General features: G+C 39.7%; 1 protein-coding gene, 1 long non-coding RNA gene and 1 other non-coding gene across 3 annotated transcripts; 2 read left to right on the forward strand and 1 right to left on the reverse strand.

The window, feature by feature from the left end:
* Nucleotides 1–31,479: 31,479 nt before the first annotated feature.
* LOC148577055 (zinc finger BED domain-containing protein RICESLEEPER 2-like) lies at nt 31,480–33,516 on the forward strand. Its single transcript, XM_088502835.1, has 3 exons — nt 31,480–32,958; nt 33,042–33,369; nt 33,446–33,516. Exons 1-3 carry the CDS (start codon nt 32,401–32,403, stop codon nt 33,514–33,516), a joined length of 957 nt encoding a protein of 318 aa, XP_088358961.1. The 5' UTR covers nt 31,480–32,400.
* An 11,875-nt stretch (nt 33,517–45,391) lies between these two features.
* Nucleotides 45,392–45,499, reverse strand: LOC148577056 (small nucleolar RNA R71). Its single transcript, XR_015903589.1, has one exon. It is a non-coding gene; the product is annotated as a small nucleolar RNA R71 (small nucleolar RNA).
* Nucleotides 45,500–65,820: 20,321 nt separating this feature from the next.
* Nucleotides 65,821–66,649, forward strand: LOC107618540 (uncharacterized). Its single transcript, XR_015902745.1, has 3 exons — nt 65,821–65,874; nt 66,111–66,352; nt 66,580–66,649. It is a non-coding gene; the product is annotated as an uncharacterized LOC107618540 (long non-coding RNA).
* The last annotated feature ends 5,440 nt before the right edge of the window (nt 66,650–72,089 follow it).

The following is a 72,089-nucleotide window of genomic DNA, read 5'->3' on the forward strand; positions in this document are numbered from 1 at the left end:
GATAAGGAAAAAGAGTCCAAGAAAAAAGAAGACCAACACGGAGAGAAGATTAAGAAATACCACAATTACACCCCCTTCGGGTATCTCTTGTGGAAGTTTACCAAAAAGTATGCCACACTGAAAAGATCCCGCTACATCGAGCAATTAAAAGCAAGAAAGGAGGTAGAAATCGGACAGAATATTGTGAATACCATCGAATCTATGAACATCCCACCAACGAGTGCTTCGACTTGAAGAATGTCATAGAAAAATTGGTAAGAGAGGGGAGACTAGATTGGTACTTAGCCAGCAAAACAGATGAGCCCAGAAAAAGAACAAGAGACGAAAAAGTCAGACGAACTGAACGGCCACTTCGTACCCCAGAAACGCATGTCCACATGATACATGGAGGATTTTCAGGAGGAGGAATCTCCAAATCATCTCGCAAAAGACACCTTAAAGAAGTATATCAAGTAGAGGGAGGAAAAGAAACACTCGACCTCCCTACTATTACTTTCACTAAAGAGGATGCGGCTGGCATCATCTCGGGACATGACGATCCCATGGTCATCACTATCATATTGGCCAACGCTAACCTCCACCGCACACTGGTGGACCAAGGAAGCTCGGCTGATATATTGTTTAAAACTGCCTTCGACAAACTCGGCCTAGAGGAAAAAGAGCTCAAAGCATACCCTAACAACTTATTCGAACTAGGAGACACTCCAATCCAACCACTTGGATACATCTCACTACACACAACCTTTGGGAAAGGAAGCCGATCAAGGACACTCAACATAGACTACATCATGGTCGATGTGAGTTCAGCGTACAATGCCCTAATAGATCGGACAACGCTAAATCAGCTCGCCGCAGTAGTCTCAACTCCACATCTATGCATGAAGTTCCCAACTACAGAAGGAATCGCTACGATAAAAAGAGACCAGAAAACAGCGCGCCGCTGTTACAACGAAAGTCTAAACCTTAGAGGCAAAGGAGAAGAAATCCAAACCATCGAACTCGGGGGAATTCGAGGTCGGGAAGAACTTCGTCCACAACCTGAAGGTGAGATAGAAAAAATCCAGATTGGAGATGTCCCAGATAAAACAACCAATATTGGCGCAATCCTAAAAAGAGATGTAAAGGAGTCCCTGATACAATTCTTAAAATATAACGTCGATCTCTTCGCATGGAAGGCCGCAGACATGCCGGGCATAGACCCTAAACTAATGTGCCACAAACTGGCAGTATATCCAGGATCTCGGCCAATACAGCAAAGGCGTAGAAAGCTCGGACCAAAAAGATTCCAAGCTGTGGAAGAACAGATACAAGCTCTACTAGAGGCAGGATTCATAAGAGAACTCAAGTACCCACTATGGCTAGCCAACGTCGTCTTGGTGAAGAAATCAAATGGGAAGTGGCGGATGTGCACCGACTATACCGATCTCAACAAAGCTTGCCCAAAAGATCCCTATCCACTCCCAAGTATCGATGCCCTAGTGGATGCCTCCTCCGGATACAAATACCTCTCGTTTATGGACACTTATTCGGGATACAATCAAATCCCGTTGTATCCACATGATCAAGAAAAATCCTCATTCTTAACCCCAAAAGCAAACTACTGCTACGTCGTCATGCCATTCGGACTCAAAAACACAGGAGCCACGTATCAAAGACTAATGAACAAGGTCTTCGCAGACCATATTGGGAAACGTATGGAGGTATATGTGGACGACATGTTAGTAAAAATACAAAGCGATGAGTCATTACTATCCGACCTCGCCCAAGTGTTTAATACTATACGAAAGTATGGCATGCGACTTAATCCTGCGAAATGCACCTTCGCAGTAGAAGCCGGCAAATTCCTGGGTTTCATGCTCACACAAAAAGGAATAGAAGCAAACCCGGACAAGTGCCAGGCCATACTCGACATGAAAAGCCCGAACTGTGTCAAAGAGGTGCAACAACTCAATGAGCGACTGGCAACCTTGTCCAGATTTCTAGCCGGATCAGCCATAAGATCTCTCCCCTTCTACACCACACTAAGGAAGGGAAAGAAGTTTGAATGGACACCTGAGTGCAAACAAGCCTTCTAGGAGTTTAAAAAATTCCTGGGACAACCACCCATTCTCACCCGACCACGGGAAACAGAAGCACTCATACTATACCTTGCAGCAGGAAGTCGGGCAGTAGTTTCAGCACTAGTCAGGGAGGATGAAAGTGGACAACAACCTGTATACTTCATCAGCAAAGCACTACAAGGATCCGAGCTGAACTATCAAAAGATAGAAAAGTTCACCTACGCTCTCATACTAACTTCTCGATGACTTCGCCCACACTTTCAAGCTCACACCATCAAGGTTTGGACCAACCAACCCATGAAAAGTATTATACAGAAAACAGATTTAGCAGGAAGAATCCTACAATGGGCGGTCAAGTTGTCTGAATTTGACCTTTAATATGAAGCTCGGACAGCCATCAAATCCCAATATCTGGCCGATTTCATCGCAGAGTATACTGACACCCCTGAAATCCTTACAAATTGGAATCTTTACGTGGATGGCTCTTCAAATAAAACTGGGAGTAGAGCAGGTGTGATAATAGAAAGCAATCAGAGAATCCAAATCGAACTCTCCCTGAAGTTCGAGTTCCCTGCCTCCAATAACCAGGCTGAGTACGAGGCGTTATTGGTTGGTTTGTAGCTGGCTAAAGAAATGGGAGCCCAAAAACTTGTCATCTTCAGTGATTCACAAGTCGTTACCTCACAAATAGCATGGACCTACCAAGCTAAAGAACCTGCCATGAAAAAGTACCTGGACAAAACCAGGGAACAACTCGGACAATTCAAGGAATACGAGATCCGACATATACCTCAAGAACAGAATGCCCGAGCTGACGCACTCTCAAAATTAGCCAGCACCAAACCAGGGGGCAATAATAGAAGCCTCATCTAGGAAAAACTGCAAAACCCGTCAATCTTGGAAGAAGACAAAGTCCTAGCCATATCAGGTCAGGATCAAGGATGGACGACTCCCATAATCAGCTACCTCAAATCAGAGATACTCCCTACAGATAAAAAGGAGGCAAAGAGGTTAAAGTGGAAGGCACATTATTACACCATCATAAACAACACCATATACAAGAGAGGGATTTCGACGCCCCTACTAAAATGTGTACCAACCTCTAACACAAAAGAGGTCTTGGAAGAGATACACAGTGGCGCATGTGGCAATCATCTCGGAGCTCGAGCTCTTGCCAAGAAAGTACTCCGAACCGGATTCTTTTAGCCAACTTTGCAAAAAGAAGCCACCGAGTTCGTCAAGACATGTCCACCATGTCAAAAACATGCTAACTTCCATATCGCCCCACCAGAGGAGCTCATCAGCATAACATCACCTTGGCCATTTGCAAAGTGGGGACTCGATCTCCTCGGGCCCTTCCCTCAAGGATCGGGACAGGTCAAGTTCCTCATCGTTGGGGTAGATTATTTCACAAAATGGATTGAAGCAGAGCCCCTAGCCAATGCTACCGTACAAAGAAGTCAGAAATTCTTATATAAAAACATTGTCACAAGGTTTGGGGTTCCTTACTCCATTACCACGGATAATGGCACTCAATTTACAGACACAGGCTTTAGAAAGTTGGTAGCTGACTTGAAAATAAAGTACCAATTTACATCCGTAGAACACCCACGAGCTAATGGACAAGCAGAAGCAGCTAACAAAGTCATATTGGCTGGGTTAAAACAGAGATTACAGGATACAAAGGGAGCCTGGGCTGAAGAGCTCCCACAAGTCCTATGGACATATCGGACAACTCCTCATTCCACCACAAAGGAATCATCCTTTCGATTGGCTTACGGAGTGGAGGCAATGATCCCAGTAGAAATCAAAGAAGGATCCCCCAGAAGATCTACTACAATGAAGAGGCCAACTCCTAACTCCAGAGGGAAGAGGTCGACCTACTTCCAGAAATCCGAGAAAGAGCTCGAATCAGGAAGGAGGCATTAAAACGCTGAATAGCCTCAAGATACAATCGAAAGGTAGTACAGCAAATCTTTGACAACAACGACCTCATCCTAATCCAAAATGATATCGACACAAGTTGACTCAGAGAGAGAAAGCTAGTGGCTAACTGGAAAGGACCTTACCAAGTCACAGAAGTACTGGGAAAAGGCTACTACAAAGTATCTGAACTCGAGGGACGAGAGCTACCAAGGTCATGGCACGCCTGCAACCTAAGAAGGTATTATAGTTAGGAGGTAATAAAAAGATCTTAGGTCGGAAAGTGCACTCTTTTTCCTGAAAAGGTTTTTTAATGAGGCACCAAGCCAAGATCTGCAAAATTACCTGACTCAGAAGGGTAAGCACCCACATGTATATATACTTTTTGCCTACATGTCTATTTTTCTACTTGAATAAAGCTTTTCAGATTCCCTACAAAATCCCACTATCAAGACACATTAATCTGAACGCAAAAAGTTCATCGCCCGATTCTAAAGCTACAGATCGGCAAGGTGAAATCCAAATTCATCGTCTGATCACGATGAAAACTGAATTCATCGTCTGATTTCAACGAAGGTTGGCAAGGCGAACACGCCGCCCGATTTCTATAAAATTGGCAAGATGAAAATGCGATAAAAACAGATTAATGCCAAAAGTTATAAAAAGTAACCCATAAAAAGGGATTACTAGAAATAACTTGGCCCGAGCCGACGTGAAGAAGTCGGACGAAAACCACAAAAGTTATAAAAAAGTGATCCATAGAAAGAGACCTAACAAGGTCTTAGAAAAAATGGATTGCTAAAAATAACTTAGGATGGACCGACATAAAGAAGTCGGACCAGCCTGATCAAAGCGACCAAAAGTTATAAAGTAAGCCATAGAAAAGAGGCATGGCCAGCCCTGAAAATGGATAAATAGAAATAACTTAGAAGGGACCGACATGAATAAGTCGGCCCAAGCTAACTAAATCTGCAAAGTTATAAAAGGTAATCCATAAGAAGAGACCTGGCAAGGTCCAACTAAAAAATGGATTACCAGAAATAACTTAGAAGGGACCGACATGAAGAAGCCGGACGAAACAAATTAAAGCAACAGAGTTATAAAAAGTAAATCCCAAGGGATTACTAAAAATAATTCGCAAAGACTAAACGAAAGAAGTCGACGACAGAAGGCGTGCGCTATAAGGGACTTAAGCCGGACCCAAAAAGCCATGACCTCGATAAAATCAATCTACAAGTATTCTATCAAAGAATGCAAAGAAGAATAGTTGAACAAAGCTAAGCTTCGACTAAAGCAGGAAATAAAGCACAAAGGCAATCAAAAGAGGTCGAACAGCAAGACTCCAACACTCTAAGGATTCCTGAAAGTGTCAAAAAGCTGCAGACAACCATATCATGAAGAAACAAAGCTGCTATAAATCAAAAGGCCACCTGAAAAGGCGACCTCAAGAGTTAAAAAGGCATTTGTTTTTCTAAATAAAGTTGCTAAGAAAAGCAACTAAAATATCCAAGTCAAAAGACAAGTTATAGAAATAAAGAGTTCAAAAGCCCATAGACCGGGCCGTACAAGATACATCAAAGAAAACTACAAAGGGTTCAAGGATTCTCTAGTGGCGGCATCTTGAGGTGAAGGAGGACGAGTCTGGAGGGGGACAGCTTCTACAGTCCCATCCACTCGATTCAGAATCTGGACATCAGAATCCGACTCAGGGTTGTCGACCTCAGCTGCTTGAGTCGAAGAAGTCAGGGCAACAGAAGCCTTGGTGGATAGCACAGGAGGGGGATCTGCATCATCGTCATCTTCATCCGGGGCAGGGATGATCTTCCCATTTTCCACAATGTTATCTAAGCTGAAGAGAGACAGTTCGAGCTCGGGAGCAAGAACTCGGACCTGATCCTTCAAATTCTCATAAGCAGCAGTCACACTACCCATGAGATGGCCCTGAAGCTCGGCATAGTCAGCTCGAGAAGATTCCATCCTCTACCTAAGCTCCATCATCTCACCATAAGTCAGGACATAGCTTTCCTTATGCTTTAGCGCCATCTCCTCAGCCAGATTTGCAGAAGCCGCCGCAGCAGTAGCTCGAATCCTCTCACCTTCCAATTCTTTTTCCAGCTTCGCCACCTTCACCTCAAGCTCCTCCTTCAATCCCTTGATCCTATCAAATTCTGATTTGGCCTCCTCCATAAAAGCCTTTGTTGCATGAATGGGAAGGTCCTGAGCAGTTCGGAATAAAGCTGCTCCCATGTGTTCCATCTTAATACTGCTTCGAGTAATAAAGTCCAAATGACGAAGAATGGATACATGGTCAGTAGGAACAACACCGTAAGGAGCAATTTATTGGTCAACAAACACAACAGCATCAAAGTCAGAGGCATCTAAATTAAAAGGCTCAGCAGTCTTCTGTCTTTTTAGAGGAGGCCCGGCAGTGGGAGAAGAGGTAGTAGTAGAAGTTTGGGGAGGATCAACCAAATGGACCTGAGGAGTAGGAATCATCCTCCTCGGCCTAGCAGTGCTCAAGACAAGCTTCTTAAGAGGAACCTGAGAAGATCCTTCCCCAGCAGCCTTAGCCGAGATGTGTTTGGCTGCTGTAGCTTTTCTCGCCTTTTTAAAGGCCTTCATAGAATCATTATTTTTAACCATCTCTGAAAAACACAGCAAAACAAGTTACAAAACTGGAAGAAATAGAAACAAAAAGCAAGCAAATAAAGCAAAAAGAAGTCGACCACTACCCAGCTTAGCTCGGACAAGGGAAGGGTCTCCTAAGAATCTCTTTGTGTCGAGATACGGAGGTTGCCCCCAAATCCCCTCCAACAAATTCACAAAAGCCTGCTCGACCTCTTCAAGTATCTCCCACGTATATCAAGATACTACAACATTCTTTTGCCAACATAAGGGGAAGGCAGGTTCATTATTCGACTCCAAGAAAAATGGTCGAGCTCCCTCAACAGCTCGGACCTTAAAAAAGTAGTTCTTAAAATCCCTAAAAGACTCATCGTACATAGAAAACACTTTGTGTCCTTGGGAAGACCTGAAAGAAATCCAAGAAGCTTTCTTTTTGGTAGTCCCAGGTTTGGTCAAGACAAAGTGGTAAAGAAAGAGATTTTGAGAAGGTTTGACATCCAATTCTTGGCAAAGCAACTGAAAGATCATGATAAAGCCCCAGGAGTTCGGATGGAGCTGGGATGGAGCTACATTACACGACCACAACAAGTCGGTCTCAAAGGAGGTAAAAGGAAGGGTGATGTTCATTTGGCTGAAAAAGTAGCCGTAAGCATAAAAGAATGGGCGTTCCCCCTGGGTCAGAGAAGGAAAGCAAACCCTTTCATCGGAGTCAGGCGCTATCAATTCGTAGTTCTTCTCCTGATCCCTACTACTACAGATCCGGTGATGTTTTCTAAGCTCCACCATATACTCAGAATTAGCTACTGAAACACACATCAGGACGAGGGACTCCAGCCAGTCAAACATGCCCTCGGGGACTTTGGAGGATGTCTCGACAATATTTTTGCGAGAAGACATGGTCAACTAAGTCCAACAGTAAGAAAAAGGAAAATGGGTTACTAATAAAACAACTCAGGCAAGGCAAAGAAAGCAACTCGGACTAAAAGCACGCAAATGTTAAGAAGCCAGATACAACAGCAAAAGGAAACCCTAGGAATCACACCAAAGATCCAGGGGCATCCTTTAGAGGCAGTTACGGTATAAGGACTCAGGAAAAATCTACAAGCCTACATATCGACACCTCCTAACAAGAAAATAACCCTCTTTCAACAAAGCAACACTCCGAAAGGAAAATCACAAACCAGAAAGTCATCATCGTAGCCTTTTTTCTATTAGCAAAGGGAACTATCAATGCATCAAACATGCCAAAGGAAAATCATCAAAGACGCAACCTTTTTTCAAGAATCAAACAGTTCATTGCCCCAAAACTTCAAATGCGAGGACACAATCAGAAGCAATAGCAACATTCAAAGCCCTAGAAGCATCAGCTAGCAGGAAATGAGAAAAGGTGTATATAAAAATTGAAGAAACCTTAGAACAATGCATATCACAGAAACAATCAGACACAGTAGACAAAGAAAGATTCAAAACTCTCCAACGCGGAGGCAAGCAAAGATCAAAATTTCTTAAATCAAGGCATCAAAAATACATTGCATGAAAAGAATAAAGACAAAGAAAGAGGCCAACCTGTGAAGAAGACGATGAAATGTCAGAGCAAAAGGCGAGCACCTCCAAACGACCACTTCCAAAAAGCAAGAAAAGTACGAAGACGTGAAAAGCTTGGGAACAGTAGAGTGAAGAGTCACAGACGAAACAGAAGAGCAAAAAGAAAAGGGGAGAGTTATGGCAAGCACGGAGAAAAGAAACTGAAGGGATGGCACATTGAAATTTCAAAATTTAAAATGAGAAAAGAGGGAAGCGGCAAAAAAGGAAGTTAATGAAATCCTTAAAAGCCTTTGCACGTTCCCTAGGAAAAGCACAACGCACAAGACAGTTAAAAGGAGTGAGAAAATGTTCTGCATTTAAAACCACTGAAGGGAAAATGCTACCTAGCAAAGACCAACCAAAAGTGCTCGAGCTCGGCTTCTCCGGAAAGGATCAAAGTCTAAGGGACTCGACCTTAAAAAAGACCGAGCTCAAGCAAGGACACTGTTCATACCCTGGGTCGAGCTGTACAACTCGAGCTGATTAAAGACAAGTCGACCGACCTCTTCAGGTCAGGACTATCTGAACTCTTCTCAAAGAGCTCGGCCAAATCACCAGGAAAGCCCAAAAAGGGCCCAAATAGAGGAACACGACCCAAATCCAAAGGCAGCCCAAGCCTAGAGAGATAAGGGCGGTTCCCTTGAAGATAAGATGACTTCACTCAAAGATAAGATAAGATAACTATCTTATCTCTAGAAAGGTCACTCCACACCATTATAAATATACTGGAGCACCCAGGTATAATGCATACTCTGATTCTACTAAAAACCTGCTTAAAGCCCATGCTAACTTAAGCATCGGAGTCTCTTGCAGGTACCACCACCCTCTGGTGACGAAGGATCAGCATCATCAACAAGTCCAACAAGTCGGACACAACAGCTCCGACCAAGTACAGAAGATCTCGTCCGAGATTGATGCACCACTATTTCGTGGTACATCTTGTGCTTAATTGAGTGGATTTTATCCACTATTCTCACACTTGTTCATGTAAATTACATGTTTTATATTTTCCTTCCTAATCTTTGTGCTATGATTGAAAACATGCTTCTTTGGCCTTATTTTATCTAATATTAATCCTCTCTTATTACCATTCGATACCGTGATATGTGCATTAAGTGATTTCAGGGATTACATGGCAGGAATGGCTTAGAGGATGGAAAGGAAGTATGCAAAAGTGGAAGGAATACAAGAAACTGAAGGAACTGCTAAAGCTGTCTAGCCTGACCTCTTGGTACTAAATCGACCATAACTTGAGCTACAAAGGTCTAAATGATGCAGTTCTAATTGCGTTGGAAAGCTAACATCTGGGGCTTCGCAACGATATATAATTTGACATAGCTTCCTGGTGCACGAAATTATGATCTCTGGTAATGGCTCCAAAAACTTGGTGCTCTAATCTCAATTCATAATTTGTCACAACTTCGATACAACTAACCAGCAAGTGCACTGGGTCGTCCAAGTAATAAACCTTACGTGAGTAAGGGTCGATCCCACGGAGATTGTTGGTATGAAGCAAGCTATGGTCACCTTATAAATCTCAGTCAGGCGGATAATAATTGATTATGGAGTTTTCAAAATTAATACTAAAATAAGGATAGAAATACTTATGTAATTCATTGGTGAGAATTTCAGATAAGAATATGGAGATGCTTTTGTCCCTCTGAACCTCTGCTTTCCCGCTGTCTTCATCCAATCAGTCTTACTCCTTTCCATGGCAAGCTTTATGCAAGGGCATCACCGTTGTCAGTGGCTACAATCCCTTCCTCTTGTGAAAATGGTCCAAATGCTCTGTCACGGCACGGCTAATCATCTGAGGTTCCCGATCATACTGGAATAGGATTTACTATCCTTTTGCGTCTGTCACTACGCCCAGCACTCGCGAGTTTGAAGTATGTCACAGCCATCCCTTCCCGGATCCTACTCGGAATACCACATAAAAGGTTTAGACTTTCCGGACCTCAGGAATGGCCATCCATGGGTTCTAACTTATACCACGAAGATCCTGATTAAGAGATCCAAGAGATATTCATTCTAGCTTGTTCGCATGTAGAACGGAAGTGTTTGTCAGGCACGCGTTCATAAGGGAGAATGATGATGAGCGTCACATAATCATCACATTCATCATGTTCTTGGGTACGAATGGATATCTTAGAATTTGAATAAGTTAAATTGAATAGAAAGACAGTAGTACTTTGCATTAATATTTGAGGAACAGTAGAGCTCCACACCTTAATCTATGGAGTGTAGAAACACCGTTGAAAATACATAAGTGAAAGGTTCAGGCATGGCTGAGAGGCCAGCCCTCAAACGTGATCTAAGATAGCATACAACTGATCAAAGATGTCTAATACAATAGTAAAAAGTCCTATTTATAATAAACTAGCTACTGGGGTTTACAGAAGTAAGTAGTTGATGCATAAATCCACTTCCGGGGTCCACTTGGTGTGTGCTTGGGCTGAGCTTGAAGTCTACACGTGGAGAGGTCATTCTTGGAGTTGAACGCCAGCTTTTGTGCCAGTTTGGGTGTTGAACTCCACTTTGCAGCTTGTTTCTGGCGCTGGACGCCAGAATTGGGCAGAGAGCTGGCGTTGAATGCCAGTTTGCGTCGTCTAAACTTGGGCAAATTATGGACTATTATATATTGCTGGAAAGCCCTGGATGTATACTTTCCAACACAATTTGAAGCGCGCAATTTTGAGTTCTGTAGCTCCAGAAAATCCATTTTGAGTGCAGGGAGGTCAGAATCCAACAGCATCAGCAGTCCTTCTTCAACCTCTGAATCTGATTTTTAGCTCAAGTCCCTCAATTTCAGCCAGAAAATACTTGAAATCACAGAAAAACACACAAACTCATAGTAAAGTCCAGAAATGTGAATTTAACATAAAAACTAATGAAAACATCCCTAAAAGTAACCAGATTCTACTAAAAACATTCTAAAAACAATGCCAAAAAGCATATAAATTATCCGCTCATCACAACACCAAACTTAAATTGTTGCTTGTCCCCAAGCAACTGAAAATCAAATAGGATAAAGAGAAGAGAATATACTATAAATTCCAAACTATCAATGAAACATAGCTCCAATCAAATGAGCGGGACTTATAGCTTTTTGCCTCTTGAATAGTTTTGGCATCTCACTTTATCCATTGAGGTTCAGAATGATTGGCATCTATAGGAACTCAGAGTTCAGATAGTGTTATTGATTCTCCTAGTTCAGTATGATGATTCTTGAACACAACTTCTTTATGAGTCTTGGCCGTGGCCCTAAGCACTTTGTTTTCCAGTATTACCACCGGATACATAAATGCCACAGACGCATAATTGGGTGAACCTTTTCAGATTGTGACTCAGCTTTGCTAAAGTCCCCAATTAGAGGTGTCCAGGGTTCTTAAGCACACTCTTTTTTTTGCTATGGACCTTGACTTTAACCGCTCAGTCTCAAGTTTTCACTTGACACCTACACGCCACAAGCACATGGTTAGGGACAACTTGGTTTAGCCGCTTAGACCAGGATTTTATTCCTTTAGGCCCTCCTATCCACTGATGCTCAAAGCCTTGGGATCCTTTTTATTTGCCCTTGCCTTTTGGTTTTAAGGGTTATTGGCTTTTTGCTCTTGCCTCTTGGTTTTAAGAGCTTTTGGCTTTTTCTGCTTGCTTTTGCTCTCTTTTCTTTTTTTTTTCTTTCGCCTATTTTTTTTTCTCTGCAAGCTTTGTTCTTTGCTGCTTTTTCTTGCTTCAAGAATTATTTTTATGATTTTTTAGATTATCAAACAACATGTCTCCTTGTCATCATTCTTTCAAGAGCCAACATATTTAACATTCTTAAACAACAACTTCAAAAGACATATGCACTGTTCAAGCATTCATTTAGAAAACAAGAAGCATTGTCACCACATCAATATAATTAAACTAAGTTCAAGGATAAATTCGAAACTCATGTACTTCTTGTTCTTTTGAATTAAAACATTTTTCATTTAAGAGAGGTGATGGATTCATAGGACATTCATAACTTTAAGACAAAGTTACTAACTACTAATGATCATGTAATGAAGACACAAACATAGATAAGTACTTAACATAGAGAAAATGAAAAACAAAGAATGTAAGAACAAGGAATGAGTCCACCTTAGTGATGGTGGCGTTTCCTTCTCGAGGAACCAATGATGTCCTTGAGCTCTTCTATGTCTCTTCGTTGTCTTTGTTGCTCCTCCCTCGTTGCTTTTTGATCTTCTCTTATTTCATGAAGGATGATGGAGTGCTCTTGATGTTCCATCCTTAGTTGTCCCATGTTGGAACTTAATTCTCCTAGGGAGGTGTTGATTTGCTCCCAATAGTTTTGTGGAGGAAAATGCATATGAGGCATCTCCGGGATCTCATGGTAATGAGCTTCTTGCGCCTCTTGAGCTCCATGAATGGGCTCTCTCGCTTGCTCCATCTTTTTCTTAGTGATGGGCTTCTCTTCCTCAATGTGAATGTCTCCTTCTATGAAAGCTCCAGCTGAGTAACATAGATGGCAGATAAGATGAGGAAAAGCTAGCCTTGCCCCAGTAGAGGGCTTTTCGGCTATTTTGTAGAGTTCAAGGGAGATGACTTCATGAACCTCTACTTCTTCTCCAATCATGATGCTATGGATCATGATGGCCCGATCCAAAGTAACTTTAGATCGGTTGCTAGTGGGGATGATGGAGCGTTGGATGAACTCCAACCATCCTCTAGCCACAGGCTTGAGGTCCAATCTTCTTAGTTGAACCGGCTTGCCTTTGGAGTCAATCTTCCATTGAGCTCCTTCCACACATATGTCCATGAGGACTTGGTCCAACCTTTGATTAAAGTTGACCTTTCTAGTGTAGGGGCGTTCATCTCCTTGCATCATAGGCAAGTTAAATGCCAACCTCACATTTTCCAGACTAAAATCCAAGTATTTCCCCCGAACCATTGTAACATAGTTCTTCGGATCCGGGTTCTTACTTTGATCATGGTTCTTGGTGATCCATGTATTGGCATAGAACTCTTGAACCATTAGGATGCCGACTTGTTGGATGGGATTTGTTAGAACTTCCCAACCTCTTCTTTGAATTTCATGTCGGATCTCCGGATACTCATTTCTTTTGAGTTTGAAAGGGACCTCGGGGATCACCTTCTTCTTGGCAACAACATCATAGAAGTGGTCTTGATGAGCTTTGGAGATGAATCTTTCCATCTCCCATGACTCGGAGGTGGAAGCTTTTGTCTTCCCTTTTTCTTTTCTAGAGGATTCTCCGGTCTTAGGTGCCATCAATGGTAATGGAAAAACAAAAAGCTTATGCTTTTACCACACCAAACTTAGAATATTGCTTTCCCTCGAGCAAGAGAAGAAAGAATAGATGAAGAAGAAGAAGAAAATATGGAGGAGAAGAGGGAGAGTGTATTCGGCCAAGAAGGGGAAGAGAGGGTTGTAGTGTGTGAAAATGAGGAAGAATGGAGGGCTTTATATAGGGAAGGGAGGGGGGGTAAGGTTCGGCCATTTAGGGTGGATTGGGTGGGAAATTGATTTTGAATTTTGAAGGTAGGTGGAGTTTATGAGGTAGGTTTATGGGGAAGAGTGGGTGGATGTGAGTGGTGAAGGGTTAATAGGGAAGAGAGATGGAGGTGATTGGTGAAGAGTTTTGGGGAAGAGTGTTTATGGGATTGTGTGAAAGAGGGGTGAGAAGAAGTGAGTGGAGGTAGGTGGGGATCCTGTGGGGTCCACAGATTCTGAGGTGATCCTGTGGGGTCCATAGATCCTGAGGTGTTCAAGGATTTACAACCTTGCACCAAATTAGGCATGTAAAATGCCCTTGCACACAACGCTGGGCGTTCAGCGCCAGGTTGGTGCCCATTTTGGGCGTTCAACGCCCAATTGTTGCCCATTTCTGGCATTGAACGCCAGAACCATGCTTGTTCTGGGCGTTCAGCGCCAGCTCCTCTCCAGGGTGCAATTCTGGCATTCAGCACCCAGATGCTGCCCATTTTGGGCGTTCAACGCCCAGATACTGCCCATTTATGGCGTTCAGCGCCAGAACCATGCTCTGTTCTGGTGTTGAACGCCAGGCAGGTGCTTCCTCCAGGGTGTGATTTTTCTTTCGCTATTTTTGATTCTGTTTCTAAATTTTTCGTTTATTTTGTGACTCCACATGATCATGAACCTAAGAAAACATGAAAAATAAAAATAAAATTAGATAAATAAACATTGGATTGCCTCCCAACAAGCGCTTCTTTAATGTCAATAGCTTGACAAAGGGCTCTCAGGGAGCCTCACAGATGTGCAGAGCTTTGTTGAGACCTCCCAACACCAAACTTAGAGTTTAGATATGGGGGTTTGACACCAAACTTAGAGTTTGGTTGTGGCCTCCCAATACCAAACTTAGAGTTTGACTGTGGGGGCTTTGGTTGACTCTGCTTTGAGAGAAGCTTTTTCTGCTTCCTCTCCATGGATGCAGAGAGAGATCCTTGAGTTGTAAACACAAGGTTGTCCTTATTTAATTGAAGGATCTCTTCTCCTCTGTCCACATCAATCACAGCTCTTGCTGTGGCTAGGAAAGGTCTTCCTAGGATGATGGATTCATCCTCTTCCTTTCCAGTATCCAGGACTATGAAATTAGCAGGGATGTAAAGGCCTTCAACCTTTACTAACACGTCCTCTACTTGTCCATAAGCCTGTTTTCTTGAATTGTCTGCCATCTCTAATGAGATTTTAGCAGCTTGCACCCCATAGATTCCTAGTTTCTCTATTACAGAGAGGGGCATGAGGTTTATTCTTGAACCAAGGTCACACAGAGCCTTAAAGATCATGGTGCCTATAGTACAAGGTATTATGAACTTTCCAGGATCCTGTTTCTTCTGAGGCAATGTCAGTTGATCCAGATCACTTAGTTCATTGGTGAACAAGGGAGGTTCATCTTCCCAAGTCTCAATGCCAAATAATTTGGCATTCAGCTTCATGATTGCACCAAGGAACTTGGCAGCTTGCTCTTCAGTGACATCCTCATTCTCTTCAGAAGAGGAATACTCAACAGAGCTCATGAAGGGCATAAGGAGGTTCAATGGAATCTCTATGGTCTCTAGATGAGCCTCAGATTCCTTTGGTTCCTCAGAGGGAAACTCCTTATTGATCACTGGACGTCCCAGGAGGTCTTCCTCCTTGGGATTCACGTCCTTCTCCTCTCTTATGGGTTCGGCCATGGTGATTAATTCAATGGCCTTGCACTCTCCTTTTGGATTCTCTTTTGTATTGCTTGGGAGAGTACTAGGAGGGATTTCAGTGATCCTTTTACTCAGCTGGCCTACTTGTGCTTCCAAATTTCTAATGGAAGACCTTGTTTCATTCATGAAACTCACAGTGGCCTTAGATAAATCGGAGACTAAGTTTGCTAAGCTAGATGGATTCTGCTCAGAATTCTCTGTCTGTTGCTGAGTGGATGATGGAAAAGGCTTGCTATTGCTAAACCTGTTTCTTCCACCATTATTAAAGCCTTGTTGGGGCCTTTGATCCTTCCATGAGAGATTTGGATGATTTCTCCATGATGGATTATAGGTGTTTCCATATGGTTCACCCATGTAATTTACCTCTGCTATTGCAGGGTTCTCAGGATCATAAGCTTCTTCTTCATAAGAAGCCTCTTGAGTACTGTTGGATGCAGCTTACATTCCACTCAGACTCTGAGAAATCATATTGACTTGCTGAGTCAATATTTTATTCTGAGCCAGTATGGCATTCAGAGTATCAATTTCAAGTACTCCCTTCTTCATAGGCGTTCCATTACTCACAGGATTTCTTTCAGAAGTGTACATGAACTGGTTATTAGCAACCATGTCAATGAGTTCTTGAGCTTCTGCAGGCGTTTTCTTTAGGTGGATGGATCCACCTGCAGAAATATCCAATGACATCTTTGATAGCTCAAATAAACCATCATAGAATATATCCAGGATGGTCCATTCTGAAAGCATGTCAGAAGGACACTTTTTGGTCAACAGTTTGTATCTTTCCCAAGCTTCATAGAGGGATTCACCATCTTTTTGTTTGATGGTTTGAACATCCACTCTAAGCTTGCTCAGCTTTTGAGGAGGAAAGAACTTGGCTAAGAAAGCCGTGACCAGCTTATCCCAAGAGTTCAGGCTATCTTTGGGTTGAGAGTCCAACCACACTCTAGCTCTGTCTCTTACAGCAAAAGGGAAAACATGAGCCTGTAGACTTCAGGATCTACTCCATTAGTCTTAACAGTATCACAGATCTGCAAGAATTCAGTTAAGAACTGAAAAGGATCTTCAGATGGAAGTCCATGAAACTTACAGTTCTGCTGCATCAGAGAAACTAGCTGAGGTTTCAGCTCAAAATTGTTTGCTCCAATGGTAGGGATAGAGATGCTTCTTCCATGTAAATTGGAATTAGGTGCAGTAAAGTCACCAAGCATTCTCCTTGCATTATTGTTATTGGGTTCGGCTGCCATCTCCTTTACTTGTTCAAAATTTTCAATAAGGTTGTCTCTGGATTGTTGTAATTTAGCTTCTCTTAGTTTCCTCTTCAGAGTCCTTTTAGGTTCTGGATCAGCTTCAACAAGAATGCCTTTTTCTTTGTTCCTGCTCATAAGAAAGAGAAGAGAACAAGAAAAGAAGAGGAATCCTCTTTGTCACAGTAAAGAGGTTCCTTATTGTTAGTAGAAGAAGAAAAGAAGAAAAAATTCGACCACAGATAGAAGAGGGGGTTCGAATTTGGTGAGTGATGTGAGGAAGAGGTGTTAGTAGATGAATAAATAAATAGAATGAGATGAAAGAGGGAGAATTTTGAAAATAATTTTTGAAAAAGAGTTAGTGATTTTCGAAAATGGTTTTTAAAAAAGGTTAGTAATTTTTCGAAAATAAAATAAAATAAAAAATAAAAAATTAAAATAATTAGTTAATTAAAAAGAATTTTTGAAAAAGAGGGAGATATTTTCGAAAATTAGAAAGAGAGAAAGTTAGTTAGGTAGTTTTGAAAAAGATAAGAAACAAACAAAAAGTTAGTTAGTTAGTTGAAACAAATTTTGAAAAGATAAGAAGTTAGGAAGTTAGAAAAGATATTTTGAAATCAAATTTTTTAAAAAGATAAGATAAGAAGATATTTTTGAAAAGATATGATTGAAATTAGTTTTGAAAAAGATTTGATTTTTAAAATCACAATTAATGACTTGATTCACAAGAAATCACAAGATATGATTCTAGAACTTAAAGTTTGAATCTTTCTTAACAAGTAAGTAACAACCTTTGAAATTTTTGAATCAAAACATTAATTGTTATTGTTATTTTCGAAAATTTGATATAAAAATAAGAAAAAGATTTTTGAAAAATATTTTTAAAATTTTTGAAAATAACTAAGAAAAATGAAAAAGATTTGATTTTTGAAAAAGATTTTGAAAAAGATAAGATTTTTAAATTGAAAATTTGATTTGACTCATAAAAACAACTAGATTTTTTAAAATTTTTGAAAAAGTCAAATCTAATTTTCGAAATTTTTGAGAGAGAAAAAGGGAAAGATATTTTTTTATTTTTGAATTTTTAATGATGAGAGGGAAAAACATGAAAAAGACTCAATGCATGAAAATTTTGGATCAAAACAATGAATGCATGCAAGAATGCTATGAATGTCAAGATGAACACCAAGAACACTTTGAATGTCAAGATGAACATCAATAACTTATTTTTGAAAAATTTTTAATGCAAAGAAAACATGCAAGACACCAAACTTAGAATTCTTTAATGCTTAGACACTAAGAATTCAAGAATGCATATGAAAAACAAGAAAAGACACAAAACATGCAAATGCAAAGATCAAACAAGAAGACTTACCAAGAACAACTTGAAGATCATGAAGAACACTATGAATGCATGAATTTTTTTCGAAAAATGCAAGATGAACATGCAATTGACACCAAACTTATAACATGACTCAAGACTCAAACAAGAACACAAAAATGTTTTTGATTTTTATGATTTTCTAAAATTTTTTTGGTTTTTTTTATATTTTTTTCGAAAATTATTATGAAAAATAAAAATAAGGATTCCAAAATTTTTAATATGAATTCCAGAAATCTTATGCTCTTTAGTCTAAAGCTCCAATCAAAGGGTTAGGCATGGCTTAATAGCCAGCCAAGCTTTAGTATGTAAATCAGGAACAGCAGCAGGTGGATTAGCAACAACTAGCTTGCTCTTGATAATAAATTGGAAGCCTCAGTCCAAATGAATTTAGACATGGCTTTAAAGCCAGCCAGGCTTTACATGCTTCATGAAACACTAGAATTCATTCTTTAAAAATTCTGAAGAAAAATATATTTTTGAAAACTTTTTTTTTCTTTTTTTCGAAAACAGGTGAGAAAATTTTGAAATATTTTTGAAAAAATTTTTTTTGAAAAGAAAACGAAAAGAAAGTTACCCAATCTGAGCAACAGGATGAACCGTCAGTTGTCCAAACTCGAACAATCCCCGGCAACGGCGCCAAAAACTTGGTGCACGAAATTGTGATCTCTGGTAATGGCTCCAAAAACTCTCAATTCATAATTTGTCACAACTTCGATACAACTAACCAGCAAGTGCACTGGGTCGTCCAAGTAATAAACCTTACGTGAGTAAGGGTCGATCCCACGGAGATTGTTGGTATGAAGCAAGCTATGGTCACCTTATAAATCTCAGTCAGGCGGATAATAATTGATTATGGAGTTTTCGAAATTAATACTAAAATAAGGATAGAAATACTTATGTAATTCATTGGTGAGAATTTCAGATAAGAATACGGAGATGCTTTTGTCCCTCTGAACCTCTGCTTTCCCGCTGTCTTCATCCAATCAGTCTTACTCCTTTCCATGGCAAGCTTTATGCAAGGGCATCACCGTTATCAATGGCTACAATCCCCTCCTCTTGTGAAAATGGTCCAAATGCTCTGTCACGGCACGGCTAATCATCTGAGGTTCCCGATCATACTGGAATAGGATTTACTATCCTTTTGCGTCTGTCACTATGCCCAGCACTCACGAGTTTGAAGTACGTCACAGCCATCCCTTCCCGGATCCTACTCGGAATACCACATAAAAGGTTTAGACTTTCCGGACCTCAGGAATGGCCATCCATGGGTTCTAACTTATACCACGAAGATCCTGATTAAGAGATCCAAGAGATATTCATTCTAGCTTGTTCGCATGTAGAATGGAAGTGTTTGTCAGGCACGCGTTCATAAGGGAGAATGATGATGAGCGTCACATAATCATCACATTCATCATGTTCTTGGGTGCGAATGGATATCTTAGAATCGGAATAAGTTGAATTGAATAGAAAGACAGTAGTACTTTGCATTAATCTTTGAGGAACAGCAGAGCTCCACACCTTAATCTATGGAGTGTAGAAACTCTACCGTTGAAAATACATAAGTGAAAGGTTCAGGCATGGCCGAGAGGCCAGCCCTCAAACGTGATCTAAGATAGCATACAACTGATCAAAGATGTCTAATACAATAGTAAAAAGTCCTATTTATAATAAACTAGCTACTAGGGTTTACAAAAGTAAGTAGTTGATGCATAAATCCACTTCTGGGGCCCACTTGGTGTGTGCTTGGGCTGAGCTTGAAGTCTACACGTGGAGAGGTCATTCTTGGAGTTGAACGCCAGATTTTGTGCCAGTTTGGGCGTTGAACTCCACTTTGCTGCTTGTTTCTGGCGCTGGACGCCAGAATTGGGCAGAGAGCTGGCGTTGAATGCCAATTTGCGTCATCTAAACTTGGGCAAAGTATGGACTATTATATTTTGCTAGAAAGCCCTGGATGTATACTTTCCAACGCAATTGGAAGCGCGCCATTTTGAGTTCTGTAGCTCCAGAAAATCCATTTTGAGTGCAGGGAGGTCAGAATCCAACAGCATCAGCAGTCCTTCTTCAACCTCTGAATCTGATTTTTGGCTCAAGTCCCTCAATTTCAGCCAGAAAATACCTGAAATCACAGAAAAACACACAAACTCATAGTAAAGTCCAGAAATGTGAATTTAACATAAAAACTAATGAAAACATCCCTAAAAGTAACCAGATTCTACTAAAAACATACTAAAAACAATGCCAAAAAGCGTATAAATTATCCGCTCATCACTTCCCCGAAGATAGGCGGCACACACGCGTGGATCACGCACACGCGTGACCTGGCAAAAATCCAATCCATGCCCACGCGTGGATGACGCTCACGCGTGACTTTGCTGCATACTGGACGTATCAGAAATCGCTAGGGGCGATATCTGGGCTGTTTTAGACCTAGGTTTCGTCCCAGAAAACACATATTAGAGGCTATAAAGTGGGAGAATCAATCCATTCATAACACAACATTCATAATTCTCAATTTAGGTTTTAGATGTAGTTTCTAGAGAGAGAGAGAGGCTCTCTCCTCTCTCTTAGGATTTAGGATTAGGATTTCTCTTAAGGTTAGGTTTAGTTCTTCTCCATTCCAGGTTCAATGTTCCTTTAATTTATATTCTATTCTACTTTTATTCATTCTATTACTTTAGTTGTTTACTTTTCCAAATTGGTTTATGGATTCCTATGTTTAATTTGATTTTGTATTTAATACAATTCGACGTATTTCAGATTTATGAGTGCTTTCTTCTATTTTATAATATAAATAATTTAGATTTTTCCCCTTTTGCTTTGGTTGAGTAATTGGTGACACTTGAGTTATCAAACTCAGCTGTTGATTGAAAATTAGAATTTGCTGATTGATTTGGATTCCTCTAAAGCTAGTCTTTCCATAGGAGTTGACTAGGACTTGAGGAATCAAATTGATTAGTCCACTTGACTTTTCTTTATTTAGTAAGGGTTAACTAAGTAGGAGCAATAAACAATTCTCATCACACCTTATAAGGATAACTAGGATGGGATTTCCAGTTCTTATACCTTGCACTGGTGCTCATGGTAATTAATTTACTTTCTTGTCATTTACTATTCTAGCTTTATATCTTAAAAAACCCCAAACATACCTTTCCATAACCAATAATAAATCATACTTCCCTGCAATTCCTTGAGAGACGACCCGAGGTTTAAATACTTCGGTTATAAATTTTATTGGGTTTTGTTACTTGTGACAACCAAAGTTTTTGTACGAAAGGATTCTTTGTTGGTTTAGAAACTATACCTACAACGTGATTATTTTTATGAAATTCTTTACTGGCAAAAATTAGACCAACCAAAAGTGCTCGAGCTCGGCTTCTCCAGAAAGGATCGAAGTCTAAGGGACTCGACCTTAAAAAAGATCGAGCTCAAGCAGGGGCACTATTCATACCCTGGGTCAAGCTGTACGACCCGGGCTGATTAAAGACAAGTCGATCGACCTCTTTAGGTTAGGACTATCTGAACTCTTCTCAAAGAGCTCGGCCAAATCACCAGAAAAGCCCAAAAAGGGCCCAAACAGAGGAACACGACCCAAATCCAAAGGCAGCCCAAGCCTAGAGAGATAAGGGCGGTTCCCTTGAAGATAAGATGACTTCACTCAAAGATAAGATAAGATAACTATCTTATCTCTAGAAAGGTCACTCCACACCATTATAAATACACTGGAACACCCAGGTATAACTCATACTCTGATTCTACTAAAAACCTGCTTAAAGCCCATGCTAACTTAAGCATCGGAGTCTCTTGCAGGTACCACCACCCTCTAGTGACGAAAGATCAGCATCATCAACAAGTCCAACAAGTCGGACACAACAACTCCGACCAAGTACAGAAGATCTCGTCCGAGATTGATGCACCACTATTTCGTGGTACATCTTGTGCTTAATTGAGTGGATTTTAACCACTATTCTCACACTTGTTCATGTAAATTGCATGTTTTACATTTTCCTTCCAAATCTTGTGCTATGATTGAAAACATACTTCTTTGGCCTTATATTTGCTAATATTAATCCTCTCTTATTACCATTCGATGCCGTGATATGTGCGTTAAGTGATTTCAGGGATTAGAGATCGACCAACAGTTTCAGGTAACCCTCGGAACAGTGCTGAAAGGTAAATTGACATAAATGTAAAGTGCAGAAAGTAAATGACAAAAAGTAAATGAAGAAAAATAAAATGAACATTGAGATCAAGAGATATTATAATTCTCTGGATCAAGTTCATCCTCATCTCTTCCTCAATCAATGCATTCATTGATCTTCTTGGCAATCTTAAGTGATTGGATCCCAATGTCTTGGCTCACTAATCTCTCTAAGCATGAACAATTTCCCAATGTCTTGGTTTAATTGTTCACGGGAAGAGGTGAAGTTTGGTCACTGATTATACCACACAACTTCATAGATCAAAGTATTGGTAGGATTACATGTCACTACATCCATCCAACCCCCAACCTAATCTAGTGTGAGAAAACAATTCTAGCATGATTTCCTCATTCCTTTGTCAAAGCTCCGAGAAAATCCAATTATGAACAATTTCTCCATCGAGACAATTGTTCAATTGAATTAAGATTGAAAGCTTTCTAGTAAGACAAAGAAATCATGATGAAAATTACAATTGATCCATTAAATATAAATAGAGCTCTCTAACCCAATGAAAAGAGTTAGTTTAGTTCATTGCTCTAAATTTAACAGAGAAAAATGAAAATGCAGAATAAAGAAGAAGATGAAGAAATAAAACTGGAATTGAAACTTCAAATTCAAAATGGAAATTACAAACTAAAATTAAACTAACAGAAAAGAAAAGAAAAGAAAGAAAAGTGCATGAAAGGTGTGTGTCAGGGGTTGTGGTTGCATGATCCTGGACTCCCCTCCGACCCAGAATGATTTCTCCAATCTAGCTACTGTCTATATATAGGCTTACAAAGATGAAAATTTAAATTACAAAAATGAATTAAAATTCCTAATCTAGATGCTTCTTGTGCCATGGATTGGGTGATGTTTGACGGGCTTTGCTTGCTTGCATGATCCAGGGGTGTAATTGGGGCCATTAGTAATGTTGCAGTGTTAAAAATTGCTCCCAGACTCTGTCATCCGTGTTTGCGTCAACGTTGGCATGCAAATGTCCGCTCCAACATTTTTCATTCCATGCATACGCGTCTCCCACGCGTACGCGTGCATTTTGCTTTTTTCCAATCGACGCGTACGCGTGACCTACGCATACATGTCATATCAAATTTTTGCCCACGGATGACATCGCGGACATTGGACCCAGCGTTTGATCCCTAACGTGACCTCCAACTTGGCCTTTTCACGCATGCGCGCAGGTGACGCTTACGCGTGGCTTGTCATTTTTTACTACTCATGCGTACGTGTGTGTTACGTGTACGCGTGGTTTGCCATTTCTTCATCATTCACGCCTACGCGTGAGGGACGCGTACGCGTGGCTGTAACTTTTTCCAGGCTTCTTTTGCACGCACGTTGGGGGTAACGTTGGATCACCAACGTTCCTTCCAACGTTGCTTCTTCAAATTTTCCTTATAGTGTTGGTTCATTGCCAATATTTATTCAAACTCTGTCATCAATGTTGGCTCTCCAACTCTATTTTTCTCTGTTTCTCTGCTTCTATTTTTCCTGTCATCAAACAAACAAGTGTATCAAAGTAACATACAGGATAATCTTTATTCTACTAAGTGTGCTAATAATGCTCAAAATTATTACTTCACTTAGTATGATCTTATTCCATCATATTTACCCTGTATATTAACAAAAATTCACCTGTGCTTGAGATTTCCTTAATGCAGAGATTTTTCATGTTTGTGCTCCTTTATTCATAAAATTTGTATGAAAACTAAACCAAAATTTAGTGAAAAAGCATAGAAAAATAGGCTATGATGCCTTGGCATCATAACTTAATAAAAAGTAAAATAATTGAATCTGATCACTCGGACTACCATGAGATCATGCCGAAAATGCGCTTTAATAAAGAATAACCTGTGGTTTACGCAGGATTAGTTAGCAGATGCGGATAAAGTAGCTCATTCAGAAAAGGATGAGTTCATGTTCTTTACTCCACTTTCAATTATGTTAGGATTTTTTCTGAGAATATTGATCTGTAGAAGCAGCTGGAGTCGAATCGGGAAGCTTATCAGAACCTGGAGGATTCAATCATTAAGAGCTCGGAAGAGGCTTTTAGGGTGTTTAAGGAACAAGTCGGAGTCATCGCTCCTAACTTGGACCTTTCACCCCTCCATCCTCGTCCTGAAACCAATTCTAAGTTGAAGACTCATGGGGAATGTATTGTTGAGTCTCCTCCTCATGAGGTGGAGCAACAAGAAGGATTCCTGCCGAGCTCTTCTGAAGCTCCGACTTCTGCAGCCGAAGAGATCTCTTCAACCCTTCCGACTCCTACAGCAGACCCGAGTTCCACTCCCCTTGATGACTCTAATCCTTTCCTTGGTTCACAATGATTTTCAACTACTAGGGCCCGGCTTGTGGGCCCTTTTTGAATAATTTATTTTTTATGTGTTTGTTTTCTGTGGTGATTTCTAACACTTGTCCCTTAATAGGGTCATTAACAAAATTTGTTTGTTTTGTTGGTCCTTTTTTGGATAAGGACCTTTAACAAAATATTTTGATTATGTATGTTTGTGGGCATTTTTTATGCTTGCAAATAATTTTTGTTGACTGATTTTTATAAGGCTTTTTGCGAAAAACCCTTTGTTGTTTTGATCTTCCTGGTTTATGAAAAAGTTTTTCGTCATATGAACTGTTCTAAGTTAAAACTTTCCGAAAACTTTTTGTGGGGTAATTTTGAGAAAACCTTCACTTCTATCTTCGAGGGATTTTTGTATCTCTTTCTGTGTTCCATTATTTTGATTTTACATATTCAATTTTACTTATTGAATTATTTTCATAACTTAGGTTATTTTTGCGATGCATTTTGTTTTTTTCGGGCTTTCTGACTTGTGAGTCATTAGCGATATTATTCCCGAGTTATCATGACCGTCCTTTGTAACCTCTTTACACCGACTTGTACCTCATCGTTTTATCTCGCCGACCACTTAGGTCCGTCAAAGGATTTTCATGCTTTTTCGAGCTTAAATCAGTGCGTTTCGTAGAATAATAATACTAATGGAATTATGAAGAGATAAAGCAAATGCTTATTGATTTAAAACTTTGTTGTTAGCTGCTAAGGGATTTAAAACTTTTAACCCTTAGTTCCCACTTTGATGCCTCGTTAAAACCCCCTTCAAGAAAATCCTATTTTGGGAAAAAACCATGAATTCGAGAAAAAGAGTACATCAGGGAGCGGAGTTCGCTTCTAGCTATAATACCTCCTCATATTGGAGGCGTGCCATGATCTGGGGAGATCACCGCTGCGTAAGTCGGATACTTTGTAATATCCCTTTCCAAGGACTCACTTATCTTATATGTCCCTTTCCAGTTGGCGGCAAGCTTTCATTCGCCTGATTTGCTTACGCCTATGTCATTCCTAATCAGGACCAAGTCGTCTGAGGCGAAGCTTCTGTGAATGAATTTCTTGTTGTATCTACTCGTCATCCTTTGCTTGAGCGCTGTTCATACCCTGGGTCGAGCTGTCCGACCCGGGATGTTTGACGACAAGTCAACTGACCTCTTCAGGTTAGGACTACCCGACCTCTTCTCAATGAGCTCGGCCAAATCACCCGAAAAGCCCAATAAAGGCCCAAAAAAAAGGAACACGACCAAAATCCAAAGGCAGCACAAGCCTATAAAGATATAAGATGACTTCACTCAAAGATAAGATAAGATAAGATGACTTCGCTCAAAGATAAGATAAGATAAGATAAGATAACTATCTTATCTCTAGAAAGGTCATTCCTCACCATTATAAATACACTGGAGCACCCAGGTATAACTCATACTCTGATACTACTAAAAACCTGCTTAATACCCTTGCTAACTTAAGCATCGGAGTCCCTTGCAGGTACCACCACCCTCCGGTGACAAAGGATCAGCATCACTAACAAGTCCAACAAGTTGGGCGCGGTGGCTCCGGCCACCACCCACAAGTCAGACACGTCAGCGCCGACCAGCACAGAAGATCTCGTCCGAGATTGACCTACAGTTTCAGGTAACCCTCAGAACATTGGTGCCGTTGTCGGGGAATCTAGAAGTCATCCCATCATCATGGTGGACAACCTTGACAACAACCACAATTCTGATTTAGAAAACAGAACGCCACATAAGAATGCGGAGGTCACAATAGACGATATTTCTCAACCTAACAAAGACAATAATACACCAAATACGGGAGCCATGGAGGCACTTTAGGATCGCCTAAAACAACTCGAAAAAGAGGTCGGGTATCAACAAGAAGCCGAAAGAGACCTACAAAGGGAAGCTAGACGACGCCGCGAGTTAGAGGACAAGTTCCTAAAACTCGAAGCCGATCTCAAGGCCAAAACTACTCGATCCAGCCACGAAGATGGCTCCCGTAAGGACCAAGACCCATTCACCAAAGAGATCATGAAGACCAAAATCCCAAAGAACTTCAAACCTCCGGACATGACTTTATACGATGGCACAGCAGATCCCAACCATCATCTCAGTAATTTCAGAAGCTGAATGTACCTCACTGATGCCTCAGATGCAGTCCACTGCAAAGCCTTCCCTACTACTTTAACAAAAATAGCAATTAGATGGTTCGACAACCTACCCCCTAGGTCCATCTCAAGCTTTGACAATTTAGCCAAAAAGTTTCTAGCTAGATTCTCCATCCAAAAAGACAAAACTAAGCACGCCCCAAGTCTATTAGGAATCAAGCAAGGAGATCGGGAAAGTCTCCGCAGCTACATGGAAAGATTCAACAAAGCATGTCTGGACATATAAAGTCTGCCAACTGAAGCCGCCATTATGGGTCTCATCAACGGCTTACGAGAAGGACCTTTTAGTCACCCAATATCGAAAAAACATTCCACATCCCTGAATAAAGTGCAAGAACGAGCAGAGAAATACATCAACATGGAGGAAAACTCTCGACTAGGAGAGACCTCAAAATTAGGATTCTCCTACTCCTCCCGGGATAAGCATAAAGAGTCCAAGAAAAAAGAAGATCAGCATGGAGAAAAGATCAAGAAATACCACAATTACACCCCTCTGTGGGTGTCTCTTGTAGATGTCTATCGAGAAGTATGCCATACTGAAAAGATACCCCCCAGCTCGCCCAATTAAAAGCAAGAGAGGAGGAGGAAATCAGACTGAATACTGTGAATACTATCGAATCTATGGACATTCCACCAATGAATGCTTCGACTTGAAAAATGTCATAGAAAAACTGGTAAGAGAAGGAAAACTAGATCGGTATTTAGCCAGCCGAGCAGATGAACCAAGAAAAAGAAGAAGGGACGAAGATGTCGGATGAACTGAACGACCACCTCGTACACCAGAGAGACATGTCCACATGATACATGGAGGATTTGTGGAAGAGAAATCTCTAAATCATCTCGCAAAAGACATCTTAAAGAGGTATATCAGGTTGAGGGTGGAGAAGAAGCACCTGACATCCCCACTATCACTTTCACTAAAGAGGATGCAGCTGGCATCATCTCGGGGCATGACGATCCCATGGTCATCACTATCATATTGGCCAACGCTAATCTCCACCGCACACTGGTAGACCAGGGAAGCTCGGCTGATATCTTATTCAAAACCGCCTTCGATAAACTTGGCTTGGAAGAAAAAGAGCTAAGAGCATATCCGAACAGCCTATTCGGGCTGGGAGACACTCCAATCCAACCACTTGGATACATCTCACTACATACAACCTTTGGAAAAGGAAACCGGTCAAGGACACTCAATATAGACTACATCATGGTCCATGTGAGTTCAGCCTACAATGCCCTAATAGGTCAGACAACGTTAAATCAGCTCGGCGCAGTAGTCTCGACTCCACACCTGTGCATGAAGTTCCCAACCACAGAAAGAATAGCTACGATAAAAGCAGCTCAGAAGACGGCGTGCCACTGTTACAACGAAAGTCTAAACCTTAGAGGCAGAGGAGAAGAATTCCACACCATCGAACTCGGGGGAGTTCTAAGGCGGGAAGAACTTCACCCACAACCCGAAGGCGAAATAGAAAAAGTCCAGATCGGAGATGTCCTAGATAAAACAACCAATATCGGCACAATCGTAAAAGGAAACATAAAGGAGTCACTCATACAGTTCTTAAGAGACAATGTCGACCTCTTTGCATGGAAGGCCGCAGACATGCCAGGCATAGACCCTAAGTTAATGTGCCACAAGTTGGCAGTTTACCCAGGATCTCGGCCAGTACAGCAGAGACGCATAAATCTCATACCAAAATGATCCTAAGCTGTGGAAGAGCAAGTACAAGCTCTACTGGAGGCAAGATTCATAAGAGAAGTTAAGTACCCACTATGGATAGCTAACGTCGTCTTGGTGAAAAAATCAAATGGGAAGTGGCGGATGTGCACCGACTATACTGATCTCAACAAAGCCTGCCAAAAAAAATCCTTATCCATTCCCAAGTATCGACACTCTGGTAGATGCCTCCTCCGGATACAAATAGCTCTCGTTTATGGACGCATATTCAGGATACAATCAAATCCTGATGTACCCACCTAACCAAGAAAAATCCTCTTTTTTAACTCTGAAAGCAAACTACTGCTATATCGTCATGCCATTCGAACTCAAAAACGCAAGAGCCACTTATCAAAGACTAATGAATAAAGTCTTCATAGACCACATCGAGAAAATCATGGAAGTCTACATGGACGATATGCTAATAAAAACACAAAGTGAAGAGTCGTTACTATCCGACCTCACCCAAGTATTTGACACTATAAGAAGTAGAAGTATCAATTTAGTCCAAACCTTAGGGCCAGCCCTCAACCCTCCAAAAAAATTCTAGCCCACAGCCCTAAAAATTATAAAATGATATTTTGTAACCCCAACTCTAATTAAGCCCTCCCAACAAAAAAGCAAAATAGGGCTGGCCCTATAAGCCCTAGAAGCCCCAAATCTAATCTTCTCCTCCCTGAGACCCTGACCTGAGATTTTAGGCTGAGAACTACTTGCGTTGAAATGGTGAAACTGTGAAAGGATTTGCATTGAAACGGTGAAACTGTGAAAGGATCTGCGTTCTACCTGCGAAATCCGTGGCTACTTCTCCTCCCTCACGTGGAATCAGAGGTGGGTTTCTTCATTTTCTGTCCCTCTCTGAGTTTCTTCTTTGTTTGTTTGCAATTACATCACCCATTTTAATTCTGTTGACTGTTATCTGAGGTGGGTGATTTCAAAATGGTTGAACTATGAATTGTGGACTGTGAACTATGAACTTGTTTTCAATTTTTTTCTAAAAGGAGATTATGGAATTGAGAATCAAAGTTGAGTTTTAGTTACCATTTTTCAATAATCTGCTATTTGATTCCTACATAAGCAATTGTTCTGCTTTTAAACTTGTTTAATGTGATTTTGGTATTGTTGCTTAGCATTATTAACTATTGGATTGTTTAGCTTTTGTCTATTCGACTATTCCATATTTTCTTTCTATGCTGATTTTGATTCATTATCTTCATATTTGGATGAGTTTCATGAGAATGGTAATTGCATAATAATTTCTTTTTACTATTTTACTTACAAGTTACAATTTTACAATTCTTATATTACTGGTTTGGAAACATATTATGTATAACAGTAGCAATTGTTTTCCTTGTTTCTTATACATACTCTTGGAAAAGATACTTAGAGATAAAGGAAGAAAAAGTGAACATTGTTGTATTGTTGATTTTAGATAAAAACCATGGAGTCTAGTATTTTGTTACAGGATGACATGTACCACCATCTTCTTCAACTTATTGGATCAGATGTCTGATTTATTTTTCACTTGTCTTTTGTCTATTTTTCACCACTTGTTCCATATGTGACTTTCTTTAAGATTCTATCTTCATTTATTTAATTAAAGGCTTCTTGGTCTAAATTTAAGAAATAACTTTATCTTTTTAACAAAAAAATAAAAGGGCAGCTGATCACAAAGTTATATTGTTAAAGGATTCCGAGGTTTTCTATTATGACATCTTTTGATTTTAAATTATAAGAACTTTGTGATTTGATGCTTATGTAGTGTAGACTGTAGACTGATTTTGCAGTCTATGATTTTGTTGGTGTGAAACTGAGATTATGCTTTTGATCTCCTAAGGACCTTGTGTAGAGAAAATTTAGTTGTGTTTATTTCAGAACTGTATGTGAAAGAACTTATTGATTGCGTGTCTTTTTCGCAGTGCAATTTCCTGGTGTGGAAAACTGAATGCTATAGCTTGTCCCTACGAAACATGTGCTAGAATTCCCAGGTTAGTGTACACTTGTTATCCAGTGCCTGTGTTTCTCGCCTTATCTTTGATTATGTACTAAATGTTCTGTTGCCAACATGTCTATTAGTTTAGATAACTGATAATCTTCTGTAATGTTTCTTGCTTTTTCTGGTCTTTTGTTTTCATAGCTCAACTGCAAATCCACTATTTTGGATCCCTATACATATTGTGATCCCAGAGAGGCCTATTGAATGTGCAGTATTCGATGTCCTAGTAGGTATTTTAACTTCATTACTTTCTTTCAATTGAACTGCTTTGTTTTCTTTCTATCTTTTCATTTATATGTCTATGAGAATTTGATCAGTTACACTGTATACATTCCGCAGATTCTCCTCGTGATTCTGTACAGTTTATTGAGTGGTCCCCTACTCCTTGTCCCCATGCATTATTGATAGCTAATTTTCATGGGAGGGTAACTATTTGGACTCAACCATCTCAAGTAAGTGAAGGTTACATAAGTGGGTACTACAATAAAAATTTATAGCACAACTTAGTAGTTTTAGTATAATAATATAGTTAGAAGTTCTCTGCCATGAGTTTTCCTATGACCATAGATTTCGTTAACATTTTCTATTTAGCTTCCTGTATGATTGAGCAGATTATCAAAATCTTTGGATGAAAAGGAGATTTGACTATATGTTATAGATTAGTCCTAGGAGGCTAATTTAATTAATTCTCTTGATACTTGTGTCTGCTGGTGGGATGATACTTTTTTTCGGCCTAAGTTTCAGCTTCTCTTTCTTTTCCATTCCTAATACATGCTTTGCTTGTTTGATTGATTGTTACTGTTTTCTCTTCAATTACTTCTTATTGAAACTTCAGAGATGAATAATTAATATGAATTAATGAATGTTGTTGTTGTTGCTATAGAATTTTAATACACATTATTTGGATATGATTAGGAAATTTATAAACATAGATGATGAGATTATTTCTGAGACTCCTGTTCAAGCTTCTGGTAGTGTTGATTCTGGTAAAAAATCTAATGTTTGGAGGTTTTTTAAGAAGATTGGAAAAGACAGAGATGGTATTGAAAAGGCTGAATGCAATTTTTGTCATCATGAATACAAAATTGGAAAAAATCCAAAAACTAAGAATGGTTACGGGACTTCTCATCTAAGTCGTCAGATAGTTTCTTGTAAATCTATACCCCTCAATATTAGATTTGATGATGATATAGAGGGTCTGCCAACCAAAATTGATCAGAATATTCATAGAAAAAAATTCGCTCAGGCTATAGCAAAACATGATCTTGCATTTAGCTTTGTTGAGTATGAGGGTATTAGAGATTGGATTAATTACATTAGTCCAACGATTATAATGCCTTCTAGAAACACTTTAGTTTCAGATCTTCAAATGATTTATTCAACAGAGAAAGAGAAATTGAGGCAGAAGATATCTAGGATACCTAATAGAATTTGTTTGACATCTGATGTGTGGACAACATCTACCACTGAAGGATATATTTGTCTGACAGCTCATTTTGTTGATGAGAATTGGCGACTAGTGAGTAAGATTTTGAATTTTTGTCAAATGATTCCTCCCCATACTGGAACCGATATGGAAGCAGTCTTATTTAACTCTTTGAAGAAATGGGGTATTGATAAGAAAGTATTTTCTATTACTTTAGATACTGCTTCTGCAAATGACAACATGCAAAACATCTTAAAAACTCATCTACGTAAGCAGAATAGTTTGCTTTACGATGGAGAATATTTTCATGTGTGTTGCTCCGTTCACATTTTAAATTTGATTGTGCAAGAAGGGTTAAAGGTGGCTGTTGGAGCTTTATTTAAAATAAGAGAGAGTGTGAAATATGTGAAAGCTTCTGATGGGAGAATGATGAAATTCAAAGATTGTGTGCAGCAAGCAGAACTTGAAGAAGGTGTTGGTCTAAAATCAGATGTTCCAACTCGATGAAATTCTACATATATGATGTTGGAAAGTGCAATTAAATTTGAAAAAGCGTTTGACATCCTTAGTGTTGTAGATGGAGCTTATAAAGATTGTCCGACAAATGAAGAATGGAGCTTAGCAAAAAAAATATGTGAATTTTTAGAGCCATTTTATGAAACTACAAACCTCATTTCGGGTTCATCATATCCAACATCAAATTTGTATTTTATGCAAGTTTGGAAAATTGAATGTCTTTTGGAAGACAATCAAACTTGTGATGATGTTATTATTATGAACATGGCTTTCAGAATGAAGATGAAGTTTGATAAATATTGGAAAGATTATAGCACTGTCTTGGCTTTTGGGACAATTCTTGATCCTCGATTAAAGTTAAAGTTCTTGAGGTTTTGTTACAAAAAACTAGATCCTTCAACCTTTGAATTGAAGGCAAATAAAGTATTGGAGAAATTTAAAAGGTTGTATGGAGAGTACATAAATACTTTTGGTGGTTCAACAATTTCTCAAAGTAGTAATCAATCTCCTATGTCACCTGAAGAAGGAAGGCTTACAAAGAAGAGAAAAATGGTGATGAAGGTATTTAATTTTAATATAGTATTATTTTCTCCTATTATGTTTATTCGTTACTTAAATAATCTTTATACTATATCTTTTAGGAGTTCAGAGAATTTGACTGTGAAACCCAAACTTCCAAGGATAAAGATGAATTAGAGATTTATCTAAAAGAAGGTTTGATTCACACCAATGAAGATGATTTGAAGTATGATGTGCTGAATTTTTGGAAGATTAATGAGGATAGGTTTCCCACTCTGTCAGTTATAGCCAGAGATGTTTTAAGTATTCCCATCACTACGGTAGCATCTGAGTCTGCATTCAGTATTGGTGGACGTGTTTTAACAAAATATAGAAGTTCCACTCTTCATGAGCATGTCCAAATGCTTATTTGCACAAGGAGTTGGTTACGTGGATTTGTTCCAAATCATGATGGTAAATATTTATGAAATTTTTTTCAAATAATATTTTAAATTGAATTTCTAACTATTTTTTAATTGGTTGATTTTAGATGATGAAATTGGTGAAATTCATGAAGAAGAAGTGTCAACAGCAACGATGCATCCCCCTCAACATTCATGATTTTAGATGATGAATTTTTGTGTCAACTTTATTTTGATTTTCTAGAGACATTATTGATGGTAAATTCTAGAGAGTAAGAAAAAGGGTGATGAGATAGTGAATGCCATGTTTGATTTAATATGATCAATGTACATTATTAACATTTATTTTTTAATTTTTTTTTATTTTTTACGCATAAAAATGATAAAGGGATAAAACAAACTAATGACTTTTAATAAGTTTTATGTGTGTTGTTGAAATAGAAAATGTAAAAAAAAAAAAGAAAATTAGGTAACCCATGGTTGGCCCTAGGGCTTTTGGCCCATGAGGGCTTTTGGCCCTGAGGGCTTTTTAAAAATTTGACCCTATTAGTTAAAGGGCTTTTTATTCTTCTGGCCCTATAAAGTAGGGCCAAAGCCCTATAGGGCCAAACATATTGACACCACTAAAGAAGGAATGGCATGCGCCTTAACCCTGCAAAATGCACCTCCGCAGTAGAAGCCGGCAAATTCTTGGGTTTTATGCTCACACAAAGGGGAATTGAAGCCAACCCGGACAAATGCAAGGCTATACTCGACATGAAGAGTCCAACCAGCGTTAAAGAGGTACAAGAACTCAATGGAAGATTGGCAGCCTTGTCCAGATTTCTAGCTGAATCGGCAATAAGATCTCTCCCCTTCTACGCCACTCTAAGGAAGGGAAAGAGGTTTGAATGGACAACAGAGTGCGAGCAGGCCTTCCAGGATTTCAACAGGTTCCTGGGACAACCACCTATTCTAAATCGGCCACGAGAAGGAGAACCACTTGTATTATACCTCGCAGTAGGAAATCGGGCAATAGCCTCAACACTGGTCCGAGAAGATGACAATGGATAACAACCTATATACTTCATCAGCAAAGCATTACAAGGGTCCGAATTGAACTATCAAAAGATAGAAAAATTTGCTTATGCTCTCATACTAACATCTCGATGACTCCACCCATATTTCCAAGCCCACATCATCATGATTCGGACCAACTAACCCAAAAAAAGCATTCTGCAGAAAACAGACTTAGGAGGAAGAATCCTACAATGGGCAGTCGAGTTGTCCGAATTCGACCTTCAATATGAAGGTCAAACAGCCATCAAATCACAGTATCTGGCTGACTTCATTGCAGAGTTTACGGACACCCCCTGAAATATCTACAGAGTGGAATTTTTACGCAGACGGTTCCTCAAACAAAACTGGAAGTGGCGCGGGTGTGATAATTGAAAGTGACCAGGGAACCCAAATCGAACTTTCCCTCAAATTCGGGTTCCTTGCCTTAAACAACCAAGCTGAGTATGAGGCACTACTAGCTGGTTTGAAGCTGGCTAAGGATGTTGGAGCTCAAAAGCTTATCATCTTCAGTGACTTACAGGTAGTCACCTCACAAATAGCAAGGAGTTACCAAGCCAAGGATCCCACTATGAAAAAGTACTTGGACAAAACCAAGGAACAGCTCAGACAACTCGGGGAATTTGAGGTCCACCACATACCCCGAGAACAGAATGCTCGAGCTGATGCACTCTCAAAATTAGCCAGCACCAAACCAGGGAGCAACAATAGAAGCCTCATCCAAGAGATGCTACAGAACCCGTCAATCTCGGAAGAAGAAAAGGTCCTAGCCATAACAGGTCTGGATCAGGGATGGATGACTCCCATAATTAATTATCTCAAAACAGAAACACTCCCTACAGATAAGAAGGACGCAAAGAGGTTAAAACGGGAAGTACAATACTACACCATCATAAATAATACTCTATACAAAAGAGGGATTTCAACACCACTGTTAAAATGCATACCGACTTCCAACACAAAAGAAGTTTTAGAAGAAGTACACAGTGGCATCTGTGGCAACCATCTTGGAGCACAAGCCCTCACCAAAAAAGTGATCCGGGCCGGATTCTATTGGCAAACTTTGCAAAAAGAAGCAAGGGAATTCGTAAAGACATGTTTACCATGTCAGAAACATGCTAATTTTCATATCGCCCCACCAGAGGAGCTCATCAGTGTAACCTCACCCTGGCCATTCGCAAAATGGAGACTCGACCTCCTCGGGCCGTTCCCTCAAGGATCAGGACAGGTCAAGTTCCACATCGTCGGGGTAGATTACTTTACAAAATGGATTGAAGCAGCGCCCCTAGCCAACGCCATTGCTCAAAGAAGTCGAAAATTCCTATATAGAAACATTGTCACAAAGTTTGGGGTCCCATACTCCATCACCATAGATAATGGCACTCAATTCACAGACGCAGACTTCAGAAAATTGGTGGCTGACTTGAAAATAAAGCACCAATTTACATCCGTAGAACATCCCCAGGCTAACGGACAGGCAGAAGCCGCCAATAAAGTTATATTAGCCGGGCTAAAACGGAGATTACAGGATGCAAAGGGAGCCTAGGCTGATGAGCTCCCACAAGTCTTATGGGCGTATCGGACAACTCCACACTCCACCACAAAGGAATCACCTTTCCGATTAGCTTACGGAATGGAGGCAATAATCCCAATGGAGGTCGAAGAAGGATCACCCAGAGTAATCCACTACAATGAAGAGGCCAATTCCCTACTTCAAAAAGAGGAACTCGACCTACTTCCAGAAATTCGAGAAAAAGCTCGGATCAAGGAAGAGGCGTTGATAAACCACTATTTTACGGCTTATCTTGTGCTCAATTGAGTGGATTTTATTAACTCTTTACCCACTTATTCATACTATTTGCATGGTTTTATATTTGCCTTCCTAATTATGTGCTTTGATTGAAAACATGCTTCTTTGGCCTTCAGTTCCCTATGTTTAAATCCTCTCTTATTACCATTAGATGCCTTGATATGTGTGTTAAGTTATTTCAGAGATTACAGGGCAGGAATGGCTCAGAGGATGGAAAGGAAGCATGCAAAAGTGGAAGGAATACAAGAAGTTGGAGAAATTGCTAAGCTGTCCAGCCTGACCTCTTCGCGCTCAAACGGCTATAACTTTAGCTACAGAAGTCCAAATGACACGGTTCCAGTTGTGATGAAAAGCTAATGTCTGGGGCTTTGATTTAATATATAATATGCCATAGCTGCTTTGACGCTAGGCAATGCGAATGCGTCGTCCACGCGGACGCGTCGCAGTGACGAAAAATCAGCGTGTTTGAATTCGCAACCAGTGAATTCTGGACTGTTTCCGACCCAGTTTGCGGCTCAGAAAACACAGATTAGAGGCTATAAAGTGGGAGAATCCATTCATTCATAATCACAAGCTTTCACATTCACAATTTTAGGAGTAGATGTAGTTTTTAGAGAGAGAGGTTCTCTCCTCTCTCTTAGGATTTAGTTTTAGGATTTAGGGTTATTTCTTCTTCATCACAGGTTCAATGTTCCTTTAAATTACTTTCTAGTTTTATTTATTCTATTCCTTTAATTGTTATTTATCTTTTCAATTTAGCTTATGGATTCTTATGTTTAATTTGATTCAATACAATTTAAGGTATTTCAGATTTATGAATGCTTTTAATTTAATTTAGATATTTTCTCTTTTGGCTTTCGTTAAATAATTGGTGACTCTTGAGCTATCAAACTCATTGTTGATTGAAAATTGGAATTCTTCAAGAATTAATTCGAGTTCCAATAACTCTAACTTTTCCCAAGGAAAGACTAGGACCTGAGGATAGGAAAAGTCAGAGTCTATTTAACCAAAACGTTTTCATAACTTGCCCAGAGTTATTTAACCAAAACATTTGTAAGAAAGGTTGATTGCTTGGTTTAGTAACTATACTTACAACGAGAGTTTACTATAACTTCTAAACCATCAATCTTCAGTTCTTTCAGGTGTTAAAACGTCGGATGGCCTCAAGATATAACCGAAAAGTAGTACATCAAGGTTTTGCCAAGGACGATCTCGTCTTAATCCGAAATGATATCAGAACAAGTCGACCTGGAGAAGGGAAGCTGGCAGCAAACTGGAAAGGACCCTACCGAGTCATAGAAGTACTTGGAAAAGGATACTACAAGCTGACCAAACTCGAAGGACGAGAGCTCCCAAGGTCATGGCACGCCTACAATTTAAGAAGGTATTACAGTTAGGAGGTAATAAAATATCTTAGGATAAGGTGCACTTTTTTTCCCGAAAAAGATTTTTTAACGAGGCACCAAGCCAAGATCCATGAACCACCTGACTTAGAATGCCCACGTGTATATGTTTGCATTTTCTTTATTTTAAATAAAGTTTTTAGATTCTCTACAAATCCTCAAGACGCATTAATCTGGAACACAAAAATTCATCGCCCGATTATAAAGCTACAGATCAGCAGAAAGTGAAAATCAAATTCACTGCTTGATCACGATAAAGACCAACGAAGATGAAAACAAAATTCATCAAAAGGTCAACCAAACGGGATCAAACCCAATTTCTATGAAATCGGCAAAGATGAAAAGGTGACAAAAACAGAATAATGTAAAAAGTTATCGAAAGTGATCCATGGAAAGGACTTGACGAGGTCTTAATAAAAATGGGTTGCTAAAAATAACTTAAAGACAGGCCGACGTAAAGAAGTCGGACTAGTCGACCACAATAACCAAAGTTATAAAAAGTAAATCCCTAGAAAAAGGCCTGGCCAGCCCTAAAAAAGAGGATTACTAGAAATAACTTAGAAGGGACCGACGTGATGAAGTCGGCCCAAAACAGAAAAAGTTACAAAAAGTAATCCCTAAAAGAGACCTGACAAAGGTCCAAAAAAGGAGGATTACTAGAAATAACTTAGAAGGGACTGACGTGATGAAGTCGGTCCAAAACAAAAAAGTTATAAAAAGTAATCCCTAAAAGAGACCTGACAAAGGTCCAAAAAAGGAGGATTACTAGAAATAACTTAGAAGGGACCGACGTGATGAAGTCGGCCCAAAAGAAAAAAAAGTTATAAAAAGTAATCCCTAAAAGAGACCTGACAAAGGTCCAACTAAAAATGGATTAATAGAAATAACTCAGAAGAGGCCGACATGAAGAAGTTGGCCCGAGCCAATTAAAGCTACAACTCGGACCGACAAGGAGAAGTCGGACCAACGAAAACGCAAAAGGCAATAAAAAGATATTGGACAACAAGGCTCCAACACTCTCAAGATTCCCTAAGTTTTCAGAAAGATGCAGACAAAGCATATCACAAAAAGAAACAAGGTTGTTATCATAACAAAACTCAAGAGGCCACCTGAAGTCAACCCCAAAAGCCTGAGAAACTACTTTGTTTTTCCCAAAAACAGAGTTGCTAACAGAAAAGCAACTAAAAGTATCCACAGTCAAAAACCACAAAACTACAAAATAAAAGAGTTCAAAGCCCACAGGCCGGGCTATACATAAATATATCTGAAATAATTAGAGAGGATCCAAGGACTTCCTAGTAGCTGCATCCTGAGGTGAAGGAGGACGAGTCTGAAGAGGTACAACATCTACCATCCCGTCATCCCAGTTCAGGATCTGGACATCGGGATCCGACTTAGGTTGGCCGACTTTAGTTGCTAGAGTTGAAGGAGGCGGGGCAACGGAGACCTTGGCAGAAGGGACAGGAGGAGGGTCGACATCATCATCATCATCAAGGTCATCTGGGATGATCTTTCCATCTTTTACAACGTTGTCCAGGCTAAAAAGAGTGAGGTCAAGCTCGAGCGCAAGAACTCGAACTTGATCCTTCAAGTTCTCATAAGCAGCATTTACACTGCCTACAAGATGACCCTGGAGCTCGGCATAATCATCTCGGGCAGACTCCAAATCCTCCCTAAGACCCATCATCTCCCTATAAGTCGTGACATAACTCTCCTTATGCTTCAACGCCATGTCTTCAGATAACTTGGCAAAAGCCGCCAAAGCAATAGCTCGAGTCTTCTCCCCCTCCAACTCTTTCTCCAACTTAGCCACTTTTGCCTCAAGCTCTTCCTTCAAACCCTTCATCCGATCGAACTCTGATTTGGCCTCCTCCATAAAGGCCTTTGTTGCGTGGATAGGAAGATCCTGGGCAGTTCGATATAAAGCTGCTCCCATATGTGCCATTTTAATGTTGCACCGAGTAATGAAATCCAAATGACGAAGAAGAGAGACATCGTCAGTAGGAATAACACCATAAGGAGCAATCTGTTGATCAACAAACCCGACAACATCAAAGTCAGGGGCATCCAGATTGAAGGGCTCAACAGTTCTTTGTCACTTTGGAGGAGGAACGGCAGTAGGAAAAGAGGTAGCAGCAGAAGTCTGGGGAGGATCGATCACACGAACCCGAAGGGGTAGGAATCATCCTCCTCGGTCCTGGAGAACTCAGTACTGGCTGATTTGGCAGAGCATGAGAGGATCCTTCCCCAGCCGCTTTGATGGAGATGTTTTGGGCAGCTGTAACCTTCCTCGCCTTCTTAAAGGCCCTCGTGGAGTCATTATTTTTAACCGTCTATGAAAATACACAAAGAAAACCAAGTCATCAACCAGAAAGAAAGAAGAATGAACTCGACAAAATAAACAAATACGACAAATATCAAGGAAGTCGACCCCTACCCAACTCAGTTTAGAGAAGTAAAGGATTTCCTAAAAATTTCTTAGTATCAAGATGGGGAGGCTGCCCCCAGTTTTCTTCCAACATGGTTACAAAAGCTTGCTCAACTTCGTCCAACATCTCTCATGTGTACCTAGACACCACTACATTCCTCTGCCATTCTAAGGGAAAGTTGGGCTCGCCATTCTCATCCAAAAAGAAAGGACGAGCTCCTTCAACAGCTCGGATCTTAAAAAAGTAATTCTTAAAATCCCTGAAAGACTCATTATACATGGAAAAAACTTTGTGTCCCTGGGCAGACCTAAAAGAAATCCAAGAAGCTTTCTTTTTGGTAGTCCCAGGCTTGGTCAACACAAAGAGGTACAGAAAGAGAGTTTGAGAAGGTTTAACATCAAATTCTTGGCAAACCAATTGAAAAATTTTGATAAATCCCCATGAGTTCAGATGAAGCTGAGATGGAGCTACGTTACATGACCAGAACAGGTCGGTCTCAAAAGGAGTGAAAGGAAGGGTGATGTTCATCTGGATAATAAAGAAGTCGTATGCATAAGAAAAGGGCCGCTCCCCCTGGGTCGGAACAGGGAAGCAAACCCTTTCATCAGAATCAGGTGCTACCAATTCATAGTTGTTCTCTTGATCTCTACTACTACAGATCCGATGATGTTTTCTAAGCTCTGCACAGAATTCAGAGTTAGCTAGAGAAACACACAGCAACACAAGGGAGTCCAACTAGTCGGACATCCCCTCGGGAACCTTAGAAGACGTCTCAACAATATTTTTGCGAGAAGACATGGCCAACTAGTCCTACAATAAGAAAATGAAAATGGATTACTAACCAAAATATCTCAGGCAAAAACAGAAAAATGAAGACGAGTGGAGTTACAATGAGCAAAGGAGAAGAAGAAACGGAAGCCAAATCTTTGAAAAAACTAAATTCAAAATGAAGAAAGGGGGAAAAATAGCAAAGGAAAGAATTAATGGGTTATTAAACCCTCGCACGTTCCCAAGGCAGAGAGACGCGCGTTTCAAAAGAATAAAGGAACGCCTGTTTCAAAAAATTAAGGAAAATATTCCGCATTCAAAGGGAAACTCTACAAAGAAGAAGTCGACAAAATGCTCGAGTTCGGCTTCACTAGAGAAGGATCGAAGTCCTAAAACTAAGGACTCGACCTCAAAAGGAAGACCACACTCGAGCAGGAGCACTGTTCATACCCTGGGTCGAGCTGTCCGACCCGGGATGTTTGACGACAAGTCAACCGACCTCTTCAGGTCAGGACTACTGATGAGCGGATAATTTATACGCTTTTTGGCATTGTTCTTAGTATGTTTTTAGTAGAATCTAGTTACTTTTAGGGATGTTTTTATTAGTTTTTATGTTAAATTCACATTTCTGGACTTTACTATGAGTTTGTGTGTTTTTCTGTGATTTCAGGTATTTTCTGGCTGAAATTGAGGGACTTGAGCAAAAATCAGATTCAGAGGTTGAAGAAGGACTGCTGATGCTGTTGGATTCTGACCTCCCTGCATTCAAAGTAAATTTTCTGAAGCTACCGAACTCAAAATGGCGCACTTCCAATTGCGTTGGAAAGTAGACATCCAGGGTTTTCCAGCAATATATAATAGTCCATACTTTGGCCGAGTTTAGACGATGTAAAAGGGCGTTGAACGCCAGTTCTACGCTGCTGTCTGGAGTTAAACGCTAGAAACACGTCACAAACCAGAGTTGAATGCCAGAAACACGTTACAACCTGGCGTTCAACTCCAGAAAGAACCTCTGCACATGTAACATTCAAGCTCAGCCCAAGCACACACCAAGTGGGCCCCGGAAGTAGATTTATGCATCAATTACTTACTTCTGTAAATCCTAGTAGCTAGTTTATTATAAATATAACTTTTTACTATTGTATTAGACATCCTGGATTGTATTTTTGATCCTGTGATCTCGTTTTGGGGGCTGGCCATTCGGCTATGCCTGAACCTTTCACTTATGTATTTTCAAACGGTAGAGTTTCTACACTCCATAGATTAAGGTGTGGAACTCTGCTGTTCCTCAAAGATTAATGCAAAGTACTACTGTTTTTCTATTCAATTCAACTTATTCCATTTCTAAGATATTCATTTGCACTTCCGTTCCATATTAGATTGGATGATTATCTCTTGGATCTTTTAATCAGAATCTTCATGGTGTAAGCTAGATTGATGGCGGTCATGAGAGTCCGGAAAGTCTAAACCTTGTCTTTGGTATTCCGAGTAGGACTCTGGGATTGAATGACTGTGACGAACTTCAAACTCGCGAGTGCTGGGCGTAGTGACAGACGTAAAAGGAGGGTGAATCCTATTCCAGTATGATCGAGAACTTCAGATGATTAGCCGTGCTGTGACAGAGCATTTGGACCATTTTCACAAGAGGATAGGATGCAACCATTGACCACGGTGATGCCTCCAGACGATTAGCCATGCAGTGACAGCGCATCAGACTATTTTCCAGAGAGGATTAAAAGTAGCCAGTGACAATGGTGATGTCCTTACATAAAGCCAGCCATGGAAAGGAGTAGGACTGATTGGATGAAGACAGCAGGAAAGCAGAAGTTCAGAGGGACGAAAGCATCTCTATACCTTTATCTGAAATTCTCACCAATGATATACATAAGTATTTCTATCTTTATTTTCTGTTTATTTATTATTATTATTCGAAAACTCCATAACTATTTGATATCCGCCTGACTGAGATTTACAAGGTGACCATAGCTTGCTTCATACCAACAATCTCCGTGGGATCGACCCTTACTCAAGTAAGGTTTTATTACTTGGACGACCCAGTGCACTTGCTGGTTAGTTGTATTGAAGTTGTGAATGAAAAACGATTTATTAAGACGTGCGTACAGAGTTTTTGGCGCCGTTGCCTGAGATCACAATTTCGTGCACCAAGTTTTTGGCGCCGTTGCCGGGGATTGTTCGAGTTTGGACAACTGACGGTTCATCTTGTTACTCAGATTAGGTAATTTTCTTTTTGTTTAATTTTCAAAAATTTTTCAAAAATTTTTCAAAAATTTCTCATCTGTTTTCGAAAATTTTTTTTTAAAAATAAATGTTTTCAAAAATATATTTTTCTTCAGATTTTTAAGAATGAATTCTAGAGTTTCATGAAGCATGTTGAAGCCTGGCTGGCTGTAAAGCCATGTCTAATTCTTTTGGATAGGGGCTTCCAACCATCAGCATAGAGGCAAGTTAATTGGAATGTCAGCTGTGGCATGTCTGAGTTACATACTAAAGCTTGGCTGGCTAGTAAGCCATGCCTAACCCTCAGATTGGAGCTTTAGACTAAGAGTACAAGATTCCTGGAATTCATATTAAAAATTTTGGAACCCTTATTTTTCTTTTTCACAATAATTTTCGAAAAATCCAAAAAAAATTAGAAAATCATAAAAATCAAAAATATTTTGTGTTTCTTGTTTGAGTCTTGAGTCAATTTCAAGTTTGGTGTCAACTGCATTTTTTCTAAAAATTCTCTGCATTTTTCGAAAATTCATGCATTCATATTGTTCTTCATGATCTTCAAGTTGTTCTTGGTAAGTCTTCTTGTTTGATCTTGATGTTTTCTTGTTTTGTGTCTTTTCTTGTTTTTCATATGCATTTTTGCATTCATAGTGTCTGAACATGAAAGATTTCTAAGTTTGGTGTCTTGCATGTTTTCTTTGCATTGAAAATTTTTCAAAAATATGTTCTTGATGTTCATCATGATCTTCAAAGTGTTCTTGGTGTTCATCTTGACATTCATAGCATTCTTGCATGCATTCATTGTTTTGATCTAAAAATCTTCATGCATTGCATCATTTTCATGTTTTTCTCTCTCATCATTAAAAATTCAAAAATAAAAAAAAATATCTTCCCCTTTTTTCTCTCTTAAAATTTCGAAAATTAGTTTTGACTTTTTCAAAAATTTTTAAAAATCTAGTTGTTTTTATGAGTCAAATCAAATTTTCAATTTAAAAAAAATCTTATCTTTTTTCAAAATCTTTTTCAAAAATAAATCTTTTTCATTTTTCTTATTTATTTTCGAAAATTATAAAAATATTTTTCAAAAATCTTTTTCTTCATTCTATCTCATAATTTTCGAAAATAACATCATCAATTAATGTTTTGATTCAAAAATTTCAAGCTTGTTACTTGCTTGTTAAGAAAGATTCAAACTTTAAGTTCTAGAATAATATCTTGTGATTTCTTGTGAATCAAGTCATTAATTGTGATTTTAAAAATCAAATCTTTTTCAAAACTAATTTCAATCATATCTTTTCAAAAATATCTTTTTATCTTATCTTTTTCAAAATCATATCTTTTTCAAAAATTTAATTTTAAAACATCTTTTCTAACTTCTTATCTTCTTATCTTTTCAAAATTGATTTTCAAATTTGTTTCAACTAACTAACTAACTTTTTGTTTGTTTCTTATCTTTTTCAAAACTACCTAACTAACTCTCTCTCTCTAATTTTCGAAAATATCTCCCTCTTTTTCAAAAATTCTTTTTAATTAACTAATTGTTTTAAAATTCAATTTTAATTTATTTCTTCTTTTAATTTTCGAAAATCACTAACCATTTTTCAAAAATAATTTTCGAAAATTCTCTCTCTCTCTCTCTCTCATCTCCTTCTATTTATTTATTTACTAACATCTCTTCCTCACTCACCAAAAATCCGAACCCCCTCTCTCTCTGAGTTCAGATTTTCTCTTCTTCTTTTCTTCTACTCTTCTTTTCTTCTTCTACTTACATAAGGAAATCTCTATACCTGGGCAAAAAGGATCCCTATTATTATTATTTTTCTGTTCTCTCTTTTTCATATGAGCAGGAGCAAGGACAAGAACATTCTTGTTGAAGAAGATCCAGAACCTAAAAGGACTCTGAAGAGGAAACTAAGAGAAGCTAAATTACAACAATCCAACAAGCACCTTTCAGAAATTTTCGAACAGGAAGAGGAGATGGCAGCCGAAAATAATAATAATGCAAGGAGAATACTTGGTGACTTTACTGCACCTAATTCCAATTTACATGGAAGAAGCATCTCCATCCCTACTATTGGAGCAAACAATTTTGAGCTGAAACCTCAATTAGTTTCTCTGATGCAGCAAAACTGCAAGTTTCATGGACTTCCATCTGAAGATCCTTTTCAGTTCTTAACTGAATTCTTGCAGATCTGTGATACTGTTAAGACGAATGGAATAGATCCTGAAGTCTACAGGCTCATGCTTTTCCTCTTTGCTGTAAGAGACAGAGCTAGAGTGTGGTTGGACTCTCAACCCAAAGATAGCCTGAACTCTTGGGATAAGCTGGTCATGGCTTTCTTAGCCAAGTTCTTTCCTCCTCAAAAGCTTAGTAAGCTTAGAGTGGATGTTCAAACCTTCAGACAAAAAGAAGGTGAATCCCTCTATGAAGCTTGGGAGAGATACAAGCAACTGACCAAAAAGTGTCCTTCTGACATGCTTTCAGAATGGACCATCCTGGATATATTCTATGATGGTTTATCTGAGCTATCAAAGATATCATTGGATACTTCTGCAGGTGGATCCATTCACCTAAAGAAAATGCCTGCGGAAGCTCAAGAACTCATTGACATGGTTGCTAATAACCAGTTCATGTACACTTCTGAGAGGAATCCTGTGAGTAATGGGATGCCTCAGAAGAAGGGAGTTCTTGAAATTGATACTCTGAATGCCATATTGGCTCAGAACAAAATATTAACTCAGCAAGTCAATATGATTTCTCAGAGTCTGGATGGAATGCAAGCTGCATCCAACAGTACTCAAGAGGAATCTTCTGAAGAAGAAGCTTATAATCCTGAGAACCCTGCAATAGCAGAGGTGAATTACATGGGTGAACCATATGGAAACACCTATAACCCCTCATGGAGAAATCACCCAAATCTCTCATGGAAGGATCAAAAGCCTCAACAAGGCTTTAATAATGGTGGAAGAAACAGGTTTAGTAATAGCAAGCCTTTTCCATCATCCACTAAGCAACAGACAGAGAACTCTGAACAAAATATTTCTAATTTAGCAAACTTAGTCTCTGATCTATCTAAGGCCACTGTAAGTTTCATGAATGAAACAAGGTCCTCAATTAGAAATTTGGAGGCACAAGTGGGCCAGCTGAGTAAAAGGATCACTGAAATCCCTCCTAGTACTCTCCCAAGCAATACAGAAGAAAATCCAAAAGGAGAGTGCAAGGCCAATGATATAACCATCATGGCCGAATCCAAAGAGGAAGGGGAGGACGTGAATCCCAGTGAGGAAGACCTCCTGGGACGTCCAGTGATCAACAAGGAGTTTCCCTCTGAGGAACCAAAGGAATCTGAGGCTCATCTAGAGACCATAGAGATTCCACTAAACCTCCTTATGCCATTCATGAGCTCTGATGAGTATTCCTCTTCTGAAGAGAATGAAGATGTTACTGAGGAGCAAGTTACCAAGTACCTTGGTGCAATCATGAAGCTGAATGCCAAATTATTTGGTATTGAGACTTGGGAAGATGAACCTCCCTTGTTCACCAATGAACTGAGTGATCTGGATCAACTGACATTGCCTCAGAAGAAACAGGATCCTGGAAAGTTCTTAATACCTTGTACCATAGGCACCATGATCTTTGAAAAGGCTCTGTGTGACCTTGGTTCAGGGATAAACCTCATGCTCCTCTCTGTAATAGAGAAACTGGGAATCTTTGGGGTGCAAGCTGCTAAAATCTCATTAGAGATGGCAGACAATTCTAGAAAACAGGCTTATGGACAAGTAGAGGACATATTAGTAAAGGTTGAAAGCCTTTACATCCCTGCTGATTTCATAGTCCTAGATACTGGGAAGGATGAGGATGAATTCATCATCCTTGGAAGGCCCTTCCTAGCCACAGCAAGAGCTGTGATTGATGTTGACAGAGGTGAATTAGTCCTTCAATTGAATGGGGACTCCCTTGTGTTTACAACTCAAGGTTATCCTTCTGTAAACATGAAAAAGAGGCACAGTAAGCCTCCCCCTCTGCAGAGTCAACCAGAGCCCCCACAGTTAAACTATAAGTTTGGTGTTGGGAGGCCACAACCAAACTCTAAGTTTGGTGTTGAACTCCCATATCCAAACTCTAAGTTTGGTGTTGGGGAGTCTCAACAATGCTCTGAACATCTGTGAGGCTCCATGAGAGCCCACTGTCAAGCTATTGACATTAAAGAAGCGCTTGTTGGGAGGCAACCCAATTTTTATTTATCTAATTCTATTTTATTTTTATTGTTATTTCATGTTTTATTAGGTTCATGATCATGTGGAGTCACAAAATAAATATAAAAATTGAAAATGGAATCAAAAACAGCAGAAGAAAAATCACACCCTGGAGGAAGATCTCATTGGCGTTTAAACACCAGTAAGGAGCATCTGTCTGGCGTTCAACGCCAGAACAGAGCATGTTTCTGGCGTTGAACGCCAGAAACAAGCAGCATCCTGGCGTCCAAATGCCAGAAATGCGCAGTGAAGAAGAGCTGGCGCTGAACGCCAGAAACAAGCATCTGGCTAGCGTTCAACGCCAGAAATATGCTGCATCTGGGCGTTGAACGCCCAGAACAAGCATCAGTTCGGCGTTTAAACGCCAGAATTGCATGCAAAGGCATTTTACATGCCTAATTGGTGCAGGGATGAAATTCCTTGACACCTCAGGATCTGTGGACCCCACAGGATCATCTCAGCATCTGTGGACCCCACAGGATCCCCACCTACCACCACTAACTCTCTTCCCTCTTCTCAATGTTCATCCTCTCTTCCCAATAAACACTCTTCCCCAAAACCCTTCACCAATCACCTCAATCTCTCTTCCCTATCACCACTTCACCACTCACATCCATCCACTCTTCCCCATAAACCTACCTCATAAACTCCACCTACCTTCAAAATTCAAAATCAATTTTCCACCCAAAACCCACCCTTATGGCCGAACCTTACCCCCCCTCCCTTCCCTATATATAGCCCTCCATTCTTCCTCATTTTCACACAACACAACCCTCTCTTCTTCCCCTTCTTGGCCGAAACACATATCTCTCTCCCTCTCCTCCATTTCTTCTTCTTCATCTATTCTTTTTTCTCTTGCTCGAGGGCGAGAAAAATTCTAAGTTTGGTGTGGTAAAAGCATAAGCTTTTTATTTTTCCATTACCATTGATGGCACCCAAGACCGGAGAATCCTCTAGAAAAGGGAAAGGGAAGACAAAAGCTTCCACCTCCGAGTCATGGGAGATGGAAAGGTTCATCTCTAAAGCCCATCAAGACCACTTCTATGATGTTGTGGCCAAGAAGAAGGTGATCCCCGAGGTCCCTTTCAAGCTCAAAAGAAATGAGTATCCAGAGATCCGACATGAAATCCAAAGAAGAGGTTGGGAAGTTCTAACAAACCCCATCCAACAAGTCGGCATTCTAATGGTTCAAGAGTTCTATGCCAATGCATGGATCACTAGGAACCATGATCAAAGTAAGAACCCAAACCCAAAGAATTATCTCACCATGGTTCGGGGGAAATACTTAGATTTTAGTCCGGAAAATGTAAGATTGGCGTTCAACTTGCCAATGATGGAAGAGAGCGCACGCCCCTACACAAGGAGAGTCAACTTTGATCAAAGGTTGGACCAAGTCCTCATGGACATATGTGTGGAAGGAGCTCAATGGAAGATTGACTCAAAAGGCAAATCGGTTCAACTGAGAAGACTCGACCTTAAGCCTGTAGCTAGAGGATGGTTAGAGTTCATTCAACGCTCAATCATTCCCACTAGCAACCAGTCTGAAGTTACTATAGACCGGGCCATCATGATCCATAGCATCATGATTGGAGAAGAGGTGGAGGTTCATGAGATTATACCTTAAAAACTCTACAAGGTGGCTGACAAGTCCTCCACTATGGCAAGGTTAGCTTTTCCTCACCTCATTTGCCATCTATGCAATTCGGCTGGGATTGACATAGAAGGAGACATTCCCATTGAGGAAGAAAAGCCCATCACTAAGAAAAAGATGGAGCAAGCAAGAGAGCCCATGCATGGATCTCAAGAGACGCATGAAGCTCATCACCATGAGATCCCGGAGATGCCTCAAATGCATCTTCCTCCACAAAACTATTGGGAGTAAATCAACACCTCCCTAGGGGAATTAAGTTCCAACATGGGACAATTAAGGGTGGAACATCAAGAGCACTCCATCATCCTTCATGAAATTAGAGAAGATCAAAAAGCAATGAGGGAGGAGCAACAAAAGCAAGGAAGAGACATAGAAGAGCTCAAGGACACCATTGGTTCCTCAAGAAGGAAACGCCACCATCACTAAGGTGGACTCATTCCTTGTTCTTACATTCTCTGTTTTTCGTTTTCTATGTTAAGTGCTTATCCATGTTTGTGTCTTATTACATGATCATTAGTAGTTAGTAACTATGTCTTAAAGTTATGAATGTCCTATGAATCCATCACCTCTCTTAAATGAAAAATGTTTTAATTCAAAAGAACAAGAAGTACATGAGTTTCGAATTTATCCTTGAACTTAGTTTAATTATATTGATGTGGTGACAATGCTTCTTGTTTTCTGAATGAATGCCTGAACAGTGCATATGTCTTTTGAAGTTGTTGTTTTTAGAATGTTAAATATGTTGGCTCTTGAAAGAATGATGACAAGGAAACATGTTATTTGATAATCTGAAAAATCATAAAAATGATTCTTAAAGCAAGAAAAAGCAGCAAAGAACAAAGCTTGCAGAAAAAAAAATGGCGAAAAAAAAATAGAAAGAAAAAGAAAAAGCAAGCAGAAAAAGCCAAAAGCTCTTAAAACCAAGAGGCAAGAGCAAAAAGCTAGTAGCCCTTAAAACCAAAAGGCAAGGGTAAATAAAAAGGATCCCAAGGCTTTGAGCATCAGTGGATAGGAGGGCCTACAGGAATAAAATCCTGGCCTAAGCGGCTAAACCAAGCTGTCCCTAACCATGTGCTTGTGGCGTGAAGGTGTCAAGTGAAAACTTGAGACTGAGCGGTTAAAGTCAAGGTCCAAAGCAAAAGAAGAGTCTGCTTAAGAACCCTGGACACCTCTAATTGGGGACTTTAGCAAAGCTGAGTCACAATCTGAAAAGGTTCACCCAATTATGTGTCTGTGGCATTTATGTATCCGGTGGTAATACTGGAAAACAAAGTGCTTAGGGCCACGGCCAAGACTCATAAAGTAGCTGTGTTCAAGAATCAACATACTGAACTAGGAGAATCAATAACACTATTTGAACTTTGAGTTCCTATAGATGCCAATCATTCTGAACCTCAATGGATAAAGTGAGATGCCAAAACTATTCAAGAGGAAAAAAGCTACAAGTCCCGCTCATCTGATTGGAGCTATGTTTCATTGATAGTTTGGAATTTATAGTATATTCTCTTCTTTTTATCCTATTTGATTTTCAGTTGCTTGGGGACAAGCAACAATTTAAGTTTGGTGTTGTGATGAGCGGATAATTTATACGCTTTTTGGCATTGTTTTTAGTATGTTTTTAGTAGAATCTAGTTACTTTTAGGGATGTTTTTATTAGTTTTTATGTTAAATTCACATTTCTGGACTTTACTATGAGTTTGTGTATTTTTCTGTGATTTCAGGTATTTTCTGGCTGAAATTGAGGGACTTGAGCAAAAATCAGATTCAGAGGTTGAAGAAGGACTGCTGATGCTGTTGGATTCTGACCTCCCTGCACTCAATGTAAAATTTCTGGAGCTACAGAACTCAAAATGGCGCGCTTCCAATTGCGTTGGAAAGTAGACATCCAGGGCTTTCCAGCAATATATAATAGTCCATACTTTGGCCGAGTTTAAATAACGTAAAAGGGCGTTGAACACCAGTTCTACGCTGCTGTCTAGAGTTAAATGCCAGAAACACGTCACAAACCAGAGTTGAACGCCAGAAACACGTTACAACCTGGCGTTAAACTCTAGAAAGAGCCTCTGCACGTGTAACATTCAAGCTCAGCCCAAGCACACACCAAGTGGGCCCCGGAAGTGGATTTATGCATCAATTACTTACTTCTGTAAACCCTAGTAGCTAGTTTATTATAAATAGAACTTTTTACTATTGTATTAGACATCCTGGATTGTATTTTTGATCCTGTGATCACGTTTTGGGTGCTGGCCATTCAGCCATGCCTGAACCTTTCACTTATGTATTTTCACTACTAGAAAATTAGTTATTACAGACAGATATTTCCGACGGATTTTATCCCACGGAAATACAGACGGAATTTCAGAGGGATTTTTTTGTTGGAAAACAAAAAAAATGAATTAGCATAAATTACAAACGGAAAATAGAATCCGTCGATAATTCCGTCGGTAAAATTAATTTTTTTTCGTGAGAAATAGTTACAGACGAAAAATTCGTCTGTAATTAAATAGAAAAAATGTTGCGTTTCATTAAATTATTACAGACGGATTTTCCCTCTGTAATTTAAAATTTTCCGTCGGAAATATTGAGTTAACCCTAATTTTATCACCACACTATCGAGCTCCATTCACACTCCTGACCTATGAACTCATTTTCTCATTTTCACCCTCATCCCTCTTCAAAGTTGTCGTCGAGTACTCTTCTCCTCCGGTAGAAGGTGCTGTCGCCGCCGGCGGGGATAGACCGTGGGTGCCGTCATCTGGGGAAGCTCTACTCGGCCCTCTTCGCATCGTTCCTCCTCTCCTCGCCATTGCACGAAGTTCTGAGTTGAGCTCGTGGCATCGCCGTCGCGAAGGGTTCCTCCCCTCCTCGCCGTGCGTCGTTTCTGATTCACTGCTCCTGCCCCTTCTCTTCTCTGATTTTAGGTAACTCTGTGTCAAACTCTCATCGCGCGCTCACCTGTCTCACACTCTCCGAGCTCACTTTATCAATCTTACTCTCACAACTTTTGCAAACCCTAGGAACAACATTATCAATCTTACTCTCACAATATTTGCAACCATCTACTCAGTTTAGTTGAGGTGAGATTCATTCATCGTGGCTTCCACTTTTATCTTAAGATCTCCAATTTATAAATTTAACTATTTTGTTCTGATTTAACGCATTGATTTTTATCTGTTTCTTAATTGAAAATATTGAAATAAAAGGATGGCCGTGTTTGCTGGTTTGACATGCGGTGCAAAGATGTGGCGAGACTGGTTATGGATGTTATTGTGGAACCCGTCACTTCCTTGTGTTTCAAGACTGGTGAGACCATTTTCTTCTTTTAAATGTCATTTGTTCTTAATATTTGTTTTAGTATCTGTTTCACAAGGGATTCTAGTCATAAACTCTTTCTTTCAAGCTGAAAAGTGATTAACTAATCTTTTACTGATTGCAAATAGTTGTGCTTGGTGGTGCATCTTTACACTAATAACATGTTAATACCTTGACTCAAAAAGATTAATGATACAGGAACTTAGTGGCAGCTTGAAAGATAAATCATGCGGTTTCATATACAGGAACTGTATATTATGTTCTGTCCTGCTGAAGGCAACAAAAGAATGGAAGCCGCTTGAGAATTATAATTATAACAAAGAGGAGATAAACAAGGTAAACAGTATGACTTGTATTCAGTTATATTGCTATGCATTTTCTTGATCTTATTGAGTGTTTCTGCTGCTCTCTTGGCATGTGAAAATGAATTGTGGTGTATTTGTAGACACTACTTCACACTCTCTTCTACTTGTAGCTCAGAAATGTTAAGTGTAGTGTTTGTTTGAGATGCCATGTTTGTCTCTTGGTTTTCTTGCATGAGATTTTGAAATGGATTTTAATCATTGTTGTGAACACTAATTTGGTTCTGTGGTTTCTTGATCTACATAAATGATGAGCGGATATTTTATACGCTTTTTGGGGATAATTTCATATAGTTTTGAGTATGTTTTAGTTAGTTTTTAGTCTATTTCTAGTAGTTTTTAGGAAAAATTCATATTTCTGGACTTTACTATGAGTTGTATGTTTTTCTGTAATTTCAGGTATTTTTCTGGCTGAAATTGAAGGAGCTGAGCAAAAATCTGATTCAGGCTGAAAAAGGACTGCTGATGCTGTTGGATTCTGACCTCCCTGCACTCAAAGTGGATTTTCTGGAGCTACAGAACTCGAAATGGCGTGCTTCCAATTGCGTTGGAAAGTAGACATCCAGGGCTTTCCAGCAATATATAATAGTCCATACTTTGCACAAGAATAGACGACGTAAACTGGCGTTCAACGCCAGTCCTCTGCCCAATTCTGGCGTCCAGCGCCAGAAAAGGATCAAAAACTGGAGTTGAACGCCCAAACTGGCACAAAAATTGGCGTTCAACTCCACAAATGGCCTCTGCACGAGGATTACTTAAAGTCTCAGCCCCAGCACACACCAAGTGGGCCCCAGCACACCAAGTGGGCCCTAGAAGTGGATCTCTGCATCATCCATCATAGTCCACTCATATTTTGTAACCCTAGGCTACTAGTTTAGTATTTAAACAACTTTTAGAGACTTATTTTGTATCTCATGACATTTCAGATCTAAACTTTGTATTCTCTGACGGCATGAGTCTCTAAACCCCATTGTTGGGGGTGAGGAGCTCTGCTGTGTCTCAATGAATTAATGCAAGTATTTCTGTTTTCATTCAAACACGCTTGTTCCTATCTAAGATGTTCATTCGCGCTTAACTGTGATGATGGTGATGAGCTGTGACACTCATCACCTTCCTCAACCCATGAACGTGTGTCTGACAACCACCTCCGTTCTATATCCGATTGAATGAGTGTCTCTTAGATTCTTCAATCAAAATCTCCGTGGTATAAGCTAGAACTGATGGCGGCATTCATGAGAATCCGGAAAGTCTAAGCCTTGTCTGTGGCATTCCGAGTAGGATTCAAGGATTGAATGACTGTGACGAGCTTCAAACTCCTGAAGGCTGGGCGTTAGTGACAGACGCAAAAGGATAGTAAATCCTATTCCAACCGGATCGAGAACCAACCGGTGATTAGCCGTGCTGTGACAGAGCGCGTGAGCGTAGTTTTCACTGGAAGGATGGAAGGTAGCCATTGACAACGGTGATCCACCAACACACAGCTTGCCATAGGAGGACGTGCGTGCGTGAATCAGAAGACAGAGGAAAGCAGAGATTCAGAGGACAAAGCATCTCCAAAACTCCAACATATTCTCCATTACTGCACAACAAGTAACTTTTAATTTATGCTCTACTGGTTATTCACAATTCAATTGATAAACATAATTGACTTCCTGACTAAGATTTACAAGATAACCATAGATTGCTTCAAACCAACAATCTCTGTGGGATTCGACCCTTACTCACGTAAGGTATTACTTGGACGACCCAGTGCACTTGCTGGTTAGTGGTACGCGTTGTGAAAAGTGTGATTCACAATTCGTGCTACCAAGTTTTTGGCGCCGTTGCCGGGGATTGTTCGTGTTTGAACAACTGACGGATTATTTTGTTGCTTAGATTAGGAAAAATCTTCTCTTTTTTTTTTTGGTTTAGAGTCTTTTATTATTTATCCCTTGTTAAAACACTTTAAATTTATAGCTCAGTTAATTAGAACGTGGTGTTTATGTTCATGGTAATTGGCTATCATATTTTTAAAAAACCTTTTTCCAAAAATAATTTTTCTATTAAATCCTGTGCCAAACTTTAATAAGGTCCCATAACTCATTTGGCTAGAACATTAATTTGATTGGGTTAGAATCTTTTATACTCTTTTCAAAACCTTCTTTTTCAAAAATATTTTTTCTATTAAATCTTGTGCCAAACTTTAAGTTTGGTGTTTTCTTGTTGATTCCCCTTTGATTTTCGAAAATTTTGGTTTGGTTTTCTAAAAATTTTAAGTTTGGTGTTCTTCCTTCATGTTCTTGTGTTCTTGTGAGTCTTCAAAGTGTTCTTGAGTTTTCCTTGTGTCTTGATCTTAAAATTTTTAAGTTTTGTGTTCCTTGGTGTTTTCCCTCCAAATTTTTCGAAAACAAGGAGCATTAGATCTAAAAATTTTAAATCTTGTACTATCTTATTGTTTTTCTCTCTCCTCACTAAATTCAAAAATATCTTTTCAAAATATCTCTTCTAACTTCCTAACTTCTTATCTTTTCAAATTTGTTTCAACTAACTAACTAACTTTTTGTTTGTTTCTTAACTTTTTCAAAACTACCTAACTAACTCTCTCTCTCTAATTTTCGAAAATATCTTCCCTCTTTTTCAAAAAAAAAATTTCGTTTTTTTTAACTAATTATTTTTAATTTTTTTTACAAAAAAAAAAAATAATTTTCAAAATTCAAATTCTTTTTAGTTATTTTATTTTATTTAAGTATTTACTTCTTATAAAATAAAATAAATAAAAAGATAAATCAGTCCAAGTTATATCCATAGAAATCCATCATGGACATAAGTGGAAATGAACAGTCCAGGAGGACTCTGGGGTCATATTCTAACCCCTCTACTGCTTCATATGGGAGTAGCATATGCATACCCTCCATTGGAGTTAGTAGCTTTGAGTTGAATCCTCAGCTCATTATCATGGTGCAGCAAAGTTGCCAGTATTCCGGTCTTCCACAGGAAGAACCTACAGAGTTTCTGGCACAGTTTCTACAGATTGCTGACACAGTACATGATAAGGAAATAGATCAGGATGTCTACAGACTATTACTGTTTCCATTTGCTGTAAAAGATCAAGCTAAGAGGTGGTTAAATAACCAACCTAAGGCCAGCATAAGAACATGGAAACAGCTGACAGAAAAATTCCTGAATCAATATTTCCCTCCAAAAAGGATGACACAGCTAAGGCTGGACATCCAAGGCTTTAAACAAGGAGATAATGAATCTCTTTATGATGCCTGGGAGAGATACAGAGAGATGCTACGAAAATGCCCCTCTGAAATATTTTCAGAGTGGGTTCAGTTAGACATCTTCTACTATGGGCTTGCAGAAGGAGCTCAGATGTCTTTAGATTACTCAGCTGGTGGATCTATCCATATGAGAAAGACAATCGAAGAGGCTCAAGAGCTCATTGATACAGTTGCCAGGAATCAGCATCTGTATCTAAGCAGCAACCCTTCCATGAATGAAGAGGTTAAAACAGTAACTGCTGAATTCAGTACTGTAAAACAAGCTGCTGAATTCAATCAGCAATTAGATTTTCTAACAAAGCAGCTAGCTGAATTCAAAGACAGGTTACAGGAGACAAGGATAGCTAATATACATATGGAAGAACAGTTTAAGCAAACAAAGCAGCAGCTATCAAAGCAAATAGCAGAAGAATGCCAAGCAGTTCAATTAAGAAGTGGGAAAACATTAAATACCCCACCTCAAGGCATCAAAAATTCAAGAAATAAGCAACCCACCAAAGATTCCCCTGAGGACAGTAAGAGCCCAGGAAAAAATAATTCTGGCACTAAAACGCCAGAAAATGGGTGGAAGGCTGGCGCTGAACGCCCAGACCATGCCCAAAACTGGCGTTCAGCGCCAGAAACAAGGCAGGATTGGCGTTCAATGCCAGAAATGGGCAAGAATCTGGCGTTGAACGCCCAACCGGGGCACATTTCTGGCGTTCAGGCGCCAGGAACAGACAGTGAGCTAGCGTCTAACGTCACTCCAGCTTCTGACTCTGGCATTCAATTGCCAGTGAGGGATCAGACACACACAAGTGCTGACAACAACCCCTCTAAAAAGGCTTCTTTAACCACTAAGGTTGAGGAATATAAAGCCAAGATACCTTATCCTCAAAAACTCTGGAAAGAGGAGCAGGATAAGCAATTTGCTCGCTTTGCAGATTATCTAAGGACTCTTGAAATAAAGATTCCATTTGCAGAGGCACTTGAGCAAATACCTTCTTATGCCAAGTTCATGAAAGAGATCTTGAGTCATAAAAAGGAGTGGAGAGAAACAGAAAGAGTTCTCCTCACTGAAGAATGCAGTGCAGTCATTCTGAAAAGCTTTCCTGAAAAGCTTAAAGACCCTGGGAGTTTTCTGATACCATGCATATTAGAAGGTGATTGCACCAAGACAGCTTTATGCGATCTTGGGGCAAGCATCAACCTAATACCTGCATCCACTATCAGGAAGCTTGGCTTAACTGAAGAAGTTAAACCAACCCGGATATGTCTCCAACTTGCTGATGGTTCCACTAAATACCCATCAGGCGTGATTGAGGACATGATTGTCAGAGTTGGGCCATTCGCCTTTCCCACTGACTTTGTTGTGCTGGAAATGGAGGAGCACAAGAGTGCTACTCTCATTCTAGGAAGACCCTTCCTAGCAACTGGACGATCCCTCATTGACGTCCAGCAGGGGGAAATAACCCTGAGAGTCAACGATGACGAGTTCAAATTGAACGCTGTCAAAGCCATGCAGCATCCAGACACATCAACAGACTGCATGAAAGTTGACCTTATTGACTCTTTGGTAGAAGAGATCAACATGGCTGAGAGTCTCGAATCAGAGTTGGAAAACATCTTTAAAGATGTTCAGCCTGATTTGGAGGATTCAGGGGACATGAAAGAGCCTCTGAACTTTCTTCTGAAAGAGGAAAAACCTCCTAAACCAGAGCTCAAGCCACTGCCACCATCCTTGAAATATGCATTTCTAGGAGAAGGTGACACTTTTCCAGTGATCATAAGCTCTGCTTTAAATTCACAGGAAGAGGAAGCACTTATTCAAGTGCTAAGGACACACAAGACAGCTCTTGGGTGGTCCATAGGTGATCTTAAGGGCATAAGCCCAGCTAGATGCATGCACAAAATCCTATTGGAGGATAATGCCAAACCAGTGGTTCAACCACAGAGGCGGCTAAATCCAGCCATGAAGGAAGTGGTGCAGAAAGAGGTCACCAAATTACTGGAGGCTGGGATTATTTATCCTATTTCTGACAGCCCCTGGGTGAGCCCTGTTCAAGTCGTCCCAAAAAAGGGAGGCATGACAGTGATTCATAATGAAAAAAATGAACTGGTTCCTACAAGAACAGTTACAGGGTGGCGCATGTGTATTGACTACAGAAGGCTCAATATAGCCACCAGAAAGGATCATTTTCCTTTACCATTCATAGACCAGATGCTAGAGAGACTAGCAGGTCATGATTATTACTGCTTTTTGGATGGCTACTCAGGCTATAACCAGATTGCAGTAGATCCCCAGGATCAAGAGAAAACAGCATTCACATGTCCATCCGGAGTGTTTGCTTATAGAAGGATGCCTTTTGGGCTATGCAATGCACCTGCAACCTTCCAGAGATGCATGCTCTCTATTTTCTCTGATATGGTGGAAAAATTTCTGGAAGTCTTCATGGATGACTTCTCAGTATATGGAGACTCATTCAGCTCCTGTCTTGATCACCTGAAACTTGTTCTGAAAAGATGCCAAGAAACCAACCTAGTTTTAAACTGGGAAAAGTGTCACTTCATGGTGACTGAAGGAATTGTTCTTGGGCATAAAATCTCAAACAAGGGAATAGAGGTAGATCAAGCAAAAATAGAGGTAATTGAAAAATTACCACCACCTGCCAATGTTAAGGCAATCAGAAGCTTTCTGGGGCATGCAGGATTCTATAGGAGGTTTATAAAGGATTTTTCAAAAATCGCAAAACCCCTAAGCAATCTGCTAGCTGCTGACACGCCATTTGTGTTTGACACAGCATGCCTACAGGCGTTTGAAACGCTGAAAGCTAAGCTGGTCACAGCACCAGTCATTTCTGCACCAGACTGGACATTGCCATTTGAGTTAATGTGTGATGCCAGTGATCATGCCATTGGTGCAGTACTGGGACAGAGGCATGACAAGCTTCTGCATGTCATTTATTATGCCAGTCGCGTTTTAAATGATGCCCAGAAAAATTACACAACCACAGAAAAGGAATTACTTGCAGTGGTTTACGCCATTGACAAGTTCAGATCCTACTTAGTAGGATCAAAGGTGATTGTGTACACTGACCATGCTGCTCTTAAGTATCTACTCACAAAGCAGGATTCAAAACCCAGGCTCATCAGATGGGTATTGCTTCTGCAAGAGTTTGATATAGAAATAAGAGACAGAAAAGGGACAGAGAACCAAGTAGCTGATCATCTGTCCCGGATAGAGCCAGTGGAAGGGATGTCCCTCCCCTTCCTTGAGATCTCTGAGACATTCCCTGATGAGCATCTATTTGCCATTCAGGAAGCACCATGGTTTGCCGATATTACAAACTATAAAGCTGCAAGGTTCATACCCAAGGAGTACAATAGAATACAAAAAAAGAAACTAATTACTGATGCAAAGTACTACTTGTGGGATGAGCCCTATCTCTTTAAGAGATGTGCAGATGGAATTATCCGTAGGTGTGTCCCCAGAGAGGAAGCACAGAGAATCTTATGGCATTGCCATGGATCTCAATATGGAGGTCATTTCGGAGGTGAGCGAACAGCCACCAAGGTCCTCCAATGTGGCTTCTATTGGCCCACACTCTATAAAGATTCCCGAGAGTTTGTACGTAATTGTGACAGTTGCCAAAGAGCTGGTAATCTGCCTCATGGTTACGCCATGCCTCAACAAGGAATCTTGGAAATAGAGTTGTTTGATGTATGGGGAATTGACTTCATGGGACCTTTCCCACCATCATACTCAAACACTTATATTCTGGTGGCAGTTGACTATGTATCAAAATGGGTTGAGGCTATTGCCACACCCACCAATGATACTAAAACAGTGCTGAAGTTCCTCCAGAAATATATCTTTAGCAGGTTTGGTGTCCCTAGAGTGTTAATCAGTGATGGGGGCACTCACTTCTGCAATAAACAGCTTTACTCTGCCATGGTTCGGTATGGAATTCGCCACAAGGTGGCCACTCCATATCATCCACAAACCAATGGGCAGGCTGAAGTCTCTAATAGAGAATTAAAGAGAATCCTGGAACGGACAGTAAATACCCGTAGAAAGGATTGGGCAAGGAGCTTGGATGATGCTCTGTGGGCTTACAGAACAGCATTCAAGACCCCTATAGGGACCTCTCCATACCAACTCGTGTATGGTAAGGCATGCCACTTGCCCGTGGAACTGGAACATAAGGCCTACTGGGCAACCAGATTCCTAAACTTAGATGCCAAATTAGCAGGAGAAAAACGATTGCTCCAGCTAAATGAGCTAGAGGAATTCAGATTCACAGCTTTCGAAAATGCCAAGCTTTATAAAGAAAAATCAAAAAAATGGCATGACAGAAAGCTGTCATCTAGAATCTTTGAACCAGGACAGAAGGTCCTGTTGTTTAACTCTAGACTCAGGCTATTCCCCGGGAAACTGAAATCCCGGTGGAGGGGACCATACGTGATTACAAGTGTGTCACCATATGGTTATGTGGAGCTTCAAGATATTGATTCTGATAAGAAGTTCATTGTCAATGGACAGAGAATCAAGCATTATCTTGAAGGCAACACTGAGCAAGAATGCTCAAGGCTGAAGCTAGATTGAAAGCTCAGCAAAGTCCAGCTAAAGACAATAAAGAAGCGCTTGTTGGGAGACAACCCAGCCATGGGGCAACAATCCTCTAAGCATTTTTGCCCTATTTTTATTTTTATTTGTTTATATAAAGTTCACTGACACTAAGGTACAAAGTCATTTGTATAAGTTTACAGGGTTACAGAAGGAATCAGCACACAAAACAGAGTAAAAGAGCTCAATGGCAAGAAAACGCCAAAAGGGGCATTTTGGGCGTTCAGCGCCCAAAATGGGCATCCACTGGGTGCTGAACGCCAGTAATGGCAGCATTTGGGCGTTCAACGCCAGAAATGGCCACCCACTGGGCGTTGAACGCCAGGAATGGCAGCAACTGGGCGCTGAACGCCCAGGAGATCAGCATTTGGGCGCTGAACGCCCAAAACAGGCAGTGTTTGGGCGTTCAAACGCCAGGAGGACAGGAAGGAGCCAAATCCAAGCAATCCCACACGTATTTCCATTTCAAATTTTATGCATCAATGCATGATGTTTACATGAACATATCAAGAACCCTGATTTCAAAAAACCTTAATTTCTAAAAATCCATCTTTCCAAATTCAACCCAACTCCTTTCAAAATCTTTTCTGAAAAATCTATCTTTTTCAAAATCTATCTTTTTCACTCAAAAATCTTTTCAACTAATCCATATCTTCTCCAATATCTTTTTCATATTATCTTTTTCAAAATCCAGAATTATCTTTTTCAAAAATCTATCCTATCTTTTCAAAATTAAACTATATCTTCTATCTTATCTTTTTCAACTCAATCTTTTTATCTTATCTCCTCCAATTTTTCGAAAATTCACCCCTCCCCCCCTTTAAATTGGGTTCGGCCCCCCCTCCTTCATCAACAAGTGCTACTCAATCTCCTTCTATCCCTCTCCTTTCTTTTCTTTTGCTTGAGGACAAGCAAACCTCTAAGTTTGGTGTGTTTTTCCGAAATCACTAAGATCATGGCTCCCAAAGGGAAACAATACACTCCTAGAGACAAGAAAGAGAGCGTTCCAAAACCACTTTGGAATCAAGAGAAGTTCTTATCTAAAGAACATTCAGACCATTATCTTAAAGTAATGGGTCTGAGATCAGTGATCCCGGAAGTTAGATTCGATCTGAAAGAAGATGAATATCCGGAGATCCAGGAGCAAATTCGAATCAGGAACTGGGAAGTCCTAGCTAATCCTGAAACGAAAGTAGGAAGGAACATGGTCCAGGAGTTCTATGCTAATATGTGGCAGACTGACAAGCAAAGACTATCTGGAATTGCCTGCTACGAATTTCGGACCATGGTCAGGGGAAAAATTGTTCATACCACCCCTGACAAGATCAGAGAGATACTAAAGCTACCTCAGCTAAAGGATGATCCAGACTCCTTCAACAGGAGGATGATGAGAGCAGACATTGGCCTGGATAAAATTGGAGAGGTCATCTGTATTCCTAGAGCCAGGTGGACCACCAACACAAAGGGCGTCCCAAATCAACTCAAGAGGGAGGATCTCAAACCAGTTGCCAGAGGATGGCTGGACTTCATTGGGCGTTCTCTGTTGCCCACCAGCAACCGTTCTGAAGTCACAGTTAAAAGAGCAGTGATGATTCATTGCATCATGATGGGAAAGGAAGTGGAGGTTCATCAGCTGATTTCAACAGAGCTCTATAAGATTGCTAACAAAAATTCAAGAGAGGCCAGGTTGGCTTATCCAAGTGTGATATCTCTGCTCTGCAAGGACGCTGGAGTCAAGATGGGAATAACTGAATATATCCTAATTGAAAAGTCAATCACCAAAGCATCAATGGAGAGACAACAAGCACAGGAGGATCATATCAAGAAGAGAGCACAGGAATTCCTCCCAGAGATTCCTCAAGCAGAATATTGGGAACATCTTGAGACGTCTGTCACCAAGATACAGGAAGCTATGGAGCAAATAATAAAACAACAGAAGGAACACAGTCAAATGCTGACCCATATACTTAAAGAACAAGAGGAGCAGGGACGTGACTTAAGGGAACTGAAGTGCCAAAAGTCTTCTGTGATACCAAGTCTCCCAAGGATCAGAGGAACTCCCATACCTCCAAAATAAAGGTTGTTAATTTCCAATTTCTGCCGTAACTCTGTGATAGTGTCCTTATAAAAAGTTTACCTTAGAAGTCATATAATAGTAATTAGTATCTATTTGATTTTATCTCCAATTAAGCTATAGTTTATTTTTCTCATCATCATTAAACATGAATAAAATAGTAGATCTTTTGAATAAGAAGCAATAAAATTTCGAGTTTAAATAAAACAAATTCTAATTGGTTAAATGTGGTGGCAATGCTTTCTGTCTTCTGAATGAATGCTTGAACAGTGCATATGTCTTTTGAATTTGTTGTTTAAGACTGTTAAATATGTTGGCTCTTGAAAGAATGATGAACATGAGACATGTTATTGAGAATCTGAAAAATAAAAAAAAAATGATTCTTGAAGCAAGAAAAAGCAGCAAAGAACAAAGCTTGCAGAAAAAAAAAAAAAGAAGCAAAAGCAAGCAGAAAAAGCCAATAACCCTTAAAACCAAAAGGCAAGGGCAATTAAAAAGGATCCCAAGGCTTTGAGCATCAGTGGATAGGAGGGCCTAAAGGACTGAAGTCCTGGTCTAAGCGGCTAAACCAAGCTGTCCCTAAACATGTGCTTGTGGCGTGCAGGTGTCAAGTGAAAACTTGAGACTGAGCGGTTAAAGTCAAGGTCCAAGCGAAAAAAAAAAAAAAGAGTGTGCTTAAGAACTCTGGACACCTCTAATTGGGGACTTTAGCAAAGCTGAGTCACAATCTGAAAAGGTTCACCCAGTTATGTGTCTGTGGCATTTATGTATCCGGTGGTAATACTGGAAAACAAAGTGCTTAGGGCCACGGCCAAGACTCATAAAGAAGCTGTGTTCAAGAATCATCACACTGAACTAAGAGAATCAATAACACTATCTGAATTCTGAGTTCCTATAGATGCCAATCACTCTAAGCTTCAATGGATAAAGTGAGATGCCAAAACTGTTCAGAAGCAAAAAGCTACTAGTCCCGCTCATCTAATTAGAATCTGAGCTTCATTCAAAAACTCTGAGATATTATTGCTTCTCAACCTATTAGTCTTCTATTTTATTTGTCTAGTTGCTTGAGGACAAGCAACAGTTTAAGTTTGGTGTTGTGATGAGCGGATATTTTATACGCTTTTTGGGGATAATTTCATATAGTTTTGAGTATGTTTTAGTTAGTTTTTAGTCTAATTCTAGTAGTTTTTAGGAAAAATTCATATTTCTGGACTTTACTATGAGTTGTGTGTTTTTCTGTAATTTCAGGTATTTTTCTGGCTGAAATTGAAGGAGCTGAGCAAAAATCTGATTCAGGCTGAAAAAGGACTGCTGATGTTGTTGGATTCTGACCTCCCTGCACTCAAAGTGGATTTTCTGGAGCTACAGAACTCAAAATGGCGTGCTTCCAATTGCGTTGGAAAGTAGACATCCAGGGCTTTCCAGAAATATATAATAGTCCATACTTTGCACAAGAATAGACGACGTAAACTGGCGTTCAACGCCAGTCCTCTGCCCAATTCTGGCGTCCAGCGCCAGAAAAGGATCAAAAACTGGAGTTGAACGCCCAAACTGGCACAAAAACTGGCGTTCAACTCCACAAATGGCCTCTGCATGAGGATTGCTTAAAGTCTCAGCCCCAGCACACACCAAGTGGGCCCCAGCACACCAAGTGGGCCCCAGAAGTGGATCTCTGCATCATCCATCATAGTCCACTCATATTTTGTAACCCTAGGCTACTAGTTTAGTATTTAAACAACTTTTAGAGACTTATTTTGTATCTCATGACATTTCAGATCTAAACTTTGTATTCTCTGACGGCATGAGTCTCTAAACCCCATTGTTGGGGGTGAGGAGCTCTGCTGTGTCTCAATGAATTAATGCAAGTATTTCTGTTTTCATTCAAACACGCTTGTTCCTATCTAAGATGTTCATTCGTGCTTAACTGTGATGATGGTGATGAGCTATGACACTCATCACCTTCCTCAACCCATGAACGTGTGTCTGACAACCACCTCCGTTCTATATCCGATTGAATGAGTGTCTCTTAGATTCTTCAATCAGAATCTTCGTGGTATAAGCTAGAACTGATGGCGGCATTCATGAGAATCCGGAAAGTCTAAGCCTTGTCTGTGGCATTCCGAGTAGGATTCAAGGATTGAATGACTGTGACGAGCTTCAAACTCCTGAAGGCTGGGCGTTAGTGACAGACGCAAAAGGATAGTAAATCCTATTCCAACCGGATCGAGAACCAACCGGTGATTAGCCGTGCTGTGACAGAGCGCGTGAGCGTAGTTTTCACTGGAAGGATGGAAGGTAGCCATTGACAATGGTGATCCACCAACACACAGCTTGCCATAGGAGGACGTGCGTGCGTGAATCAGAAGACAGAGGAAAGCAGAGATTCAGAGGACAAAGCATCTCCAAAACTCCAACATATTCTCCATTACTGCACAACAAGTAACTTTTAATTTATGCTCTACTGGTTATTCACAATTCAATTGATAAACATAATTGACTTCCTGACTAAGATTTACAAGATAACCATAGATTGCTTCAAACCAACAATCTCTGTGGGATTCGACCCTTACTCACGTAAGGTATTACTTGGACGACCCAGTGCACTTGCTGGTTAGTGGTACGCGTTGTGAAAAGTGTGATTCACAATTCGTGCTACCAATAAACTATTGAATCGTTAAATTGGATTGCAGCATTATACCTGAACTAATATTTGCTTGCACATTCTTCCATTCTGCTATAATACAAACTGATCCTGCTATCCTTGATTCCTTGTATGGAGGTGCACTTTCTTTCTTTCTTTCTTTCTTCCATTCCTGCTATTCTTTTTTTGGGGGGGGGGGAGATGGAATTGGAAGATAGTGTATTGAATATCAAATGCCATCCCCAGCACATCATCAAGTTCTGTGTGCAAAAAAACAAAAATAAAAATATGGGATTGGAACAATTTTTCTACCTGCCCCTGCCTAATCTGAAATGAATATTAAAAAGTGAATTTTATTTGGACTGCGGGTTTGGAGTTCTAGTGCTAAGAGTTTCATTCTATTTCAGAGATAAAACGGTGGCAGGTGCAGCCAATGAGTGGGTCAAGGAAATTAAGGTATTTGTAAGAGTAGGGTACTATTTAAACATTTTATTTTTGATCAAATCCAATTAGACTTTGACGTTGAGGCATTTGAATAGTTGCGTTTAAGGTTCAGTTAACTCATTGAGTTGGATGATTTGACTTTCAATTCTTCAACATTTTAACAGTGTCAAAGCATCTATTGAGAGGTACAAGAAAGCCAGTTCAGATTCTTCTAATGGTGGATCCACTTCTGAGATTAATGCTCAGGTTATTACTTATTAATTCATTATTAATCTCATCAGCATCATATATATATATATAGCTTTTTCACTAAATATATATATATATATATATATATATATATTTCAGCATTACCAGCAAGAATCTGCAAAACTGCGTGTGCAAATCAGTAACCTTCAGAACCACAACAGGCAAGTTCGATGAACCAATTATTACTAAATAATTGAATCACAGAAAAATTGAACAATTATTGCATGATGTAGGCAAATCTTGGGTGAGGCTTTGAGCAATATGGCTGTCAAGGATCTCAAAAACCTTTTGGGGCTTTATGAGCTTATTTCTGCTAAAGAAGCTGTGATCAATGGTGGTGCTGATTAGATTGTCCTAATAAACAATTGGCTTACTTCAAGTAGGGTTGGATCTTTGAATGATGACCATATTTCATTTCTTAACCGAATTTATGCTTTGTTTATCTGAAAATTAGAGCTGCTGTGAACTATGATAGGTTAGTTAATGTCTTAATGCAAATGCTTGTTCTCCTCCCCCCTCTCTCTTTTTATCTTTTAAAATGCGTGTTGCTTTTAACATCTTAGTTTTGAGGGAGGGGTAGCTTTATGTGTCATTTTTTTATTAGTTGTGTTCTGATTTTGGGGATTTTTTGGATGGTATTGTTTTTGTAGGGATCTCCTGGAATTGAAGATAGCGACAAGTCTGAGGCGCAATTGACTTCAGCTGCTGCTTCTGTGGAGGGTTAAATTCAGGATGCTTGTGACAATTCTTGTAGCATCTGTCTTGAAGCCTTCTGTGACAGTGATCCTTCCACCGTATGACCCTAATTTTTTTTATCATGTGTTCATTTCTTTGGATGACTTTTGTTTGACTCTTTTGATCATGCTGGTTTCTTTCACCCTTCCTGCAGGTGACAAGTTGCAAGCATGAGTTTCATTTTCAGTGCATTCTGGAATGGTATTGTTCTTTGGCTTTCTCTATTAACTGTTTAGTCCTGTATTATAGTGAGAATTATGGATATTCATTTGGCATTTCAGTCTTGTTGTACCATTTTTATGCTTTGGTGAATTCATCTTGTTGTACTATTTTTATGCTTTGAAGAAAGTTCTTACTGGCAGAGCTTCACATGAAGTCCTATTAAGAATTGCTCATGCGGTAGGTACCACCATATCCTTCTTTTTTGGTATCTGTCTCAAGAAGACTAATAGTGGTTTATTTGCTTAATATATCAATTTTGGTCCTGTTTTTTCAGAATATGATTGTGATATCAGTGTCCACTTCTTTAGGGAAAAATCAGTCACGGTTAGTCTTTATAATCTTCTTTCCAAAAGCTAAATTAACATTTGCTTTGGATTTGATTTCTTTAGGTTGAAAATGTTGTCTCAATTTTATTTAGTGGAACATGAATAATTGCCATACTTCATATTTGTTTTGTGAATTACACACAATTTTTGCAATTTGAAATCAACTATGCTTAACTAATGTAACGTAATTGTAATATTTCAGGCTCTTGACACCTTCAACACTGCAGTAGTTTCTCCTATATACTATGTCATGTTCACAACACTTACAATCCTAGCTAGTGTGATAATGTTCAAGGTATCATCAACTAATTTTGGCATTTAAGTTTTAGTTTCTGTGTATTTCAGTTGCATTATAATTACAAAACATATTCTTTTGGAGTCTGCCAGTTGAGAAATGAAGTTAATAAACTGGAGGAGAGGCTTGGAGTTACTGATGATCATCTCAAACAAAAGGTGCTGTATAGTCTGGTCCTGTTATTTCATGGAATTTGAAATCATGTTTAGTATATCTAAATGCATGTTTTTAAATCTACTGCCATGCAGAATCTGGAAATCAAGAAATTGACAGATGAAAAGAAATGTGCATTGGCTACACAATATGCGGCAGAAGCAACTCTTAGAAGGGTACATGCAAATCAAAAGGATGATGATATTCTCCCAATTGATAGCATCATTACTCCATTTGAAGCTGAGATTAAAATATACAAGAATGAGTTACAAATAATGTAACTCCCAGCAAGGATGCATTTGTCAAATAATTAATTAATTTAATGTAACTTCTTCTTCCTCTTTATATGATGCTATAAGAACAATACACAGAGTATATGTTTTGAATTATAGTTGATGTATCAACACATTTTATTGATGTATAGTTATTTATTATTATAGTTGATGTATCAATACACTTTGTTTATTTTTTGAATTATATTGGCTTCCTTGATTATAGTATTTTTCTTTTAGTTCGATAAGATAATAAATTTGTTTATTTTTTGAAATATTATAAATATTCGAATACAAATTAGATAAAAATATTTATTTATTAAATTTATATTTATTTTGTATGAAAAAAGGTGTATTTTGTAAAGAAAAAATCTAAAAAAAAAATTTACCTTACTGATGGACTTACAGACGGATTTTCTGTCTGTATTCAAAGTTTGGAAAATCTGTCTGTAATTACAGACGGAAAATCTGTCTGAAAATTCGTCTGTAATTACAGACGGAAAATCCGTCTGAAAATTCGTCTGTAATTACAGACGGAAAATCCGTCTGAAAATCCGTCTGTAATTACAGACGGAAAATTCGTCTGAAAGTGCGTCGCCTTTGGGAAATGGGTAGAAAATTTACAGAGGGAAAATCCGTCGGTAACTGGTAAAAATCTGTCTGTAATTTTCCGACGGAGAAAAAATTCGTTGGTAAATAATTTCCGACAGGGCTTTTACAGAGGGACAAAATCCGTCGGTAATTTCGTCGGTAACCAAAAATCCGTCTGTAATAAAGACTAAATCCGTCTGTAAATCTGTCTGTATTAATCCATTTTCTAGTTGTGTTTCAAACGGTAGAGTTTCTACACTCCATAGATTAAGGTGTGGAGCTGTGCTGTTCCACAAAGATTAATGCAAAGTACTACTGTTTTTCTATTAAATTCAACTTATTCCGTTTCTAAGATATTCATTCGCACTTCAACATGAATGTGATGAACGTGACAATCATCATCATTCTCCCACGAACGCGTGCCTGACAACCACTTCCGTTCCATATTAGATTGGATGATTATCTCTTGGATCTCTTAATCAGAATCTTCGTGGTGTAAGCTAGATTGATGGCAACATTCATGAGAGTCTGGAAAGTCTAAACCTTGTCTGTGGTATTCTGAGTAGGACTCTGGGATTGAATGACTGTGACAAACTTCAAACTCGCGAGTGCTGGGCGTAGTGACAGACGCAAAAGGAGGGTGAATCCTATTCCAGTATGATCGAGAACCTCAGATGATTAGCCGTGCTGTGACAGAGCATTTGGACCATTTTCACAAGAGGATAGGATGCAACCATTGACCACGGTGATGCCTCCAGACGATTAGCCATGCAGTGACAGCGCATCGGACCATTTTCCAGAGAGGATTAAAAGTAGCCAGTGACAATAGTGATGTCCTTACATAAAGCCAGCCATGGAAAGGAGTAGGACTGATTGGATGAAGACAGCAGGAAAGCAGAAGTTCAGAGGGACGAAAGCATCTCTATACCTTTATCTGAAATTCTCACCAATGATATACATAAGTATTTCTATCTTTATTTTCTGTTTATTTATTATTATTATTCGAAAACTCCATAACTATTTGATATCCGCCTGACTGAGATTTACAAGGTGACCATAGCTTGCTTCATACCAAAAATCTCCGTGGGATCGACCCTTACTCACGTAAGGTTTTATTACTTGGACGACCCAGTGCACTTGCTGGTTAGTTGTATCGAAGTTGTGAATGAAAAACGATTTATTAAGACGTGCGTACAGAGTTTTTGGCGCCGTTGCCTGAGATCACAATTTCGTGCACCAACTACCCGACCTCTTCTCAAAGAGCTTGGCCAAATCACCCGAAAAGCCCAATAAGGGCCCAAAGAAAGGAACATGACCCAAATCCAAAGGCAGCACAAGCCTATTGGGATAAAGGCGGTTCCCTTGAAGATAAGATGACTTCACTCAAAGATAAGATAAGATAAGATAACTATCTTATCTCCAGAAAGGTCATTCCTCACTATTATAAATACACTGGAGCACCCAGGTATAACTCATACTCTGATTCTACTAAAAACCTGCTTAATACCCTTGCTAACTTAAGCATCGGAGTCCCTTGCAGGTACCACCACCCTCCGGTGACGAAGGATCAGCATCACCAACAAGTCCAACAAGTTGGGCGCGGCAGCTCTGGCCACCACCCACAAGTCGGACACGTCAGCGCTGACCAGCACAGAAGATCTCGTCCGAGATCGACCTACAGTTTCAGGTAACCCTCGGAACAAGCACTGCTTCCCTTATCTGGGCCTGTTCTCGGTGTTCAGGGAGTAGTTTGAGCTCTTCTTTATGTGCCCTGAGATTGCCAACCTCATCATAGAATCTCACCCTTGGACTTTACTCGTTGACTTCAACTGGTATCATGGCTTCTATGCCATAAGCAAGTCGAAAATGTGTTTCTCTAGTAGCTGATTGAGGCGTCGTTCAATAGGCCCAGAACACTTGAGGGAGCTCCTCGACCCAAGCCCCCTTTGCATCTTGAAGCCTATTCTTCAGTCCGGCCAGTATGACTTTATTGGCTGCCTCGGCTTGCCCATTTGCTTGTGGGTGTTCAACCGAGGTGAACTGGTGCTTGATCTTCATACTGGCTACCAAGTTTCTGAATGTAGAGTCGGTGAACTGGGTTTCACTATCCGTGGTGATGGAATGGGGAATTTGATAAACCCCGTTTTAGGGTTTATCTTGTGATGAATTTAGAGTATTTTATCAACCTTTTCTCATATTTATTCAATGAAATAGCATGGTTTTGTGATTCTCCCTTGATTTGTGCTTAAATGTGAAAACATGCTTTTAGACCTTTAATTTGATGATTTTTATTCACCTTTGATTCCACTAGATGCCTTGATTTTCTTGTTAAGTGATTTCAGGTTGAAAAGGCTAGGAATGGATCAAAGGAGTGAAGAGGAAAGCATGCAAAGTGGAGAACACATGGAAAAAGCCAAAGATTTGGATGCAACCATCCACGTGCACACGCAATGTACGCGCACGCGTGGATCGCGAAAACTCAAGGGACGCGCACACGTGCTGTACGCATACGCATCCGTGCCAGCACGTGATTTTAAAGTGAAAACGTGCCCAGCGAATTCTGAGAGCTGCGGGGCCCAGTTTGCAACCAACTTTGGCGCCAAAATGCTTTAAAGGACCAAGGATTAAAGAGCAAGGGGGGATTCCATCACTTTACACATAGTTTTAGTTTAGAGAAGGCCTTAGTTAGTTTTAGAGAGAGAAGCTCTCACTTCTCTCTAGGATTAGGATTAGGTTTAGGTCAATAATTTTAGATCTAGGTTTTAATTCATGTTTTCATCTACTTCTACTTATCAATTCTTTGTTGTTACATCTTGTTCTTCTATTCCTTTGTTGTAATTTCTTCTATTTTGTTTCCATACTTTGTTGTAGATCTACTCTTGTTCATTCTATTTTCCTTCAATTCAATTTGAGGTAATTCATAATAATTGTGTTCCTTTTGATTGTGTTGTTAATTTGTTGCAATAATTGTTGTTAGATTTCATTCTTGTTGCCAATTTACTATGCTTTTCTTTTATGCCTTCCAAGTGTTTGTAAAAATGCTTGAGAAGATGTTAGAATAGAATTTTATGTTCTTAGCTTGGGAAGGTAACTTAGGAATTCTTGAGTTACTAATGTCCAAGTGATTAATAGTTTGTAACCATTGACTCTAGCTAATAATTGTGTTCCTTTTGATTGTGTTGTTAATTCGTTGCAATAAATGTTGTTAGATTTCATTCTTGTTGCCAATTTACTATGCTTTTCTTTTATGCCTTCCAAGTGTTTGTAAAAATGCTTGAGAAGATGTTAGAATAGAATTTTATGTTCTTGGCTTGGGAAGGTAACTTAGGAATTCTTGAGTTACTAATGTCCAAGTGATTGATAGTTTGTAACCATTGACTCTAGCTCTCATTAATTCCATTAGTGAATAGCTAGGACTTATGGGCTTGGATTGATGCAACTCATTTGTCTTTCTTTTACTTGTTAGAGGATGACTTAATGGGATTGATCCTTGCAATTATCATATTGTGGTTAGTGATAAGGATAGAGAGCCTTGATCACCAAACCTTGCCAAGACCTTTTTGTCATTTGATTTCCTTTATCATTTACTCTCCTAGTTTCTTGTCCATGATGAGCGGA

Source organism: Arachis ipaensis, chromosome B1 (genome assembly GCF_059453495.1).
Source record: "Arachis ipaensis isolate K30076 ecotype BB chromosome B1, ASM5945349v1, whole genome shotgun sequence".
NCBI classification, from domain to species: Eukaryota; Viridiplantae; Streptophyta; class Magnoliopsida; order Fabales; family Fabaceae; genus Arachis; species Arachis ipaensis.

Coding starts and splice junctions, on each gene's coding strand:
- LOC148577055 (XM_088502835.1), top strand. CDS start 32,401: ATGATGTTGGAAAGTGCAATTAAATTTGAAAAAGCGTTTGACATCCTT. Junction 32,959..33,041: donor AGAGAAAAATGGTGATGAAG/GTATTTAATTTT, acceptor ATCTTTTAGGAG/TTCAGAGAATTTGACTGTGA. Junction 33,370..33,445: donor ATTTGTTCCAAATCATGATG/GTAAATATTTAT, acceptor GGTTGATTTTAG/ATGATGAAATTGGTGAAATT.